Genomic DNA, 61,483 nt, shown 5'->3' on the forward strand with positions numbered 1-61,483 from the left:
TTCAAATGATTGTGGTAAATCATCTTTTTATTTTGTAAATTTGTCTCACAAAAATATTCCGAATAGGAATAATAAAAAGGATAAGATCGAGGGAGTATTCGATTATTACCAAATCCGGCCAATATAATCTATATATTAACCAAAAACAATACAAGGGGTGTTATTAAAAACCTAAAACTAAACTGAATCTCATAATGTCCTTCAATTTTTGTAAATTAAAAATATATGTGACCTAATTTAATAGGGTTTGTTTATGACATAATTTGCATATTGAAAATATGGTCAATGAAATATAGTTTTAGAAACAAGTGACAAGAATTAGGGAAGCTTTGTTTGTGGTTAAAATTTTTGTAAAACAAAAGTTTGCATTAATTTGCATTTTGTATTTCTTATTATATTTTTTAATCCATTTTTTTTCAATACATAATTTTTTATATTAAAGTACATTTAAATACAATTCAATTCAAATGATTTTATAATACAAAGTTATTAGTTATTACTTTTATAGCTTTCACAGTGCTATCTTCATTCCAGTTTAATCAAAACAATAAAAAGGATTGCACAAAAGATGTTAAGTTGTTGATAATTTATCTAGGTAGATTTAGCAAAAAAAATAAAAAAATAAAAAATAAAAAAAAATAAAAATAGAGTGCAATGGGAGACCATGGAGGTAAATAAAAATAAATATAGCAAAAAAAAATAGATCACATATTTGTTTGCCCTATATATTTGGATCAAACTTTAAAAAATTAGACCATAAATTTTGTTAACCAATAAGTAATAATATAAGCATATGTGATTGAACAAACAATTAGAGTTGAATGGAGTATACTATATATTACACTTTAATCTGGATAACTTTATTTTAACTTGGCAGATTTATTTACCAAACCATTGCCAAGAGATTTAGTGTACAAAACATCTATAAGGATGGGACACTACTACAAAATTGGCCAAAAGAATCACTAAAAAGAAACCCCTTTTTATCAAATAAGGGGTTTCTTAATTAAAGAAACCAGTTTTCTCAAATAAGGGGTCTCTTATACATGTAAATAAGAAACCCCTTCTAAAGAAAAATGGTTCCTTATATATTTCTATAAGTTTACTTCTATTTAAGGAATCACTTTTACAAAAAGGGGTTTCTTAGATTAAGTTTTTTGTTTCTTACGAAGTAGTAAATTAGTTTTAATACTCCACCTTTAGTAATAAAAATTAAAAAAAATTTGAAAAAAAGAAAAAAAAACTGCTCCCCATTCTTTACAAAAAAAAAAAACCCTAACAACCCCTCATATTCCAATTCTCACGCCCCTCTTTTCTCTGATCTTCTTCTCTCTCCTCTCCATTCTCAATCTCACGCCTCTTTTTCTCCCTCTCTCTCCTCTCTCCATTTCTCACCCATGGAACTCCTCTTTTCTCTTTCTCCTCTCTCCTTTCTCTATTTCTCAATTCTCACTTCTCACCCATCTCTCCTCTCCTCTCCTCTCTCAAGCTTCCATTTCTTTTCTCTCTCCTTTTATCACCGGCCACAACTACCACCACCGAGAGTAACACCCACAACAACCACCGAGAGTAACACCCACCTCCGTCGAAATCCAACCCACCACCGTCAAAATCAGACACCCACCTCCGTCGAAATCCAACCCTTGAAACCCCAGAAACTAGGGATGTCAGTGGGGCGGGTCAAATAGGAGACCCGCCCCATCCCCGCCCCAACGGGGTGGGGATGGATCTTGGTTTGGCGGGTGGTGGGGCGGGGATGGGGATAAAAACCATACCCGCCATGGGTGATGGGGCGGGGGTGGATTTTAGGTTGTACCCGCCCCATCCCCGCCCCGCCCCACCCGCCCTGCTTCGTACCCGCCCCATCCCCACCTACCCCACTTCGTACCCGCCCCATCCCCACATCCATATATTTTTTAAAACAAAATTATATACTTTTTATACTATTTTATAAAAAAAAATTATTTAAAATAAAATAGTAAATATAATATTTTGTAATACACTTATATTATAAACAAAAAAAATGTGTAATATTAACAATAATTTTTTTATTTTTGCAATCTTTATTAATTATGAAGGATTGTGTATTTGGGAGGCGGGGATTAGACGGGTCTTAGGTGGGGATTAGGTGGGGGTGGATATCCAAGTGGGGGTTGGGGTTGGGATGGTTTTGGAATTGTACCCGTCGAGGCGGGGATGGGAATGAATTTTAGACCCGCCGTGGGGATGGGGATGAAAATTTTAGGTGGGGATGGGGATGGGAAAGCCAACATCCGCCCCGCCCCGCCCCATTGACATCCCTACCAGAAACCCCCACCCACCATAACTCGAAACCCAGAAAACCTCACCCATCCTCTCTCAAAACCCATCTCGAAACCACTGAAAACCCCTCTACCACCGAGGTGTTTGGAGTGGTGTTTGTAGTGGGTTTTGTGGGTTATGGGATGGGTTACGGGGATGAGGGTTTCGGTAGTGATTGGTTAAGGGATAGGGTGGTTGTGGTTGGGGGGAGGGACGACAGAGAGGTTACCACTGAGAGCAACACCAACACCAACACCGATAACAGCGCAACAACAATTTAGATTTTAATTACTTTTATTTTATTTTTTTAAGTTTATGCGTGTTGGCAAATGTTAAATTTCAGATTATTATTTTTTTTAACTTAATTTCATATCTAATTTTAATGATTTGCGCAGGTGGTTAAATTAGTGGTGAGTGTTGGTATTTGGTGAATGCATGCGCGTGGGTGGGGGATGGTGGTGGAACGCATGGAAGCAGCAAAAGTTTTATTTATTTTATTATTAATGTATTTTTTTTGATGAAAATGTAATATTACAACAATTGATTAATGAAAATATTTATATCTATACATATGTTTAATGTTTCTGTATCAATTTAAGTAAAAAAAAAAAAAACAAACAAAATTATTTTTTTAATTTTATCCATAATGGGAAGCAGTTCGGTCCATTACCTCCAAATGAGTATTTAATATATATTGCAATATATATGAGTATTTTTTTTTAAGGATATTTTGGATTTTAACACCTTACAAAAGGCTGAAAATGTTTTTTAACACCCCCCAAAAAAAAACTTTTATTTTAACACCTCCCAAAAATATAAAAGTTGGAAGTTAACACCAAAATCCATCTTCCGTTAACAGAACTGTTAGTGGGGCCCACCCCAACGGATATATTTTTAAAAGATCTGTATATAAGAACCATTCTTCCACGATTCTTGCACGATATATAAGAACCATTCTTGCACGATTCTCCCCTAATGAACGAAATCGTTGTTCTTATTGAATAGCAGCAGCGCATTGCATTGTTGCACGATACTTGAAACAATTCTTTCACGATTCTTCCACGATTTTTGAGAAGAGGAACAGATTGAAGCTGCTGAAACAGGTGAGTGCGGTCAATTGTTCGGTTGTTTGGTAATTATGGTTTAAATTCTCTTCAATTATTATTTGCAATTGTTTCGTACTCAGATTAATGGTTGGATTATGTTATGTACGCATCTAAATGCCCAATTGCGAAATTAGGGTTCGTCAGAAATTGAATTTGGGGCTTTTCGTATTATGAAATTAAAAATGAATTTTGTTGCTGTCAATGTTAATTCGTCAGTGTACAAATCTGTAAATGTGACTGTCGATCTAAAATTGATGCAGATTATGTCGTTTGTTAGCTCTTCCCCTCCTGAGGCCAGAAAATGTAAGTGTGGTGTGCCAATGGCCAAGCTCACTAGCTGGACAAGGGAGAATCCAGGCAGGAAGTTCATATCATGTAAGTTTTATGACCCAATAACAGAAACAAGGGGTTGCAAAGCTTTCGAATGGGTTGATCAACCTGATGGAACAGATTGGCAAACAGGGGTTATCAACAACCTGTTGTTGGATAAGAAGCTGCTAAAGGGTGAAGTTAATGAATTGAAAAGGGAAGTTGATGAAATCAGTGGCCAAAGGAGGTGCCTACTTAATGAAGTTGATAATTTGAAGATGAGATGCAAGGCCTTGAACGCTGACAGGAAGAGAATGAACAGGGAGTGCAATGAAGGGAAGGTGTCTTCAATCAGCTGTTTTGGTTGGGTGGGCATGGCCATTTGTATAGGTTTGTCAATGGGTGTAATTTTCCTAATGGCTAGGGGTGTGTAATAGTAAGCTGTATTAAGTAGTTATAATTTCTTGTAATGACTTGAAGTGTTATAAATATGTCTTTTAATCAACCTATTTATGCCTTGTCTAAGTTCCTATTTATGCCTTGTCTTTTAATCAACCTATTTAAACATGTGAAACATTAAAACATGGGAAATATGTGAAACACTAAGATAGTTCAAGTACAGGTTGACAAAAGAACCTTACTTCAACATGTTTCAATGGCAATCAAAGCCATGCAACCATTACAATTCAATATCTAATTGTTCAAATTTGTTAAGGGAAGCCACTAAAAAACTAGCAAGTTACATAACCAGTCATGAGTACATAATAAAAGTTTGAAATTGTTCAACAGACATAATGTTTGATATCCAGCATGAGTACATCACTGAGTAAGGTTGTTGAGGGATTGCAGCCTGGCCCTTGTTACAACACCTGTGGCTGTTGTAGGCTGACTTGAGGAAGACCTTGTCTTTCTTTTTGGTTGGCTTGAGGCAGGCTGACTTGAGGAAGGCTGAGCTGAGGATGGCTGACTAGAGGATGGCTGAGCTGAGGAATGCTTAGCTGAGGAAGACTGTGGCTGTGGGCGCTTGCTGAATGGCAGACAACCTTCTTGCTCTTGAGGAAACTTTTTGTTTCCTATGCTGTTTGGTCCAGCCCCAATTGCACTCTATGACATGCATATAAAAATAAAAAGTCAATGGAAAAGACACATACATATATAAAACAAAGGGGGAGTTGGTGTAATGCTTGTGTTACCTTTTTAGCAGCCCTAATCTCTTTCTTCTTCCTCTCCTCCACCATCCAAGGAGTGTTCAGTGGGGGTCTGCCTGCTGACTTTATCAGCTCTGTAGCTGGTGCAGCAGGTACTTTGCAAGTCTTGGCATAATGCCTATATCCCCCACAGTTGCTGCATTGCTTCTTCCTCTTGGTACTTGCCTGACCACCTGAAGAAGAACATTCTCCTGGCTCAAGCTTCCTTTTTTTGCTCTTTGGTCTCCCAGGTTGCACCTTAACAGAAGGGGGTAGTGGTTCCCTCATTCTGACTCTCTCCCAGTGCTTTGGGCCAGGCATTGGTTGGACAGCTGGTTCATAAGCAGACCTGTATGTGTCCATGGTATAGTATGGGTCAACAACAGCCTCTATGTCACCCCTCATATCCAATATGCAGGCATAAGCATGAACACATGGAATGCCAGTGAGTTCCCAATGGTAACATGTGCAGGTCTCCTTGTCCAAATCAACCAACACCTGGTCATCCTTCAGCTGCACCTCAAATGTATTCCCTCTGGATGGCTGCACCACACAGGACCTAGCCACAAAGTCTATCCTCCCCAGAACATGCCTCACATATGGCACTAAGTTGTGTGTAATTGTTTTTGAATCCTCCCACTTTTCATTATTCCTGTTCATAATATACCTCCTCATCCATTCCATTTGGGTGAGGATAGGTTTATCTCTGGCAGGCCTAATGACTGCATTGAAAGTCTCACACATGTTGTTCAACAACATGTTGGACTTGCAGTTTGGTGTGAATGCATGTCTAGACCAATGGTGGGGAGGAATGTTGATTAAATACTCATATGCCTCTTCATCGAGGAATTTGATAGACTCCATGGCAATTTCATGCTCAAACTGACATATAAAAGCATACCAGAAATCACACCAAGCATATACAAGCTAACCAATATAAAAACACACCAACAGTCATATAAAAGCATAGGCTAGCTTCAACAATCAATAAACTTACAATGGTGGTGGCCCTAGCTGCTCTCCAAAACAGCTCCTTAAAGGTTGATCCAGTGAAGTTGAGCTTGAAGTTAGCCCAAATATGCCTCACACAAAACCTTTGCTCAGCTTTGGGAATAACATCAGCCATTGCTTTAATCAAACCCTACCAAATGCAGACAAAAGTATAATCATCAGTCAATCACATACATACACATGAAAACTTAGAAATTGAACCTAAATAGTTAAGAGGGAAACAGAAGCATTACCTTTTGCCTGTCAGACATGATGGTCAGCCCAGCTCCTTGATCATGTGTGAACATTGACATAAGGGATTCCAAGAACCAACCCCAAGTTTCCTGGTTTTCAATCTCCACTGTGGCCCAAGCTAGAGGAAACAAGTTGTTATTCCCATCCTTAGCAACTGCCACCAGAATTTGCCCAGGAAAGGCACCCTTGAGGTGACAACCATCCAACCCTATTAAAGGCCTACAACCCTTTGCAAATCCATCTCTCAATGGCCTTAAACAGATGAACATCCTCATGAACAATGGTGGCTCTGGCCTGTCAATACCATCAACAACAACATTGCACCCTGAACCAGGGTTGTACTTCATCACAGCTTTCCCATAATCCCACACCCTAGCATACTGCTCCCTAGCTGAACCAAATATCAGTAGTTTTGCCCTACACCTAGCTAGCCATGCCTTATAGTAACTCACATCAACTCCTAAATCATTCAAAATCCTAGCCCTAATCTCCTTAATTCTCCAACCAGGGTTACTCCTAAACTCTTCTAAATACCTCTCTGCTATGTATTCAGCAGTAAGCATCTTGTTCTTCTTTACTCTGAAGCAGGAATGGTCTAAATTCAAGGTTTTGATTTGCCAAGTTTGCTGCTTAACAAGTTTTGATGCAAACACCTTGAACTGACACTTTACCCCCCCCACACATGTACAAGCAGGCATTCTACAAGTGTAGCTATTGAACTCACAGCCACATCTATATCTACACTGAACTGTAATCCTTTTACTGTCATTATGCAAGTAGTAGAACTCATACCTGTTTTGAATGGCATGAAGTCTTAAGGCCCTCCTCAAGACTGAAGCATTACTGAATTTCTGATTTAACTTCAACTTGATTGGGTTGTCAAAGTCCACATCAGCATTAAACCAAGGAGCATAGTCCTGTTCCTCATCAGATCCACACAAACTCCTTGAATCATCTGAATCAGCATCACTTTCTGGATTCACCTTCGGTTTTCCAACATCCAAATCATTTGTCAACTCTACTCTCTTATCTTTGCCAACCCTGTCATCTACTGCACTCTCCAAACCTTTCCTAAGGCTCTTGTTCACTTTGGCCAAGATCTCCTTTGACCCTTCAATATACCATTCCTCATCCCCTTCATCAAATTCTTCTTCACCAGGTTCCCAATCTTGTCCCTCATCACTCAAATCTGAACTTGAATAACCAGATCCTTCACATCCATCATCCTTTTCTTCATCAAACCTCAACACTTTAGCATTAGCTGAGGCTTTCCTAGGTGGACTCTCCTCCCTTTGTTCAGTTTCTGTCTTCTTAAACCTAGGGCTCCTCCTAATAGTCGATGTATTTGAACTTTCTACCTTCTTATCCTTTTTTTTTGTCTTTGCAGGATTGGGTTGGGCCTCTTGTATGGGCTGACTAGGAGCTTCTGTTGTTACAAAAACCTCAACATACCCCTCTTCATTTACTGTCTCCAAAAGGCCCTTAACCTCTTCACTGTTAACTAGTTCCCTTTTCCCAGTGTTAAAGGTTTTCCCCTTCTGCCTATACCAACAGCTGTAATGCATAGGCACATCCATATCACCATTAACAAAACCATGAATTGCAGCTGTTCTAATCAAATGCACATCCAACTTAGATACTTGAACCTTCCTCTTCCAGTAACACCAACCACCACACCAACACAGCAGCTGCCTGTTTTTGGTTACTCTTTTAGGGACAAAAGCACCTCCCACTCTAAGGCAGATGTCAACCAAACTATCCTTGTCACCCATTATCTACCCACCAGTGAAAAACATATAAAACATATTAAAAGCCATGTAACTATACATGCACAATACGAATAAACAAATCCATCACAGCCACACAAACAAACACATAAAAAAATTGAAAATAAACATATACAAGCCAATGTAGGTGCTCAGTAACATAAATTAATCAACAAACCACACTTGCTAGTTTAATTAACAATAAACCACCTTAATTAATCTCTACTTTCAATTACGAAATCCAATTAACCTAAGTCGCATAGTCAGTTACAGAAATTGATTTATCAAGGCTTTCCTACTGTGGTCCCAAAATTTACCCTAATTACCCAATTATTGCAAGGTTTACAGCAATGAAGCACCAGTAATTGACGAAATTGCTATCAAAGGAGAGCAATTTTACCTTATTTTCTGTGAATTTCAAGCGGCTTTCGCACTTTTGTAGTTGAAGAAGATGATGAAGAAACCCTCCTGAGCTTATCTTCTCCAACGTTGACACCACCCTACACTCCACTTCTCAGCCAAGATCTCCTTTGGTTCAAAAGCGAAATCAATGAAGGTTCAGAAAGAATTCAATGCAGAAGGTTGCTGCGAATTCAATGAAGAAAGAAGTTTCGTGTTTTGCTGGGTGAAAATTGAAGTTCAAGCCAATTTGTGGGACCCACGTTAAATTTCCGTGACGGAAATCGTTAACTGGTGTTAACTTCCAACTTTTATATTTTTGGGAGGTGTTAAAATAAAAGTTTTTTTTTGGGGGGTGTTAAAAAACATTTTCAGCCTTTTGTAAGGTGTTAAAATCCAAAATATCCTTTTTTTAATTTACGGACAAATCAAAGAGACCCCCTCTTAGAAAAGTGGTTCCTTAAGTACAATATAAGAAACCCCTTTTCCAGGAAAGGGGGTTCTTTTAATATTATGATTTAGTAATTTCAGGAGCATTTAAGAAACCCCTTTTCTAAAAAAGGGGTTATTTAATTGGATAAAAAAAACCCCTAAAAAAAGTGGTTTCTTAACGTAAGAGACCATTGAGCTTGAGACCCCCTCTAAAGTGGTTTCTTATGCCAATTTTAGGGGTTTCTTTTCATGTTTTTGTAGTAGTGGGACTTAAGCCTATTGAAATATCTAAAGTGGGGGGAAAACTCAATTTGAAGTCTAATACAACATTAGATCTTAAATTCAATGAGGATACTACTTCACTTGATGATATGAAGCACTTAGGTATGTAAACATCCCAAGGTTAGTGTTTGTGACTCCAATAATTAAGAGGTTGAAATTTTTCTTAATAAATCTTTGATAAGTTGCTCAAATTGCAGAAGCATGTTCTTTGAAAGATTTACCTATATGAGTAAGAAGGAGGTTTGGCCGCTTTACCAAGGTTAAGGCTTAACTTGGATCACTTATGAATGGATATGGACACTACGGCTTCATAGGTGTCAAGGAAACAAAATGGTTTGTGTATTGCTTGTATGTATAATATCTTCAATAGTTCAAAGTGGTTGTATGATTCAAAGCTTAGTTTATCATTATGATCGGAACTATTGTTAAGCATATTTATATTAAATGGAAATTCAATCATTAGATATTTTCATTATGTATGAGCATGTATATATGTTTGTTTTAAGCAAGTTATAGGCTCTTTTAACATTTATTCTATAAATGGAGGAGGATTGTTGGAACATTTATGGAATAAATGGAGCTTATGAATCATATATGAAGTTTATATTATGCTAGGAGTTGAGGAGGATTAGTATAATGATTATATTTAGAAATATGGCAAAGTTAGATGTATAAAAGTGATCATACAAGGCAAAATCGACAAATTTTTGCTTCGCTTTGTCTGACAGGGCGAGTACGAGTAAGATAGTCGATTATCTCAAAATTCATTGAGATGTTCCATGCGCCCGATCGGGCGCCCTTGCCCGGTCTAACATGGCAAAAAGGGTTTTTCAGTTTCTACATGTTTTCCAAAAGTTATTTGCGTGCTTGAACGAGCGCCCTTGCCCGATCTGACCGGGCGGAGTTCAAAACTGACGGTTTTTGAACGAATTGCTTTGTGAACGGACATATCCGTTGGAATAAAACTGCTCTTCATATAAACCCTATAAATAGGAGCTTATATGACATGTATGATGGATGAGATAAGAATTACAAAACCATTCTTGCTTACTTTGAGAGAAAATCTGCAGTAATTTTCTAAGAGTGAAAACAAACACATTTCCACACAAACTTTGTTGAATTAATTTTATAAGAACAAGCAAAACTAATTGGTTTTTTATTGTATCCCAATAGTTTTATCGTGTAACTCGATTGTTCCAAAGAGAGTCGATAAACAATTATTAGGAAAGCGTTTATCACGTGCCTTGAAGAGTTTATCCGGTCTCTTTGTACATCAATTTCCATTAATTTTCTAACTATGATTTCATTTTACTCGATCAAAATAATGGACCACTATATGATAGACTTTGACCACGTATATGTCCAACAAATATCATCCTTAATCAAATCAATAATATGTGGAGTATCCTATTGAAATTATATTTTGATCATTTTTCAATCTCCTATCATCGAGGGAATCATTAAATTACAAGTTCACAACTCATATGTGAGTTATTCAATTTTCTTTTCTCGTAGCAAGCGATTTTAAAAAAATAAAATAATAAAAAAAAATTTGAAAAGACGGATAAGTAAAGTTTGAATAAGTTATTGAAGGGGAAAATTCATATATAATCATATGTAGAATATAGTTGTATTCAAACATATAGCATTTTCACTTTATTGTAGCATGCATGATTAAAGTCAGGCACGTGTTAGGCGAGCATGCCTCGTGTTCATGTGGGTCGTGCTTAGAATGGGCCAAATAAAAGTCATGATGTGATGTCAACTTGTGTAGATCATTAAAAACCGTGCCCGTGAGTAATATTTATGCTTTAGGTAAAATTGTACTACCTCCGTCTTTTATCTAGTTAACACCTTTCTTTTATCACGCTTGCCAACACACTGTTTTAACGATTAATATATCTAATTATCAACATTGCAAAAGTGATGTGGATTAAACCACAATAAAGGATACTAACAATTAGGGTAAACCTAATTCAATAAAGTTTTGATCTTTTCGACTTTAACAAGAAGAAAAGCAATGTAAATTAATTTTGAACTTTTCGTAAGCAAAGAAACGTTTTGAAACCAATTCGATTCACTCGAACTAACTCACAATTTTCATGTTTTCATAAACTCAATCACCCTAAATTCTCATTAATAAAACAAATATTTATAGGCATACAATCCCATGCCCGATAGGATAAACAAACCTAAAAGATAAATTAAATCCTAAAACTCTAATAATATCTTATAAAAAGATAATTTTTCCTAATCTTTATCCTAAATAAATCATATGAATACGACAAAATGAATCCTAAAGAAAATAAATCTAGACTCTAAATTCTTGATGCTTGATCCGCATCAAAAAGTATTAAAAAAGTAGATATTAATAAGATATACATTGAGGCGATTCAAACAAGATCACACATGATTATGTTTATCGTAGCTACAAATCACAAAAGCTAATCAAAGTGTAGGTTGTGAATAGTGCAAAAGTCAAACGGTGTCAATTAAAAAAAATGAAGTAAATATCATATAAGCAGGACAACTCGTCGTGTTCATGCCTAGTTAGACCAAATTAAAATTTGGAAAAAAAAATATCCATGCACAATCCACAAGCATGCCTCTCTATCTTTTCATGGTGGATTCATGCCAAATTAGGTCAATTTCTTACTGTGCTTGATCAACCCTCACATCGGCTTAGCAAGCGAGATTTTATTCCAATAATGCACATTTTCTTACCTTTATTAACTCAATTGGTTTCTATTATGAAAGCAAAAATGACATTTACATCAATTGCACAACGGTTTTTTATGTTCTTTCATAAAAATTCGTTACTTTATGAAAAATAGTAATTCAATCAACAAACCGAGTTCTGATTAGCACAATTATCTACAAGGCTAACTCATTTACATTCTATTAACCCCAATCTAATATACTTACCAATTTACCATCAATATCATAATCAACAATAGTTACAAACAACACAAAATTGTAGCTTGATCAGCCCTCATGTCGGCTCAACACGTGCCCAATTACAGCTTAATTGCAATTAGAGAGTTAAAAAAATCCCATCAAATTAAAGTGCAAATTAATAGTTTTTTTTAAGATCGACATTAATGTGAATATAAGTCATAACTTTAGGTCAAACACCATTACGCTAACAATTCTTCAAACAAATATACGAGAGATTGTGTGATCACTCTCCACTAATTTAAGAATACTTTTGGGTGGAGATTTCCTTACCTTTCTACCTCCTCTCTCCGAGCCTTGCTAACAAACCCTGTTGGGTTAAATTATGCGAGACTTTATTCCAATAATGCACATTTCTTTACGTTAAATAAAGAACTCAATTGCCTATTATTATGAAAACAAAAATGACCTTTACATAACGTGCACAACACTTTTTTCCCCTAAATATTCGCTACTTTACCAAATATAGTAATTCAGCTAACAAACGAGTTTCGATTAGCACAATTATCTACAAGGCTTACTCATTTACATTCTATTAACCCCAATCTAATTTACTTACCATCAATATCATTATCAACAATAGTTACAAACAACCCAAAATTAATTAAGTTACTCAAATTCCCAAAACCCCAATATTATTACCAACCAATAGCACAACAATTGACAACATCCCAATCTTAGCTCAAATTGCCAAGCTTTTGTGGGACCCATCATGTCTATGTCGGCACAGCCCCATGAATCCATGATAGCTACAACCCCTCCTCCCTCTTTCCCAAGTAAAACTCATTTTATAAATCCATTAAAAATCAACTCTTACAATAAAATTAATTTAATCAAAATTAAACTAAAACCAAGAAATTGATTTCCCCAAATCGTCATACTTGGCCATTATTCATCCACGTGTCCTTTTGACCTCGTCATCACCTTCCCCCATTTTTTTGGTAAAATTGTACTACTACTACTACAACAACACTATTAACATTTTCTCATTTTAACACCCCTCTTTAAACTTGACTTCCCAATATAATCATTCTTTTCACTCAAATAATCTCCTCATTTTGCTTCTCTCTCTACTCTTCTCCCCTCTTTCTCTCTCTAAAACAACCACTTATGGCAGCGACTCCGAGTACAGACGACAACAACAGCATCAAGGGGTTGCTAACCGGGTGGGGCCTCACTCTCACGGGCAAGCCGTGCGACAATTGCAATGTCGCCAATTCATTGTTGTATTGCAACACGGACTCCGCTTTCTTGTGCGGCCCGTGCGATGCCAAAATACACCCTCCAACCCGATATCCTCGTCACGAACGTATTTGGGTTTGCGAGGTTTGCGATTCACAACCAGCTGTCGTCTTTTGTAAGGCGGATGGAGCTAACCTCTGCTCTTCCTGTGACCATGACATCCACTCGGCTAACCCGTTGGCTCGCCGCCATGAGCGTGTTGCTGTAATCCCGTTTCTCGACTCACCCATCGATGCCGTTGCAGCTCCTTCCTCTGCTTTCCTCGTCCCGGACAACCTCGACGCGACGGTTATACCGAGTCGTGATATTATAGTCGGTAACAGCAACGACAACACGGCCGTGACGAATGACAGTAGCAGCGATGATGCCGACGCGTGGTTGATTCCGAATCCAAACAACAGCTTCCTCTACAGTGAATCCGATATTCTTAATTATAACTTCAGTTGTTCGAAATTTCAGTTTCAGCCACAAAATGACGCCAAACCGCAAATCATCGTTGATGACGATACTCGAAATTACGCGTTTGCTGACAGTGTTGTTCCTTCGCAATCGCAGGGAAACAACAACAACTTTGCTATTAATAACAATAGTATTAATTACGTGAACTCGGATAGTTTGTTCGATAATTGCTTCAACATCGATTTCACCCAACCAAACAAACACCACAAGAAGAACCACAACAACGATTCTCAACTCCTTTCGCCTTCGTTCAATTACTCGGTAATTATATATACATCTATGTTTATCGAGATGTTTGTTTTATTGTTACGACGCTATTATTGATGGTCAATTGATCGTATTTATTTCTGTGATTATAGGTTTCGTCATCGGATATCGGAGTTGTTCCAGACGGAAGCGCAACATCGATGTCGTCGGAGGTTTCGTATGGTTTTGCTAAATCGACGGCGGCGGACGGAGGTCCGCTGATGGATAGAGAAGCGAGGGTGTTGAGATACAGAGAGAAGAGGAAGAACAGAAAGTTCGAGAAGACGATTCGGTACGCTTCTAGAAAGGCGTACGCCGAAACGCGTCCTAGAGTGAAAGGACGTTTCACGAAACGTAATGATACGAACGAAACGTCGGGGATTGATTTTGCCGTTGATAATGGTGGATACGGCGTCGTTCCGGCGTTTTGATTTTTAATTTAATTATTTTTATTTTTATACGAGTACTAATTGTTAAAAATTAAAAAAAAAAAAAGTTTATAAAAAAGAAAGTGTTAATTCTTCTTTTTAGAATAGTAAAGTAAGAAAGAAAGTTCTCGACCCTTCTAATCTTCTTTGTAACACTATTTTTCTCTCTTAATTTTTTTTTCTTCTCTTTTCATGAAATATAATTTTAGTTTAATTATTTTCATGTTAGGTTAATTATTGTATTTAATCAACATCGGGTTTTTTCGCTGTTGATTGGATTGAACGAGCTGCTCCACATCAAAAAGAAATTAAATTAAATGTAATTAAAAATTGTCCCTTCGACATGTAAAGGGACAATGACGGAATTTCATGTAATATATTAATTAATAATAATAATAATTAAAAAAAAATTGGTCTTCTATTTCTTGGCTGTACAGCCTGTACTTAATCGAGAGAGGGTGGATCTATTGCTGGATTATAATTGGCTGAAACTTGCTTTTTTGGGCAGTTGTAATTTTCTCATTGTCTTTATTATATGATGATGATGTATTAGACTGTATATTCTTTTTTAAATATAATATATTTAATTATGTCGACTAACCAAGATAAGGTTACTGTTGCTGAAAGCATTATCAATTCAATCATGTAACTTAAAAATCTTCAATTATTGTCTGTAACAAGTGAACTTAATTTGAAGGTAAGGCTGTGTTCTCTTGTTCAATATGGTGGTAACTTTTGAATTTTTTCGCTAGTACTACTTTTCTCTATCAATTAGACATCTGCTATAAGGCGTGTTCTTGTAATTTCGTATTGTCGTATACTTGCTATAAGTTGTGTTCAACAAAGCATCATTTATTTCATATGTTATATATAAGTTGTGTTCAACAAAACATCATTTGATTTTTTGGATGGTGTATTTTTAAAAGCTACAAAACTAAGCTTTTAGGAATGTTAGTATTTAAAATAAATAAGAGAAAGGAATAACCTTTCCAAAATGGAAAAGAGAGAAGGATAATACTCTGTCATTTGACACAACACATCGATACAATAAAATATTATAGTATAAATTTCAATACTTCAACAAATAGTTGCGCAAAGCACGCATGTTAAACATAATTTGACTACGAACTTCTAAAATTAAACCCTAATAGATAGCGTAAAGGATTACAACATCAACTTCTAAAATTAAACCCTAATAGCTAGCGTAAAGGATTACAACATCAACTAATTTTTACTATAAATTCCACAATGAACTAATCTTCCACCTTATACGGTACTGCCTCTATCTTTGGTACTAATGGTTTCAATTTGACTTTTGCCGCATATGTCTTGTATGGACCATAATTTTGTTACTAGCAACATTTCTTATTTCACTTATGTCAATGTCTTATTTCAATCACTATTATATTTAAATGCAACACTTTTAATCTCACTGTTAATACGTTATTTCAATCATTAATATATTTTTATTATTACTGTGTAAAAATTATAAAAAATTTGATAAAAAATATAAATCGAGATACATTTAACAAGATCTTAGATGATTTTTCTTTAAATTGTAAATTAACAAAGCTGGTTGAATTGGAGTATATGAATAGTGCAGAAGTCAAAGTATTGCATTTTTAAGAAAATGTATGGAGAAAGTTTTAAAATTTGATATTTCAAAAATATAAATCGAGACTAATCTAACAAGTACAACATAAGTACTACCTCCGTTCTTGAAAGTTCGACTCAGTTAATATTCATGTGGTCAAAATAAAATAACTTTGACCACATGTTATGATTTATACAATAGAAATAACTTAGCATGAGGGATTTTATTAGATTCTCCTTATTATAAATTTTTCAAATATCAATTTTTTATAATTTTCACTTATACATAGTCGAAGATATTCATGGTCAAAGATGTTCATTGGAGACCGTGCAGATACAAAGTGAATCGAACTTTCAGGAGCGAAGGGAATATATTTTTCGTTAACTATTTAACTAGATCCCACATGACTATGTTATTCTCATATATAAATCACGAAAGATAGTGAAAGTTTGTGTGAATATTGTAAGAGTCAAAATGATGTAATATTTTAAGAATTTAATAAATATTTAATATGCGAACGAATCATAGTTTAAGAAATATATTAACACTTTGTTTGGATTGAAGGAAATAGAGGGAAAAGAAGGAAAGGGAAATAGAGGGATGAATTGTCTTTCATTTGGACAACAAATAAGGAAGGAAGAGAATTGGAAGGATTAAATTGAAATAAATTAATCTCTCTAACAATGGAGAGATTTGTAAGGAAAACTCATCTTTCTTCCCTCCCCCTCTCCTCCCTCCCCTTCTTTTCTTTCCTATTTCTTTATCCAAACACACCGTAAATGTTTAATACACGAACTAATCATATCATTACCCCTTAAAGTAAAGAGTGATGAAGCTAATTAAGTAAGGAAGGTTCCAGAAAAAGAGAGACTTTCCCTTCAAAGAAAGGATAATTGGGTGCATAAAGGAAGTAGATGCATGTATTGTTACCAATATAGTAAAGCAATTAAAAAATTGAAGTGAATCACGAAAATGAGCATATTCTACTTGACTGTTGCTTTAGATAATCGTGATAATCCAATTGCCTTTTGAAGCCGTTGAAGTACTACAACTCAACTTTCTCTTTAAGTTAGGTGGCTTTTATGGGTTTTTGGCTCTACCCCATATTTCATCTCGTAAATTGTTTGATTTTTTAAATTTAGTTTTCTATTCTTTCAAACCCTTGATATAGGTGAGTTTGATAACGTTTTAAGACTCTAAACTTTGGATGTATTAATGTATTATTATCATCTTATAAATTATATTGTTATTGTAATAGGGGATAACTCGAATTTGATTGGACTCGGTTCAAATTCACCTTGTTCATAATGATTATATCGATTATTATGATTTTAAATTTTTTATAATTGATTTACTACTACTTTAGGACAATGTTATAAAATTGATCTGTTTGATTATAGTTACCAACTGAAGTGATAAGAACCTTGATAGTTAGAAAATACCTGAGTATTTTATGAGTATATGTGGTAATATTCAATTCTATTTCTAATTTTGTAGCCAAGGAGTATTACTTTAACTGGTTCGCAAAATGATACTCTCTCTAAATCCTACTTATTTAATGTAACAACAAAAACTCAAGGACAACTCAAACAGGATAACCACTCATGTGAGTATTTTTGCTTTGAAAAAGAGATATAGAAAGTAAGATAATTATTAGTATAAATAATTAGGTACAAAATGTGGGAAAAACATTGGAAGATTATAAACTATGAATAAAAGGTTGATAACTTAATATAATTGCAATAACGTAAAAGTGAGTATAACTTAAAAAAAATGAATGAAAACGAAAAGTGACTAGAACTTAAAAACGGAGGGAATATGTCATATTGAGTTGAAACCTTGGTGATGTTAATCAAGCGAGTTATTGAGATCCATTGGAAGTCGGGGGGGGGGGGGGGGTGGGTGGGTGGGTGGGTGTAATACCTCGTATTTTTATACGTGTTTTAATTTAAATAAGTATTTCTTAAAGTATTTAAATAATTCGAAATGAATTATTTATGATTTTTATTAATTTAAAAAGAATTATTTTAGTTAAAGTTTATTTTTAATTATTTAATAATCTTGAAAATATTTTATTTTATGGTTTGGAAATATTGGGGCATATTATTTTATAAAAAAGATAATTTTTAAAGTCAATGGTATTTACGAAAATTCAAAACACTAGTTTGACTAGGAAAAAGATCATTAAGGGATAGTAAAGGAATTTTAAGTAGGAGGGATATTGAGAGGTGGTATAAATACCCATCATATGCCTAAGGTGGAGTGCACCCAAAGGTAAACTCTCTCTCTCATCTTATTTTCTTTTCCCCTTAATTTTTTCCCTTCCCCTTTATTTTATTTTATTTTCAATCACCACCCACACACCACCACACACGGCGGGCGCCACCACCACACGCCACCACCGGCTGGTGGCCACCACCACCGATGCACACCAACAGCGGCGGCCACTAGGTGGGCGCGTGGCAGCCGCCCAGGCATGGTGGTTCGTGCGCCCTTTTAAAAAAAAATATTTCTTTTTGATTTTTAATTCAATTTAGCCTACATCTAATTATTGTTTTTGGGTTTGGTGATGATTTTAGGATGTTTGATGATAAGTATTTTGTATATAAATTTTCAGATTTGGTTTTGAATTAAAAAGCCCCAAATTGAAAACTATTGTTTATTGGTGGAATTTGATTATGGTTGATTAAAACTATTGAAATAAGTGTTTTAAAATTAAATTACAGCAAGTTAATAAGTTTTAATAACGCTGGAATTTTTATATATACCTATAATTTTGAAAGGATTTTTAATTACCCATTAATTGGGAATAAAAGTAAGGGTTTTAAATTAAATTTCAGCTTATTTTAGAGGGTTTATGAGTGATTTAGAGAGTGTATATTTTGCTAGAAATTTGTGTGGAAGAGATATAAATACTTCTTTGTAATGTTAGTTTGTAGGAGACTTTCAAGTGAGTGATTTTATTTAGTCGTGGCGATTTTAAGGTCATATTCAAGGTACGTTCGTGTACTAAGTAATTATTTGAATATGTAGAAGCATGCTAGGCTTTGATAAATTAATTCCAAGTAGTATCATGGTATGTGATGATTGGAATTTGTTGATTGAATTGATGTTAGTTAATGATTTGTGATGTGTGAATTATTTATGGTGAATTGGTGATTGGAATGAATTGTGTTTGTATGTTGATTATGAACCACACTTTTATTGTTGGCATGTTAGAGAGCATGTGTAGTTAAACTAAATGTTTAATTTGGTTTGGAATATGAAAAAGGGAATTTTATTATGGTTCATATAATTTTTATTGATGCTTTAAGCATGGGAATTGAGCTATTTAAATGTCTTAGTACACAGGATTAAATTATATTGCGGTGCTTAAGTGTATTTAAGGTGTTTCTAACACCGAGGGATAGGATTTGCGGCGCATTATACGTTTAAGGTGCCTTTGACACTGAGGTAGTTTAAAAAGGATTCAACATTAAATTTATGTGAACACTAATTATTCAAGAATTAAATCGGTATGTTTGATTGCTTGAATGAATTAATATGTTTGATTGTGTTATGGTTTGAGAGTCATCACCAAGTATAATAATATATAACCCACGTAAAGTGAAAGAGATTACATACCAAAACTCTTGGAACGTATATAACTTGAGTATGAGCATATAGGGGAAGTTATGGGGTTTTATATTTAGCCATGACTTCTACTGGGAGTACAGGACGCTGTATTTTCCTTTTTATTTATTTTATGCGCAGGACGTCCGGTCACTTTCATGTGACATTTGCTTACCCGGTTAGCTCCCGGTGTAGTTTACCTCAATTTATTTGTGGCAGAGATTTAGTTGGAAACCCGTTCGATGTGTAATCAAAATTAAATGAAAATTGGTATTTGTCTAATTAAGTGTTGAGTGTTTTGTATGCTTGTAAACAGGTGCAACAGGGTAAGCTGTGTGATGATAAGTTGAAAGCATGTTAGTGTGTTTTAATTACGCTTATGTACTCAGCATTGCTGATTGTGTTTGTATGTTTTTTTGGCCTTGTCTTTACCTTGACCCTACGACGACCCATTTCTAATGGCGAGTAGTGGGGACAAGTAGAGAGAAGCTTTACAGGTGGTGAAGCATATTCATGATGGGCTTGAATGAAGAGCGAATCATGCTTAGTTCTCATAGGAATATGATGTATTTTATTTGCTTTGAATATTATTTATTTTATTCTGTCCATGAGACTAACGCAAATGTTTTTTATTTAAATTGTTTGGTTTTGAGGGCCTATAATGGTTCTAAGTTTTAGGTTGACTTTGTTTGACTTAGTTTGACTTTTACTTTCGTTTGGTTTGACTTTTTAAGTTGACTTGTTTTAAATGGTTTTAAAGATAGTCTTCCGATGTGTGAGTCTTTGATATTTGCCTTAGCCGTTTTCACGGTGGCGGTCATGCCTTAGATTTTCCTACTTCGTATTTTAAAAGGGCAAAATAGGTATTTTAAAGGAAATAAATTTCTAGGGTGTCACAGTGGATGGGTTATGGAATACCCAAATTTCTACAGGATAATGGTGGAGTTTGGTTACACAATCTCACATCAAACGTTATCTATTTCGTGTAACATTGCTTAATTATTGACCCAATGTTGGCATTGTACAGAAATAAGCTGTAAAGAAGGGTGATCTTTTCTTCTTGCTGGGTTTAGTGGAGGCTGTCTGTTGGCGTTTGTCAGTTGTTAGTTCATTGAGCTAAGACACATTGCTTCTGCACGGGCCGTGTGGCGAGCTTCGGTTTGTTACTGTGAGAAGGTCATATGTGTGTGGGCCTACATGATACGGCAATATTGGCAACTTATGTTTGATGAACCAGGTGGCAAAATGCTGGATAATGTGTAGCTTCATTAGAGCAATGCACCATTAGACCAATATTTAAGGCAAACCAACAAGCATGGAAACCACGAATTCGGGTTATGGACCACGATCAATGATGGAATCTCCAATATTATTCTCTTCATATAAGTGACAAAAAAATTATACACGTCTATCGGTGGTGAAATTCACCAAAGATGAACAATAACGGTTTCCTCCAGTCTCAAATTTTGATCACAAAGTAACACTCCCTATCAAATATAATCTCGTTTTTGCTCCTCATCAGCTACATGATTTACTGTTACCTTCTTTCAAAGAGAAGTTAACCACTTCCAGATTTCAGTGTATTACTCAACCTAAAAAGAGTCAAGAGAATATTTACAATCAGAAATATCGCGTAGACAGTTAAAAAGGAAGAGTTCATTAGGGAAAAAGCAAAGCATACCAGTCTAAGCCCTCAAAAAGGCCTTCTCCTTTGGTGGCAGAAGTCTTGAAGATTGCCCATTGTCGGCTTTTGATCTTGTGAAGCTCCAATGCCTCAGTAACAGCAGCATCGTCAAGTGCACCTGGCAGATCCTTTTATGCAACAGAAATTTGGGATGGAAAACTTAGATAAGTGGTCGGTGATAATTAAATTAAACATTTTAACATGATTAAATGACACATTATTGATAATCAAGAGCAGGGTAACACAACCAACCTGCTTGTTAGCAAAAATTAGGACCACGGCGCCCTTCAGTTCTTCCTCCTGAAAAGGAATGGAGTTCATGATTTGCATTTAAAAATCTTCATCAAGTCACTTCAACATCAGAAATGAATCAAAACAATACTATTATACTTCCTCCGTTAACGGTTAGTTGCAACATATACTATAAATAGGTGCTACCTATTAGTTGCAACAAAATTATTTTTTTCCTTTTTTAGTAATTTTTTTATGGTAAAATGACTAAAATACCCTCATTTAAAAATTATTAACACATAATACTACACATAATTACAAATTATTATAATCCTAATCTAACTTAATTATCTAACTTTTTCCCCAAAAAAATCAGATCAATTCTAAATTTCATCTCACTCTCTCCTCCATCTTCATCTCCCCACCATCTCTCTCCTCCATCTTCTTCAATCTTCATCTTCTTCCTATCATCATCATCATCTCTCATCTTCTTCCTTCTTCATCTCTCATCTCTCATCATCTTCTTCGTGGTTGTGGGTGGCTATTTCGTGGATGGTTGCTTCGTGGGCGGTGGTGGTGGGTTCGTGGGTTTAATTTTCTGGGTTTGAATTGGGTTCCTGCGGTGGTGGTGGGTTTGAATTGGGTTCCTGCGGTGGTGGTGGGTTCGTGGGTGCAGATCATGGGTGGTGGGTTCTTGGGTTCGTGGGTGTAGGTTGTTGCTGGGTTGTTACGGTGCCGCTGGGTGGTGGTGGTGGTGGTTTCGGTGCCGCTGGGTGGTGGTGGTTTCGGTGCTGTAGGGTGGTGCTAGTGGTAGTGGGTTATTAATTTAATTTTAGTTGAATTTGTTTTTTTTTTTTTGGTTGGATTAATACTTAATCATATGCTCTTAATCATGCTTTAAAAGTTTTGCCTTGGCTTCCGCGAAAGGTACACTTGTTGCAACTAACCGTTAACGGAGGAAGTATATGAAAGATATGTAGCAGCTTGATATAAATCAAAACAAGATTGCACAATCACATTAGTTTCAACTTTAAATCCTAAGTATATGAAAGTAGCAATAATATACATAGAATTGAATGACTAGAGACAATACCTCCAAAATAGCATGAAACTCATCCTTGGCTATTGCAAGCCGATCAGTATCACTTGAGTCTACCACGTAGATTATTGCTTGAGTGTTTGGAAAATAACATCTCCAGTAAGGCCTGGTTTATAAAGGGCACATAGAGTAGCAGAGTAAAAAAAATAATAAGAGGTGAGCATATATCAATAATATGTCATGCTCTAAAAGTCAATAGAACTGAAACTGCAAAACTTAGAAAACCCAATTTCTTTCTTAAGGCTCCTGTAAAAGCTTAGTGTACAAAAATACAATTGGAGAATATCTTTCATAATGTGCCACAAGAATACAAGGATTTAAAACAAACCAAACAATTTTGGGATAGTGTCCAATCAAATCTCAGTAATATATTTTAGCTTGCACATAGAAGGAGATATTCTGGAGGGGATTCTCAAAAAAAAAATGCTACCTTCTGAAAATACCAATCAGTAAGGTGGCGTTAGTTAAGCAGCTGATGTATAAACTAATCTGGACAGGGTCGTACAAAATAAAGCATTAAGAAAATTCATTATCCATGCCCATTTCTGCCAAACACAAGAATTGCTAACATGAGATAATAAAGTGCATTCCCTCTAGCCAATGCATGCTAAAACTGATATATCTAGGGCATAGCGTACACAGTTTGCTTGCATGCTGCCCTAGGCACATCAAGTTGTGGTATCCATAGAGCATACGGTTTTTATTATAGCTTTCCATCAAGCCCATTACCTAACATACAGACCAGAAGGTGGCACAAGACTGAGTAAGCAGCAGGTTATGATCTATGTGAGGACAATCAATCTCCAATTTGCTTTCCTTTGGTATTTAGTGCAAGGTTGAACTTTAAAAGAGACATGACTCTTCAAGCCTAACTGGGCAACCAATTTTCAACATGGTTCTACCAACTCTAATACACTTTAACTTAGACTGCCAAGTATATCATAGTATCACCAGAATGCCAATAAAGAGGCTCCCACCTAGGGCACATAGAATGGTTTCAAATGTAGATAGCCTTACAAGTAAATGTCATTACATTACAAAGGAGCCATATATTCTGCACCAGAAAAAAGACATTAAATACATTAAATGTAGGCCCAATCACCCATTCCAAATACAAAATTGAATGGCACAAATGTCCTTCACTTTTGATTTAACAAGACACCTCCTAATCCCAAGTTAGTAAAATAAGGGGGTGAAACTGTAGAGAAGCTCAGAGTTGTCCAGTTTGAAAATCCACTCTACGTCTTTCTCACAGAACTTATATTGGCCCACTCCCAAATTCTTTTAGATCAAGGTTCCTTGTTTCTCTCATCCTCAAAGCAAACAAAATTCAATCAGTATAACCATGATGGAAATGATAGCAGAATTTCCATTGGAACACCAGTGCAGATAGAAGTGCCAGTGTCCCACAGTGTTAGTGACAGATTAAATGGCAGTTTTGGAAAATATGAGAACATGGTGGTGGTGCACTTAATGAAAGATGCAAAGAGACCAGTGGGAGCTAGAAGTACTGCCATTGCAGGAAGCACTACTGACAGTGATAACTTGAGTGGAGGCTATGTTGTTCAAAGTTAGTTGGTAGTGTCAATTACCGATACGTGTCCTCAAGGAGTCAAACTCAACCTTTTTATAGAAAAATTTACCCTTTTATTGGTAATAAAATATACAGTCAAGTTTCTATTTAAACATTTGACACTTTAGAGCCTAATAACTATCATTGCAGTTTTTAATTATTTGAAGTTCAAAGATATAGATAGCATATAAAATCCAGAAAGCATGCCCTTATATAAACACAGACACATGTCTGAAGCTTTCATTTGGTTAGCCGTCAACAAGGAAAAACTAACAAGTTGACTGATTTTGGAGCAACATCAGAAACTGATCTCCAGCGCCACCATAAAAGGGCATATTACTCAATGCATGAAGACAAACAGGAGTCATTATCACCAAAATACTTAACTAAATCTTTTAGCTTTATGACATAGAGATTGGGTATTAGGAGGTACCTTATACTTGTCTGCCCACCTGAGTCAACAGGAAAAACAACAAATATCAGGTGAAGTTCAGCAAAATATATAGGCTTCTGACCAACAAAAACATGCATGAAATACCAAAATACATGCATAAATCACATACTGTAAAAGTACTACTGCAGCTTCTGACTAGCAAAGAGAGGTCCACCAAGAAGCTATTAACATGTTCCAGAATACGTACTTTAGGAAACTTCTTAAATTGTACATCCTATGCAGGACAGGTGCAGACAAAACTCTGCCAAGAATTATTGAAAAAGATGTTTTGGTTCTACATATTCCAGTATCTCACCAGACAAACTCACTTAGTATTAAAGCAAATTGTGAATCTATAGCGAAAAGAGAAATTCATCCTGGCTTTAATTGCCAAATTTGCTCAAAAGTGGTTCAGAAAATGCAAGCCATAGAGTCAAAGTCTGAAAGCTTAAAGGAATGTGAGCCCACAAGAAAGTGAAAAATATGAGTATTATCACGGATAAGATAAGAATTGGTATTCAATGCGACATGAATATTACGGCATGTCAGCTAAAGGAAGCAAACTCTACTCAAGGGGGATATTAAAGTCATCATCAAGAAATAGAACAGAAGTTCTGCAGTTGTCAGTTTCTGAAAAAAAATTGGGCATTTATAGAACACATGAGTGGAATGGAACCTAGGTAAGATGTTATAGTAAAGCCTGGAACCATTTATTTAGGTCCCGGGCATTGTAGTTGTCTCGATTCACAAGAAAATTATTTGAATTCTCAAAGTAGAAACTAATTCTACCACAAACATCAACATATGATCCAGAAAGCCAAAAATAAAGGCAGGCATACGCTACCACTCATATATTTGAGGAAAAATAAATAAATGTTTCAAACTGATATCCATGCAAGCAACCAAAGCACTGAAAGAAGAAAAGATGGGGACTCCAAAGTTATGAGTCTGTATGGGTATGTTTTACAAGTAACGTGTATTTTGGATCAAGCTCTGTGTGTGTGAATGAGTGAGTATAATAGTACTATACTACTACGGAGTTGATTATACTAAAAACTTGATCCCGGGGTTAGTAATAACAATCCATGTGACATTCTTGCAAAAGCCAAGTAAATCACAGCGATCACACCCGTATCTGCGCATTATGGGGAACAAATAGCATGTTCATAATGAAAGTACTGGAAGACACAAAGGAGAAAAATCTAATGTCTTGGGCGTGTGTGCCAATCAGGGAGGGGCAGAGTAGCTACTTCTGATTTCATTACTGATTCCAGAGTCCTAATATCTAAAATTTAAAGAATAAAGAAAAAACTTATACTCTAGTAGATAAATTTAACAGACATTGAAACCGGATTAACATTTCAATTAGAAGATGATACGCCAACTAAAGGAGAAACATATTTCCTTGCAATTTTCATTTATACCCACATCACAAAATTTTCATCAATGACTAACAAAATAGACATAATTATTTCCACAATTCTACTAGCTCATTCAAAACACTGATTAGACATTAGACTATGACCCTTGACATCATGAAGCAAATGTGGCTATATTAACACATTATTTCCAACTTTAATTAAGATGTCAAACAGCATTAAAATTATTATTGCTCTGATTTGAAACAAACAAGATCATATAAAGTCGGGTCCCTTGTATTTTGGCGATCATGGTTTTGATATTAAAGAATTTAACTTTAGTTTACTATGGTGCAAGGCTATGACTAATATGTAGTTTACTTAGCCTGAAGTCGTGTTTGAAAAGAATAAAGAAAATATTTACTAAGATCTTGAACAATTATAACTACGAGAAGTTGGGGTAGGCTCTAATAATTTTTCATGTTTGTACCAAGTGCTTCCATATTACTAATCTTCATAGATACATACTTAGAGCTTGTTTGTGCTGATTAAAAAAAATTTCCAAGGAACCATTTTTCCTCCTTATATATCAAGAATTTGGAAGAAAAAGAATTATACAGATTATTCAATTACACCAAGGGCAGTGTCAACCATATACACAAGGAGAGCTAGGATCAGAATATTAATGACCTCAGAGCATTTATAAGTCTCTCAAACCAAAACCCCTCAATCTATAAAGTCATGCTTGGACATGTATACCAAATCAAGAATCACAGGATCCTCAAACAATAGAGCCTCAATGCTTGGTTAATCCTGGCTTTCCCCTCAAATTCCATCGATTCCTTTTCATCTACACCATCAATTAGCTTAAGATACCAGCTCTACATTTCCGCAAACCCATTAATCCTTCCGCTAAAACTTATTATGGCAACCCAAAACACCATTTAAAATTTGGAGTAGCTATTTAATCTTTCCTTTGAATTTCAATCCAAACATCATGATTGTTACCTTATAACCTATGTTCCTCCCCCCAAGGAAAAATGAAAATAGATTGTTGCCTTCACTCTCCAATTAACACAGCTACTCTCTTTGCACATAGTGACATAGCTATGCTTATAATAAACACTATGTCATGACGGTAAGGTGTATATATGTGCTTCATGAATGATTGTCAAAAAAAAATTCTTGTTACTCCAAAATAGCCAAACCTTGAAGCTATCAACCTTAACAATTCAACTTTCGATCATCCACCATGGTCATTCACCCAACCCTAACACCTAATTTTCTCAACACCATAATCCTCACATAGTTTGACTTATTAAAAGGACCCCAGTACCCCACATAAAAACTTCCTATCCGTCCTCTCCTATCATTTTTAGTCAGGATCTCTTCTATATATAGCTCCCTCATTTTCTCCTTCAGTTAAAGTATTCGGAATCGCAGGACCATCTCGAAGCGCAGAAGCAGTAGAGATTAGGGGTCAGCGCATGTCACCCTTAATCATTTCATATGCCTTAAGCAGTAGTTTGCTAGGCCTCCTCTACCATGATAACGGGGTTGGACTACAGATCGTCAAACCCCTTTCATACGTAAGCTAAACCTGCGCTTGCTGTCATGCGACGATTATAGATAGAATGAGCACCCGTGTGAAGATAAATCATGGCTAGGACTTCCCTCCGATTGCCCTCTTTAGCCCTGCTAAATGCCTAAGAGAGAGAGGAATAATCTATGCTATTGATTTATATATGATGCTAAAGTCACCAAACATACAGACATCATAACCCCTCCTACCTATACTTTATATAACTCCAACAGCCATTCAGTCATGGCAACTTACAAATGCCAATGAATTTCTAAGAAATACACATGCACACTAATGATATGGATTCCAAAGAGAACAATTACATTGAAAATGCAAGTCATTGGATTGAAACACTGTCGTTCAAAATACATGATTAAATAATGACTGAGTTCCAAGTTAGTTAAGGTGGTGATAAAAATCAGTTTAGAAATAAAAAGAATGATAGGCCAATAAAAGATCAAAACCAGAGGCAGTCTCTATTGACAATGTGACAATTAATTTCTAGATTTTTACTGTAATTTTTTAATGAATGATAGTTTCCATCCAAAACAATTTATTTGGCAATCTACTCCAAAGTCAACTTCCATCCCACATCACCCACTATTGTCTCCACTTGAACACATTTCAGTTAAGGGTGATTTTGAAATCAGGCCTCACTTAGGAGTGGTCATTTTCTACAAATCCTTGAAAATGTGTCAGCTAACATCCTAGATATGAAAAATATCCCATATACCAAGCTGAAATTTTTTCTGCAATTGTCCTACTACACAGTATATTGCATCCACTGTTATGCGGCATACTAATCCCAACAATACTGGTTCAAAATGTTTAAGGCATTAAGATTACATTATTTACGTCTATCGTTCATAGAATCGGAGGGTACAATTGTACAAGTTTCAAAAAGAGGGAAACCGAAACAGGAGTAAATGTTTGGATTCAAACACTCAAGATAAATAGTGCAATAAAGTTGTAACTACTGTTTGGTATGTTTGTAGAAAAACAAGATCTGTAAACGTTCATCAAATACCATTGAATGTATACTTCTTATTCTTGTTCTTAATCCACAGTCACTACATTGAATGTAAACAACCAAAACGGTTAGCTACTTAGAGCTTATCATCAATACGACAATATCTCAGCGAGAACAGCAGTAGCTTCATCTTGTAAATAACATCATAACTACACTAGCATAATACTTCACTGATACACACATGAATCATGAAGCCAATAAATAACAATTTCGGATTACAATTCCATTACATTGTTAAATCAATCATACATGAAGATTAAAGGCAGGTCAAAGAACTTCAAATTGTGACCTGATAATCCCACCCCCTGACTCTAATCACCCATCTTAAACAATGCAACAATACGAAATCAGGCATAATAACATAAAAATAAGATAGAGCAGGTCACATACCCAGATCCCACACTTGGAATTTAATGTTTTTGTACTGCACTGTTTCCACATTGAATCCAATAGCTGAAAATAACAAACCCCAAAAAAACCAAATCTCAATAAACACTCTAATCACAAGATTAAACACTCTAATCACAAGAATAAACACTCTAATCACAAGAATAAATCATGATATATTAAGAACAGAACACTTACTTGGTATAGTAGAAACTACCTCACCCATCTGAAGCCGATCTGGGGTTATAAGATCAAACACAAAACATCAAAATATGAACAATTAAAAACTACCCAGATCATAAAATTGAAAATTAGAACATGGGTTGAAATCAAAATTGCAAAAAATTAAGAAAAAACATACAGAGAATGGTGGTTTTGCCAGCATTATCAAGACCAAGGACGAGGATTCGAGCTTCTTTATTGCCGAAGAGAGAAGAAAAGAGGCGAGTAAACAAAATACCCATTTGTAAATTGGTATAAAATCAGTGCATCAAATGGGAATAGATCTAAGAAATTGCAGAAATTTTTGGGTATCTTATCTTCTTGCCACTGCAACAAAATCAATGCAAAGCAATCAAGTGAGAATGAAGATTAATAAAATTGCATGAGAAAAATGTTGAAGGAGAAAAGGTGTGCCTGAGTGAGAGACCGCGACTGGTGATCTGGGCAGAAGAAGTCTGCAAATCATAGAAATTAATTCGACGCACACCAGAAAGAAAATATAGAATCGGAAGATGGAAGTGTGGAAAAATGCCAAATTCTTCCTTTCCCTCTATATTCTATTCCCCACTCTCTTAAATTTTTTTTTTCCTCTTTTTTTTTTTTTTTTTTTTTTTTTTTTTTTTTTTTTATATATATATATATATATATTTTTTTTTATATGGGTTTTTAGATCGATGAATCCAATCTAATCTGATCCGAAATACTCTATTCGTGCTTGAATTGTACTTTGTATTTGAAATTAGAGTGATCATACACAATTATATCCGTGATCTATCTTAATGTAAAACTTAATTGATAATAAGCGAATTGGACTCTCACAATCCCACCAAAATACGTCTCGTGTTCAAACTTACCTAATTGACCTTTTTGGTTGATTAGCATGACATTAATATCAAAAACTTCTTGTCAAAAAAATTAAAAAAAAAATCGAAAACTTGAATGAGTTCTTTTCGAATCCTAGAAACATGTCTTTTGACAAAATAAATTTTCGTAGATAGTACAGAAATAATAGATGAAGTGTGGTTTTCCAAAGAAACGCATTAGAAAACTTATTATCTCTAATTCTGACGATCAATAAGTTATTCACATATCCATGGTCAAGACACAAAATCCTATTTGAAACAACATCATATATTACGCAGTCATGATACTCATAAACCTCGTTTGGCAATTGGCGGTTTAACTTGGCTAAATTGACGGATTGTTTAAATTCGCGTATACGTGTTAGGCTCTTTGACTATAGATTAATCTAATTGTTTTTTATTACTATGCAAAATGACCGACACAAAAATGTTTAGCATGTACTTGTGCTTACTCCATATATCATAATTAATCACTATTCACTACACACAAACGTAGTGTTATGAATGAAAATTACAAGTACGAGTATTAAATTTGTAAGTATTGCAACTTTACAAGTACTGTAGTATTAAATTTAAGATTAAGGGTGTCATGCCACATGCGAAACAAACTCACTAGAGTCACTACTACCATTTCTCAGTCCAGACACTCTTGAGTGCTTATCAGCGTATAACACCTATGTGCTTAGAAGGCATATAGGAGGGTAGTATTGTAATTTAACAGGGTAAAAAAAAATTTAAAAGGTAAAGGCTGTCCTTTGGCATCCCGTTATATTTTGAATTGTAACGGTGGGTCCTTTTGCTGAATATGAAAGGCTATTTTCAAATACTTACTTTAACACTTCTGTCATTTGGTCAAAATAGCATTCTTTCTCCTCGTTTTCCTTTTTTTTTTTTTTTTTAATTTCCTCTGTAGCTCCTCTCCTCTATTTACGGTGTTCCATCGAAGAGACAACAACGGCCGTTCCTGCCGGAGCAACAACAGAAGCTTAATGCGGCGGAAACGTGAGCACAGTTGAGAACATTGTAGGTCGCTGCGAGGTTGTGCTTCGTTTGAGTCAAGGTATGGGAGCGAAACACTTGTAGTATCATGTTTAATACAAACTTCTTGTTAGTTAAGAAATTTATGTGTACTTGTTGTATTTGCGAATGTTGGATGTTTTTTTGATGTATTTGGTTATGTAATTTAGGTTATCCACATAATTTAGCGAAATAGGGTTTCGTTTCTAGTTCATGATATTTAATTATTGTTAGTTAAGAAACTAATGTGTACTTGTTGAATTTGTGAATAGGATGTTTTTTTGATGTATTTGGTTATGTAATTTAGGGTTATCCGCTGAATTTAGCGAATTAGGGTCTTTTGTAGTTCATGATGTTTAATTGGAAAGAGTTTGATTGCTGTCCGTAAAACTCGTAAATTGGTAAAATGTATGGCAAAGGGTCGAGTTGTTGCATGTGAATTGTGAAAAATTTAAAATGTTTGGTTTGTGTTGGTCAAAGTTTTGTTGTTTCTTGTGATTTAAGCTCTAATTTTAATGGTTATAGGGTTTTTAGGTTTGTATATTATTATTACAATGTTTTAAGCTATAATTTTAATGAAATTGTTGAATTTTGCCGCTATTTTTGTTGTTTCTTGTTGAATTGCTTCCTATAATACAGGTTATAGGGGATGTATTGAAAAGGTACTAAGAGAAGTTTCAAGAGGAAGCTACTGTAGGGACATGGCAGTTGAGGGAGTCGATGAATGCATACCTCTTCTTCAAATCCTATGACTGCTCATTTAGTTTCACTTGGAGTCTTGGACTGTAAATTAATATTTTTTTTAACTTTTTCTTTCCTCCTGTTGGCTGCTAATACCTTTCCCTCACCCTGCCTGCTGCCTTGATGAACTTTCCCCCTTTACTGGCTGTTGTTTCCCTTTCCCCCTTTACTGGCTGCTGCTGCCCTTTCCCCTTCCCTGCTTGCTACCTATGGTCTTCCACCTTGTCTAAAAATTAGAACTATAATAAGTATTGAAATACTCTAAAGTTTGTGTACTCAATTTATAAGGAGTTTATTGGGATCAGAGTATACCAATAATTTTGCCTAAAAATTACCATATGAGATAGTAATTCACATGCTCATATAACTTCTTCATTATTTATTTTTTGTATTTTTTGGCCGATTTGTCCTTGCATGTTATGGACACTAGTTGAAAGTATCATATTTTTAACTGTTTACTCTTGCTTCTTTTTTTATGTTTTATTTTTATTTTTATAGTGTTCAAGTGTGGTAGCAAGTAGATTAGTCAATGATTTTGTGCTTGGTCATGAGCTAAAAGTTGTCCTAACTTGGATATCATCTGAAAGACTGGTATATTTGTGGGTTTTTTTTTGTTTTTTGAATCTAAATCCGAAGCTTAGTTACATTGAGCATGTACACCTGGATTATACTGCAAAATAGGTACAAAAGAAGGCAGATTTGTAAATCAAGATGACTGTCACTACTTATCTTTTGTTATTGCATTGTAGTATTGAATTTTAAATCTTCAAATTGCTTGATATCTTAGAGATTACTTTTAGATTTGAATGTTCCATGACATATTTTATTTGTCCCTCATGTTGGTATACTCATGTTGTTCCTTGGTAGCCATTCACGAGTTCAATACATGATCAGCTAAGAGTGGAAAATTTTCTAAGGTTGGCTTGTGCTCATGTCTATGTTAACTGTTAGAATAATCTGAAAACTACATCTATATTTATGTCTTAAAGATAAATTCACTATTGTCAGTGAAATTTTATATCATGTGAGTTTTCTCTAAAGCATCATATTGCAGGTTATGACTCCTATCTCACGCACTGCTCAACTTGCTGGTCAATATGTTACAGTTTATTCATTGCTACTTCAATCTTTGATGCTGCTGCAACTTCTGTGCTGCTGTTGTTCTTCCTATGTGGTGCCCTAAGTCGATTTTGAACGACCAGTGCCTATTTGCCTTTTTCTACTGGTGAGATGATCGAGCATGCTTGTGTTCGTATTCGATCAAACTGTGCAAAAGTCCATAAGTTGCTGTCCAAAGTTGATGTTATTGCTCTTTTCATTTGTTAAATAAGCTGCTAGCCTTATTTGTAAAGTTTTCTTACTTGTAAAACGTTTACATTGTATAAGTAAGATAAATTCTACGAGCTTCAAGTATGATTAGTAACAGGGGGTTAAATTTGTGATGGAGAGTTGTAAACTGATCGACAAAGGAGGGCCTTGTGCACCCTTGGGCAACATTTGGTAGTTGCTCCTAAAGTACTTCACCAAGTTTATGTTAATTTCATTTGTGTCCCTTTTATTTTATTTAAAGTACAATAAGGGTTATTCTGGGTGGGGTAAAAGGAGCTGAATAGAGGTTGAAGGTTGGGTTAGTTGGAACATGGAGTTTGTTTTCTTTGCAGCCATTGTTCGGATTTGGGGGGGATGTTTCTTTGAGGGAGTTGAAATCTAGGAGGGGGACTCTACAATCTTATTGTTTGAGGGAGATAGTCAAAGGAAAAGGAGGGAAAATGTAATTTTGAACAATTTTTGGAGTTTTTTACCGAGTTACCAGGTTTAATAACTGGATCCATTGCAGTTTAGGGTACCTACCCCCCATAGGTGTGCAAAAGTAGGCCAAAGACTTGTCTTGTCAATAAAAGCAAAAAATCATCCCAATGGGGTTAATTTGTACTATTTCACCTGCACATTTGAGCAAAAAAACTCCCACTAGATTCTTACTTTACCCTTGAATTAAATGTGGTTACTTGAACTATAATCGTATGTTGTATCCAGTTTTTAGTACTACTATCGTTTTAGTGGTACATTGTAGTCTTTGTTAAGTACCACTGGGTGTAGATAGTTTATATAATCTAGTAATTCATAATTATAAGATTTATAAGGACACGAAATTGGTCTTTTAATTGAACCGTAGCATAAATTACACTGGTTACAAAAATTGCTACAATTTCTAATAGTAATTCGCCCCCCCCCCTCGATACACTAACAACAAGGCGGACCATGAACTAATTAACAAGGCGGACCATGAACTAATTCAGATTTGAAATACAACAAGATGGCTAAAATTAAAATTGTGAGGCCAAATTTCACGATGTTCACGTTTTGATGCTCTAACGCTTCCACCCTATGAACTACTCCACCGATGTTGTTCGGTGGTCCATCCTTCACGAGGTCTAAGTCAACATCCCATTCCCAAAACCCGCATTGGCGGCATTTACAATATGGCCTCTTCGGATTGAGCTCGAACATGGAGATAGTATTAATTAAGTATAGGTAGATAGTATTTGTGTGCATACAAAAACACTTTAAACATATCGATACCCTATATTTGGCAAATGAGTTAAATCAACTATGTATTAAATTAGGAAACATACGCAATTTTATTAGCTAGGGAATTGCAATGGTACCCTAACCCAACACCATGGAACCCTTTGTGTTACAAAAATGTACCACCTTTAGGTAATAGCGGGATTTTCACTGCATAATATTGTACCACTATTATCGCAAATAGTACAAATTGACAAATACCACTCTATCTAGCTCCACCGTTTTCAGGTATACCCTTCATATGATCAAATATTCCATAACCTATTCAGTGGTACCCTTGTTATTATCATACCATCAACTCATCTATGGTTTCCAGTCATACCAATGACATGGTCACATGTACCGTTAATATTACAGGGGTACATTACATATGACAAAAAATACTACTTTGTCACAAATGTTCCATTTTATGCACAAATTGATGTTTATGGAATAAAGTAGGATAAGAGTTAAAGTTACCACCTAAGTAGTAGTTATTTATTAAATTCATAACCCAAAACACAAAAACACTAATAGGGGAACAACCTAAATCAACTAAAACATAGTATTACATAAGGATACATAGATAGTAACACATTTGCATGTCTAAAACACTTTAAGCAAATTAGTAGCTTCTATTTTGTACAACCACTAGTAACACAAAGTTCGTATTACATAACGATATGTAGATAGTAATATGAATTTGCAACAAAAACAATTTGAAGACATCGAATATCTAGTATAAGGTACATACACATAAGTGACTAACACTTGGTATTAAATAAGGAAAGTAGGGTATTTGAATGGTACCCTAACCCAACACAATGGAACCCTTTCTATTAGCAATATAAACCACTATATATACCATTATGGTACAGTGGTACAATTTTTTCGAGTCTGTTAATGATAAGTGGTACAATTACAGTACCATTATTCATGTAGTGGTACTTTTGACCACCTAATTTGTACCATTACTAACGCAAATGTGTTTTCCTACCAATTATTTGTACCAAAAATACTGCAAATAGTACAATTACACAAAGAGGTAGACATAAGGGAAGGTCTAGGGAAATTACATAATTATGTGTTTCGATTAGTTTTTGTTTATATATATGTCACATTGAAGTCAAATGTGATATTAATGTTACAAAGTTAATGGTCCTATGAAATATTGGTATTACGTGTTCATAATCTATAAACCAAAGACTTATTCCTAACAAGGGTTATGAATCTTGCCTATTTTATACACAAACTTATATCATTTTTCTAATACAAAGTGCAGGGACTAAGTTATAATGAAATACACAACACACCGTCAATAAGTTAATAGTAACATATGGTTAAAAATCCAATTTGGTTATATTTTCAAAAAGTTAAACACAAGGTTACACATCATCCCATTTCTCATTGGTAATTTTTTCAAGTAGCGGTACCTTCTGGTTAGGTTTATGATACACTTTTGAACCACTGCTGGATGCACAACATCCATTACAACTTGGACAATTCCTTATCCATTTAACGCCATAATTTTTTCTTTTTTATTTCTTTTTTTTTGGGAATGAACAATTAACAAAAGACATAATATTGAACGCTAATTAGTTTCAGTAATATTATGAGAAAATAATGGTTATAATAAGATCATTAAAATCTGAATTTATGTGAATAATTTTGGGTTTAGATAACAATAACTATGAATTGAAATAAAGTCATAATTTGTACCACTTCATTTCCTAATGGGCTATATTCGGGTTCTGAATTGTACTACTGAAAATCACAACCCCAGTGGTACATATTCTCCCAAACTTTGTTCCAGGTGGTACAAAATAAACATCAGATTTGACAAATGTTTTCTGCAATCACAACATAGGAGTCATGCAACTTAAATTAGTCGCCATATCAGAAGATGGTCCTGTACCTAGAGAAGTAAAATATGCTATGGAACCATTAAGATCCCTCAATTGAATTCCCCCAGCAGAACAGATATATTCATTGGTCGACAGTGACACAAAGGTGTTTTTCGCAGCAGCTGTCTTCTTTGCATGGTTTTTTGCTCTTGTAGCTTTCTATTTTCCATTTTTTTCTACAGACGGGTTGTGGTTTGTTAACGGTTCGGTGTGGACAGTTTTTATCTCGGTTCAAACGGGTTTGGGTTAGAAATGGTTCGATTCTTTTTTGGTTCGATTTTTTTCAATTCGGTTCATTAACGGGTTTGGTTCTTATACGGTTTAACATTATTTGGATCGGTTCAGTTTCAGGTTTACTAAAATATGGTTCGAGTCAGATTTTGTTTTTAAAAAATCGATTTTTAATTGGTTCGATTCTCATTTGGGTCGATTGGTTTCAAGCTAGAATTTTTCGAGTTTCTTTTTCAATTGATGAATTAATTAATCATATTCTTTATTATACTTTTTGTATTGACTTTAATTTGTTTTTGAAAGATCAAAGGATGCAATCATCTATTCTAAATTTTTTTGAGAATTACAATAATAGGAGTACATCATAAGAATTTGATTAGGCCAACTTTGGTCTAATATAATTCTAAGCACAATATATATGTAGCACTTTGATGATGTTGTTTAATGAGAAGACAAAGATTATTTTTGCTTAATCCATAATTACATAAAAAATTCAGTGAAAACAATAATGTACTTCGTATCTGTAGAAAACATGTGTGCATAATTAGATTTCATATAAAATTCATTTTAACGTGATTTTAATCTTCCTTTATAGCAAGTGGTTTGTAAACGGTTTGATTCATAAACGGTTCGGTTCATAAATGGTTCGGTTTGTACACGGTTTGGTGCAAACGGGTTGTGGTTTGTTAACGGTTCGGTGTAAACGGTTTTTATCGCGGTTCAAACGGTTTCGGATTGAAACGGTTTCGGGTTAGAAACGGTTCGATTCTTTTTTGGTTCGGTTTTCATTGAGTTCGGTTTAGAACTGTTTCGGTTCCTTAACGGGTTCGATTCTTATACGATTTAACATAATTCGGATCGGCTCGGTTTTTGGTTTACTAAAATACGGTTCAGATCGATTTTCGGTTTTAAAAAATCGGTTTTTAATCGGTTTGGTTCTCATTTAGGTCAGTTAGTTTCGGGCAGTTAAATGGTTTCAGTTTGAAATTTGACAGTGCTATATGACATACTTCCTGTTTTATTTTTAAGTGTCTCATTTTGATTTTTACAAAGTATTTTTTGAAATAGGCTTGATTGGGCTTAGCCCATTTGGTATGTCCAATTCCAACCGTAAGGATCACACAATTTTTTTTTTTTTACTTGTAATAAGGCAAGATAAAGAGAAAACGTTAGGACACCATCTCAGAAGACAATTCCTAATGCAATATGGATCACGCAATTAGATAGTGGCCCTGTTTAGTAATTCACGATTAGCTTATTGGTAAGAGTTGATTGCATTAGCTATTTTGACTAGCTGATTGGTAAGAGCTTATTATGTAGATTTATTTGGTAAAATTTGATTCTTAGTTGTAGTTGTGTTAGTTGAACACATGAATGACAATATAGGACATTAGCAATTCATTTTTACTTTACTAAGGTAAGAAGTGGGAGGGCAAAAATGTAAATTAGAGTAACTTTTTAGGATGAAATTGTCATTTGACATCCATTACTCAATAAGTTAATCTAAAAATCTCTATTTTTTAGCTTTTCACAAATTAGTTGTGCCTCAATCAGCTCTTTTAAAAAGCTCTCTAAACAAACAACCAAATTAAATGATTTATGCAACCAAACCTCTAATAACCAAACCTGGCCAATAAGATCTGCCCAATCATTTGAGCAAATAAGGACTAATGATTTGATATGCAAAACATAATTCAAGATCACCATTAGAAAGGTTAACAAGAGAATAAGAATGCAAAAAACCCTGTTACAATGACACTGCTTCTTGACCACTTCACCTTTTTAGTTGTCCTCCGGTTCATCAATGTTGGTCCTGAATAAGAAATCTTCACCTTCCAATTCATCTTGATACAAGCATATTGATGGAAGGTTTAGCCTTTCACAAGGTTGATAACTATTCAATGATCTTGTGCCCTGTGGTTTGCAACATAGAAACTTAAAACCTAATTCACTTGCACTAAGAAATTTAGCATAATAACAGAGCTGAACATAATTATGCATGATCAAATTTTTAAGAATCATTTTCGAAAGGATGCAGCCTCATGGGATTCAAATTGCATATTGGAAAGAAAATATAGCATCATTTGGCCTAATTATTGCAAGTTTAAGTGAAGCATAGTAGCATACATCCAATAATATGAATGACATGCACCGGTAAAGTGGTATACACTCTATACAGGTTTCTATGACACACAAATTAAGTCCTCTTGTCTACTATTCTCCTCATATTCTATTTACTAGTGTTCTATAAGTTCAATATCACTTTGATTCTCCATTTCACCTCAAGTGCTCAAATCAGAAACTCAACATCAAACATGAGTAAGTTCATTTTGGACAAAAATATATGCAAAGTTTTCATGATGGTTGTGTTGTACACTTGGCACTGTATCCATAATCTGAGTAACATAACAGGTGATATATTCCAAGAGCTTATATAAGATAACCTTTGTCTATAAAAAATTGTTTCTTCAAGTGTTATAAATTAGAATAGACTCAAAATGTGGGTTATAGGAATATGTAAAAATTTCCTTTCAGTAAATGAATTTTGGTTATGTTTTCACTTTTAAAACCCTACCTAGTTCATAAAACATAGGAAATTAACCTAACCTTCTTTAGAGTGTAGAAGAAATAATGTAATCCATCACCAAAAGTGCTCCACTTCATTGACCATGTAAAATCAGGAGCTTCAAATAATGGACGCCTAAAGTGTGGCTGCAACAGAAAGTTAAGAAATAAAGAGGAGAAAAATCCATGCTAGAGCTTATATGATTCAGTGAACCAAAGTTTGAATGTACTACCTGCCCAAACGAAATTGATATGTAGATACTATTTGGCTTCAATACCCGGTGGATGCCTTGGAGCATTGCCATGACCTTGCTAATGGTTTTAGCTTTTGGGTTCCACAGATCACCACTGTCCACGAATAATACATCCTTGAATGACAAGTATATCCAAACTTGGCAAATTAAAAGCCAAGTTGCACTTACAAAAGAAATATTTAAGGCTAAGCTACTAATATTGTTCTCACCATTGTTCCTTTCTCAATAACAACATCAAAAGAATCATCTGCGAATGGCAAGTCTAGCATGTCCGCAACCATGGCCTTTATTTCTGACATTTAAGGCAGCACAAATCATCCAAAGTTAAGATGAAGGGGGGCAAGAAAGTGCAACAATCAGTACCGCTAAACCAAAATACATTCAAAATCAGTCAAGACAAACAGCTTGTCAATCATACTTTCCACAAGTGATTAAACCTCGAATCTTCTCTAAATTCACATTGAATTTTAATGAAAGGGCAACAGTTAGCAACAACAACTCATTGAATTAGCACAAAATGATGTACGCCTTAAAAATATCCGAGCATGTCTGTGGAAGGATATATATTTGTTCACACCAAAAATCAATAGCATCATACAAGATAATCAATGACAATGGGCTATAAATTCAATCCAATTCCAAAATCCGAATCTGGGACAAACTTAAAGAATCAAGCTTTCAACAACAATGTGTTAGCAAAATGACAACAATGGCATAGAATTCACAACAGCAAGCAAGATGATTGTACCATTAAAGGAAGAAAATCCCACAAAGAAATGCACGAACCTTTGAATTCCTCCAACAACAATATTTTCTGCACTTTCTCAATAGCAATTGGGAATAAATCAGTGCAAGTGATATTCTTAATCCCATTTTTATACATTTCATCACTTAATTGGGAATTTCCACAACTCAATTCCAAAACCTAAACATTGAACAAATGAAACTTATCAAATTCATATCAAGCCCAGAAAATTAACATAAATAAATAAAAAATACTTTAGTATTAACATTCTACAAAAAAAAAAAATGAAATAGAGAAAATAAAGAGGAATTAGGTTGAATATTCTCCAAAATTAGGTGATGAAAATAGGAATAATCTTAGAGCCATTCATAATGTTCTTCCTTAGCAAATCTATTGTTCCTAAAAGAAAATTTTAGAAATTAAATTAGATGCAATAAATTTGAGCAACGAGTGAAATTAAAATTAGAAACAGGGGAGAGAGAACAAACCAGTAAAGTGGATCAAGATAAGTCAAAACGGAAGAGGGTACTACTATATCTTCGAGACTCTTCTTCTCATAATCCATTGATGAGAGATTCTCAAAGGGTTTTCTTAAACCCTAGATTGAGCAAGAGTGACGACAAGGCTTACAGGTCAACAAGTCAAAGTCTTTATTATCGGAAAATTTGTCAAATCGTTACTTTGTCAGCCTAAATTTAGGTTTCCGCTTAGATTTGGTTTCCTCGTTTCTCTATCTTTGCCCCGTTATTTTTTCCTACCAGCTGGCACCTTGTCCCCACACAACTTCAACCTATTTACAAAAAATGCCATCCTATACACTTCTTCCCCCATATTTACTATGTGCCAATAGTTTTCCCTATTTTTACAGCAACTTTGTTATCTTTTTCCAGTTATTTCGTTTTTATTCAGCCTTTTTAATTTTTTTTTCCCCTTAGTTGAGTCCAAAGTGGACTGACCAAGAATGTCTCTCCTTAAAGGGGACCTCTAGACTTTAGTACGTCTTTTCCTGCCGTGAACCAATGTATAACCAATGTAAGTTTATAATGTCATGCTTCCGTCGTTTTATATACTACGTATTGCAACAATTAATTTTTATACATTCTATAACATATCATCCGTGTTTGTCTTAAAATTTCACGTGGATGCTAATGGGTTAATTATGAAAAATGATAAAACACAAATTAAACAAAATTTGTTTATGGCAAAATCGTAAACAAATTAACAATTTTTTTATGAAATATGGGTTTCAAAGTCATTGATTTATTTACAAAAATGTCATGTTGACTTAATATTTATATTGTTTTATTTACCATTTTGTCATTTGATAAACAAATCTACAGTATATAATTTGTACTACGTATATATTAAAACTCAATAGTTTGGATTGTAATATCTTGCCACGTGTTGCCAATCTCGCCACGTGTCGTCATGGCTTGACAAACATGTGGCATCATGTCATACTATTATTGATCATCGTTGTTTCCTCACAAAAAATTATAATTTGCTAGCATTAATATTTGAACTCATGACCTCATACCCATTAACTTTAACTACCGTTCCAATGACACATTTTCTAATAATAATTTTATATTAAAAAGAGTTATTTTTGCTCATAAATTGTAAAATTTTAATTGTTAACTTATATGTGTATATGTTATAACAACAATACGATTACATAATTATTATCATTTCTTTTAGTTACTTATTCATAAATCATATAGGTTATTGTTATTATAAATATGTAACCTAAAAATGCATAGCGTTTTTATAGGTTTTTCTTTTAACCAAAAAATATGTTTACTTGAAGGAATTTTTTGTGACAACTGAAAAATAAAAATCCATTTAACAAATAAAACAAACTAATACAATATAACATTTAGGTTATTGCATATAAAAATGAATTTTGAAGTTCAATGATATTTGCAAAAATTAAAAAATGACATTTTTTAGAAAAAAAATACCATTATATTTCACAATTTATTTTATTACATTTTTTATATACAAACAATAATGACCTAGCTAGGGTATCGCCCATGCCAAAAACTAGTTTTTTTTATCAAATTAATTAACGCCCATGCCAAAAACTAGTTTTGTTTATCAAATTGATTAACTATGACTTCCTCATTTAAAATTGAGGAAGTAGTTATTTATTTATTTTTTTAAAAAAAAAGAGGGATAAATTATGGATGTTTTTATAATGGTCGTTTGAAATATAACTAGCATATTATTTTAGTGATAAATAATATGCTAGTTATAATTATTGAAAATTTTACATGATAACATGGACACAATTATTCTTCTAATATCTACAATGCAAATATAATTATTGACAACATAAAATAAATATTTTTCGAGAAACTATAAAATTTTAATTAAAGATATGATAAATAAAAAAAATTGAGGATACTAAATTAAGTAATATAATTTATTAATTGGAGAAAAGTATGTCAATCATGAACTATATAATCATTAAAACATTATGGTAATCATATTTTTAAGGAAAATTTGAAAAATACCTCAAACTATTTTTCACGTTTTAGTAATTACCACCTCAAGTTTTTAATTATTTACATTACCACCTACTTTTCTTAAAAACATATATATGAAAAAAATAAAAAATAAAAAATAAAACTCCCACCTCTTTTCCCAAACACCTGTGGGCCCCACTACCAATTGTACCTCTCTTTTCCCTTTCTCACCTCTGTTCTTCCTTCTTCTTCCTCTCTATAAAATGTTAAGGAAAAAATTGTCCCTCTCTTTTCTCTCAACTACTATAAAATTTTAACTAAATTATAAACATATATGGTGTATCATAATTCTTCATGAAATATTAAAGATATATAATTTGTCGATTGTATGAAAGTTTTTGCCCTAGCCAAATTACCATTTGTTCTAGACTTCTAGCTGACGATCGGGCATAAGTAATTAAGAGAATTACCATTTTTTTTTTAAATAAGAGAGAATTACCATTTGTGATGTCTAAAGATGGGTACTTCTTTGCCTTCCGACGAAAGAAATATGTGCACAAGGATATCATTAACAACACGACAGCAAGTGGCACAACAATTGCAATTACTTTAGTTACAAATTCATTCTTATTTCCTGCAAAGCAAGAAGTTGAATATTATTCCATAGTGACTAGCTAAGTCCACTCTCAAGTTTGACTGTATTTCCCTTCAAAAAAAAAAAAAAAAAAAAGTTTGACTGCATTTATAAATCATGAAAACATTATGGTAAAAAAAAAGTCCATGTTTGGTAAATGGCTTTTTGCTGGCTTTTGATTGACTTTATATTTAATCAAACAGACAAAAAACGTATTTGGTAAACGAGATTTCTACTCAAGATTAGCTCTTTGGTTTTGGCTTTTGGCTTTTCATTAATAAAATTATTTTTTTTAATCCTTACTTTATTAATTATTACTCAAGGATAAAAAAGTAATTATATTAATGAAAAGCCAAAAGCCAAAATAAAAAAAACTAGTAACACTATTACATTCATATCTTAAGCTTATGGAGCATTAAGATATACATATATCTTAAGAAAACACATACATATGTCTTAATGCATATGTATATGTTTTCTTAAGATATATGCATGAATGTCAACATTTTATTTCGGCTATAAATGTCTTCAATCATCTATAAGCAAAAACTATAATTATTCAATATTGAGAATAGTAATATTATAATGGATTTTTTTTTTCTTTTTTTTTGAGGAAATATTATAATAGATTTAACAAAACCTCACATATAACTTTTTTTTTTTTTTTGAAAGTAAATCGCAATATAAAATCAAAATAACTTACCTAAGTAAGTGAAAAGTTATGATGGAGCATAAATGTGGGATAGAGGAAATGACCAAATGTAATCAAATTAAAGGAACGAACGAAAAACAGAAAACGTGACAAACTTAGGGTTCGTTTGGTATCACTGTGCTTTTCTAGTTTTTTTTTTTTTTTTTCAAAATTATATTATATATTTCACAAAATGAATAAAAAAATGGTCACTTATCAAAAAAAAACTATTCCAAAATGTAAAACTTTGGGCTGTAAATGGTGCTCCTTAAGGAATGATATAATAATTGCAATATTATAATAATTATAGTTCAACCGGTGTATGTAAAATTAGAAACATACCTTCAGAAACTGGCAAAGGTGTTGGTACTAATAGTAATGAGGCCTTAGTCTGATAGATTTCACACCTTATATTGCAGCTAGGATTCAACATCCGAACTCTTTGACCCCCATTGCAATACGAGCTCATTTTATCGATAATAATTTGAAGACATAACTCACAATCCTTAGGAGCAAGATCAGGCGTGCACTGAGCCATTGTGTTTATTCTCACAAAATTATTAAACGAAACATTTTTAGTCGAATAGTACTTCCAGTTCCCATTCCATGACAATCCAGAATAATTCTTTGGCGAACCCAATTGAGATGCTATGTCCTTCAAAGTATCGCACCCCAATTTCATACTCTCGTTCATATAACTTTTAATGGCTTGAACATTTCTGTCGTTACTTTTCCACAACATACTTAAGCCATCAACATTTCCAATGAAAGACTCATTGGAGTATCGAACCATGCACTTATCATACCAAGTTACTGCACTTTTGGCATTCGGACAGTTCGAAGGTAGGTTGGTAGTTGCCGTAGACACACACCCGCTGCAATCCTTAGAAATAGTATCGCCTCGACATAGGAAAAGGCCATATATTACCTCTGAATTGCTTGCACCCAAGGCCGTGGAATTTGTGTTATAGTTTTCACTATTGGTGCTATTACCTGTTGTGGCTGCCTTTGCTGGAAGGGAATAAAGTAACAAATCGAGATTGCTCTTGTACGAGATATCACCACCGAATTTGGCGGGCGAGCACCATGATCTGATCAGGGTATGCCCCGGATCACTATTGATCAACGATGCCGCAGAAACAATAAGTGATGAAAGAGCTAATATCAGAAATAGTTTTGAGAAAATAATATGTATTAACATGATCATTTTTATGTTAATTAGTGTTGCAAAGAAGCTTCTACTTTACTTTGTGCATTTAGTAGGCATAAGTTCTAGAAATATAAATTACTAAATTATTACTCTATACGTACTTAATAAGTTGGGACAAATTTGTGGAAAATTCGTTTTCTACATGTGACATGTCGTTATCCATTACTAATACCTGCTAGGCTGTGCGAATGTTATCTTTGATGTCACATGAGTACATGACAATGAGGTTTGTAATTTGCAATTCGATATACACGACCAAATCAAATATATATGTATATATAAATACAAGACGGCCCAATGTTCATTGTAATTATAAATACATGATGGGCTAGCAGTGGCGGATCCAGGATTTCTAACTAGGGGTAGCACTACGCATTAGATAATTTTAGAAACCCTTAATTATTAGAAACTTATAATAAACTATTTAGATTGTCGCGAACGAATTAGGTTACCTTTTATATAATGTATCATTTTATATAATGTATCATCTTGTCATATACCATTCCATATTTTATCAAGTGTATGCCCATTTTTTTTTTGACCTTTTTACTATATTCATATATCACAAATTTTCATATACGACCTCCTGCATCGTGCGGCCTGCTATACAAGACGGGCCCAACCTTCTTTTAGGCCCAAAAAAATAACGGACCCCTTTTCTATCCCGTTTTCCGTTATTTTCAAACAATCGTTTGATTTGAATTTCGCAAACTAGGCTTTTTAGTTTCCTTCCTCTTTTCCCAAACCGCCATTAATTCTGTCACTTCATCCTTTTATTTCCCCTCTGCAATTCTCTCTCTTCTCACTTCTTTCTTTAATTTTCTTCTGCAATTTCGTTCTTTCTCTCTCTAAATTACGTTCTCTCTCCTCTAAATTATCAGCTTTTTTCATCTCAATTGTCAAAAATGGTTAAAATCAAGAAGGTCGTTCGTACGGGAAAGAAAGGAGTTTCTACATGTTCAGTCGTTGATGATCCAGGTACTTTTGAAACCCTAATTTTTGCGTTTTCACAATTATTGTTCTTTGTTTACTTGAATTATCTCTAGTTTTTGTTTTGATGATTTTCTTCCTTGTATATGATGTTTATTGTAATTTTTCACGTAATTTCGTTGTTTTTTGTGAAATTTCTGCTTCAATTTCTTTGTTACTGTAATTTTTTACATTGTTTTGTTATTTTCATGTTGTTTTGTTGTTGAATTACTTTTTATTTTCACTTGATTTTGATTTTTTTAATACTTATTTTTTATCTAAGTTTCGAATTTGTTGATTATGAGTTATTCTAATATAATCTTGTCAATTTCAGTAAATTTATGTAATTTCTCATATATTTTGATGTTAGTATTAGTAGTCGTTTATGTAGGTGTTACTTATTTTGTGTTGTCTTAGGTGTCACCTATCTAATGGTTTTTGTTAAGGTTTTCTTATGGTTGTGGTTGGTGATTAGAGTAACATAGTTAATTGAGGTTTTTTGTTTACTGAAGCTGCTCATGATGTGAATGATTTGCATGGTTGTGCTTGCTGATAGAATAATGTAGTTAATTGAGGATTTTCCTTTGTTTAATGTAGCTGCTAAGGATGGAATGGTGAGGTTGTTGAGGATGTAAATGATTTGCAACCTACTAAGGATTTGAAAGTTGCTGATGCTAGTGAGGATGTTACATCTGTTGAAGCTCCTGAGGATGTGAAATCTGTTGAGGTTGCTGAGAATGTGAAATCTAGCATTTTGAAGAAACGAAAAGGTCGATGTGTTGCTGAATCTAGTCAAGAAGTTGATGTCAAGCCTGATGTTGAGGATGTGAAACCTGTCATTGCAAAGAAACGAAGAGGTCGTAAAGCTGCTACTGATTGTAGTCAAGTAGTTGAAGTTGTAAAATTTGAAGGTGAAGGTGAAGGTGAAGGTAAAGAGGGGTATGTTTACATTTCTTCTTTCTTATGTTTGGTGCTTTGGTTTACTTGTTCTTGTTTTTGGTAATATGAGTTACTTGTAATCAGAGGTTACTTGAAATTAGTTTTTACTTACAATATGGGTTACTTGAAATTATAGGTTACTTGAATTTTGGTTTATATTGGTGTGAATAATAGGTTACTTGAAATTATAGGTTACTTTGAATTAGGGGTTACTTTAAATTAAGGAGTTACTTAGAATCAGTAGTTTCTTACAATGTGTTACTTGAAATTAGGGGTTACTTGAAATTAAGGAGTTACTTGGAATCAATAGTTATAATATGGGTTACTTGAATTAAGGGTTATAATGATTATTTGAAATAGGGGTTACTTGTAATTAATAAGGCTTACTTGGAATTAGTAGTTTCTTATAATATGGATTACTTGAAATTATGGTTTATAATGACTACTTGAAATTAGGGGTTACTTGAAATTAAGGCTTATTTATTTTTGTGTTCTTTTTGGTTAAGTTTTTGACTTCTTTATATTTTATGTTTTTTTGTTCAGGGATGATGGAGTTACTGTGCAATGCAGACCAGCTGGTGTTGTTCAATTCATGAAAAATGCAACTGATAAACAAAAGAGAGCTGTTGAGTCTATTGGGTTTGGTAGTTTGGTACCAATGAAGTTAGAAATCTGTCCGAGGCAAGTTATTCGCTGGGTTTATGCACATTTTGATGTAGAGACTTGTTCTTTTAATCTACCTTCTAGACAATCTTATAAGCTGACAACAGCTGATGTCCATGATGTTTTTAGCATTCCTATGGGTCCTTCTGCTGTTCCCATTTCTGGTAGACAAAGAGATAATGAGTTGACGGCTTCTTGGAAGGAAAAGTATACTGGTGGTGATAAAGAGATTACTGTTCTAGTTATGGTTAACAGGATGAAAAGTGATAAGGGTATGTTGGCAGATAATGATGATTTCAAAAGGTGTTTTGTGATGTTTGCCATGGTTACGTTACTTGCCCCCACAACAAATAGGCAAGTTGATTTGAAATTAGTTTTAGCTTTAGTGGATGTTGAGGAAATCAGCAGGTATAATTGGTGTCAGTATGTTTTGGCGATCTATGTGATAAGTTGTCAGGTTACAAAGATTCAGCGAAATATGTTGCTGGGTGTATACTTTTTCTGCAGCTTTGTTATTTCCATAGGGTTCAAATTCAAGGGAATGTATTGGATAGTTCATTTCCATTGATTAGGCATTGGACTGATGAGTTGATCAAAGAAAGGATAAGTCTTGAGAATGGAAATTATGGGCAAGGTGTGCTAGATGAAGTTACCACTACTAGAAAACAGGCCATTTCCGACGGAAAAATTCCGTCGAAATCACCCTGAATTCCGTTAGAAAACCCGTTTTCGACGGAATTTCCGTCGGAACTGGTTGTCGGAAAAACTTTTGTAGGAAAAATGATCTTTTTCGACGGAATTCCATTGGAATTGTTTCGTCGGAAGAGGAATTACGGCACCGGAAAAGTATTCCGACGGAAATTCCGTCGGAAGCTGATTTAATGAAATTAAAAAAAAAACACGCCGCGCCACCACCGGCACGGGTATCACCACCTCAGAACACCACCACCGAACCCTAACCCAGACACCCAAATCCTAAACCCACCTAGCCCAGATCTAAACTATCCCCACCCTTACCCTAAACCCACCTAACCCAGACCCACGTATCACCATTCACCACCTCCAACCACCCTAACCGAACCAGACCCACCTCCTAACCCTAACCGAACCATACCCCACCACCTTAACCCACGACGACCCAGATCCACCACCTAACCCGTATCTCCACCTCGCCACCCCCACAGCCCAGATCTACCAACCCTTTCCCACCACCACAACAACCCACAAATCCGAAAAAATCCGAAAAATCCGAAAAAACAACCCACAAATATCCAAAAAATCCGAAAAAAAAAACAAACAATTTAGCCAAAAAAATCCGAAAAAACAATAGACAAATTAAAATCAAAATTAAAAAAAAGAGATACATACCTTGATTCCACTTACAAAACCTCCAAATTGGGCTTACAAGGCCAAATTCGACCATGAAAACTCTAGATCTAGGGTTTTCATGGTCAAATTCGACCCGAAAACCTTCGTTTTAACCATAAAAAAAGGCTTATTTGTTGGTGGTGATGGTTGCAGCGCAAAACAAAAAAGGAGGCCAGGAGGGAGAGTTGAAGTGCGGGTTGGGTGGGTGGAGTTAAGGGAGGATGAACAAAAAAGGAGGGCGGAAACACCGAGAAGGAGGGCAGAAGAGAAAGAAGGAGGGAGAAAAGGAAAGAGGAGAGGAGTTCAGAGAGAAAGCGAAGAGGAAAGAGGAGAGGAGTTCAGAGAGAAAGCGAAGAGGAAAGAGGAGAGGAGTTTAGAGAGAATGAGGAGAGGAGAGAGAAAGAGAAGAAGAGAGGACAGAGAAACAGAAGAGGCGGAGAGAGAGAAGAGGAGATGAGAGAGAAATGAGAAATGGGGGGGGGGATCTGGTGTAAGTTAGGGTTTGTTTGTTTTTTTTTTTTTTAAAAAAACCATAATTTCATCGGAAATGGTTTAAATTCCAACGGAATTAAATTCTTTCAGAAATCTCCTACGGATTTTAAATCTGTCGAAAATTAATTATTTTTCGCCGGAAAATCCGTCGGAAACTAAGATTTTCCGATGGATTTAAATTCCGTCGGAAATTTCCGACAGAAAATCTAAATTCGTCGGAAATTTCCGACGGAATTTAAATCAGTTGGAAATTTCGTTTTTTCCGACGGATTTTCGTGTTCGTCGGAACACATTCGTAAAAATTTGACCTTTTTCTAGTAGTGTACATATCCTGTTACTAAGGCTGAGGTTGCTGGTCAGGGTACTAAGGTGCAAAAGAAGAAAAAAATTAGTTCAGGAGAAAAAAGAAGACAAAGAAGAGAGTTTACTAGAAGTGGCCAAGAAGATAAAGGAAACAAGAAAAAAAGGGAAAGAAGATAAAAAGGAAGAGAAGGAATTAGTGGGAAAAGAAGAGAAAGTAGAAAAGAAAAAAAAGAGCAGTAAAAAGGGTTCCTCAGAGAAAGAAACAGAGGAAAAAGAAGAGAGTTTGGAACCTAAAAAACAGGTAAAGGAAATAGAAGAAAATGTAGAGAGTTTGGAGGGACAAAATGAGGAAGATGTAACAAAAGAACTTGACATAACGAGTGAAGAGAAAGAGGATGAAGAGAAAGAGGATAAAGAAGAAAAAATTGAGGAAGAGAAAGAAGAGAAACAAGAGTATTTGGAAAAAAAATGAAGAAGAGGAAAAAGAGAATTTGGAAAAAGATCAGCCAATACAAAAGAAGAGAAGGCATTTGGTCAAAATGGATGATCTGATGAAAGAAGAAGCCAAGGCATTTGATGAAAATGTCTGCTCGAAATGTTGTTGTTGCTGAGCAGCCACTCAAATGTCTCGATTTTCTCATCAGCAATAAAAGCACAACCAAACATAACATTCTGCCAATGATTGTTGACACCAACAATAAGGGCACAAATAAGGTTATATTTGTTTCTCCTATATGTGGTGTCAAATATTTGTTTTGAGATAAGCAGTCACATTTATTAGGAGTACTATTTAGATGGACTTCAGTTCAACACTCTTAATTTTCATGCACTAAATTTGATTATTTGGCCAAATATTGACAATGGAAAATTATGGACCATATTATACGATACCAAAGATGTTGACCGAATTTCTCCAATAAACATATTGACCAAAGAAAAGTATAACATCCACGAAATTTCCAAACAATTTGTAACCTTGTTTCCCAAATTAAAGAAAAGTATTACACGGTATTTCAAACCGAACGGTCAGAATCGGCGACCCAAATGAATTTACATCTTTTTGTAAAATTATCACTCGAGAATTTTCTTATCAAAAATTTTGACATGGCCAATTATGTTATAATCTTCTCTGTTGTCGCCCTTGAAGTGCAGATGCACCTATCTCTAGGTACTTTTTTTTTTTTTTTTTTTTTTTTTTTGTTTTTGTTTTTTATAGAAGAATATTTTTAGTACTTCATATTAAATGCAAATGTTGATTTTAAAATGTTCTCTAGGTGCATTATCCATGACTGTGTTTTCTTTTCTAATCGGGGATGAATTTTAATTAGGTGAAGCAGCTACATTTACAATAGCAAACAAGTGCGGCTACACTGTGTGGCCGGTCATACAAAGCACCAACGGGGCTAGCTCGAATGATGGATTTTCCCTGACCAATGGTTCTGCTAAGGTCATAATCATAAATTCAAGTTGGACGGGTCGGCTTTGGGGGCGAACCCATTGCACAACCAATAGCTCGACAGGAAACTTCTCATGCCTAAAGGGTGATTGCGGCACTGGCAAGATGGATTGCCAGGGAAGGCGTTACACATCCCCAGTAACTTTGATCGAGTTTGCTACTGCCCAGTCTAATAACTATGACTTTTACGATATTAGCGTTGTTGACGGCTACAACCTCCCGGCGACGATGGCTCCCTCTTCAAAAGGTGGCATCAAAAGCCGCTGCGCCGTGACAGGTTGTGTTCAACTACGACCACGGATGTCCTGACGAATTAAAGGTGACCACCAATCAAACTGTAATTGGATGTAGAAGTCCGTGTGATGTATTTGATACGTCTTATAGGAATGCGAACGACTGTCGAAGTAATAGTATCTCACTTGGGTCGCTAATATTCAAGAAGGCTTGCCCACGCGCTTTCAGTTATGCTTTTGATGATCGAACATCTACCTTTTACATATGGCTAGCTACTCACTAACTCACCATGGGATAACTCAGTTAGTGTTATATAGATTACTTTATTAGAGTTATATATGTTACTTAATTAGTAATCATATAGAAATTGTTGGATATAAAGACTAAAGTTTGCAAAAGGTAAATTAGAAGAAAGCAAATTAAGAAAAATTGCATTAAACAAAGCTGTTTACAAGGCCTTAAATAGTACTCTAAAATAACTAACTACTACCTATAAAATAGGAACGTGAGATACATTATTGTGAGTAGTGAACCAACTAACTCCTAATACTCCTCAACTAAATGAAACATGCTTTTGACTAATAAAAAAACAAAGGGACCCACTAACACCATATACTAGAAAATAGGAAACAAATAACTAACAAATATTTGTAGCATTATCAAACAGAAATTATTATGCTAGTGCTGTAGGGGTTACTTCTTATTTAAGGATAACTCAATAAATATAATAATAAGGGGTTATTCTGTCAGTAAAATAGGGGTTACTCCGTTGTTTTATGAGCAGCCACACGGTGTAGCTAGTGACACAGAAAAAACGTTGTATTATCCATGAATTCATTGATGGCCAGGCTCATCCCCTCTCATCTTTGTCCACAATTTTCTTTTGATAGGCGCTTTTAGTATAGTATGTACTTATAACTATACAAATGCAATACAAAAAATCTTTCAAAAGCTAAAATATTATTAAGTAGTCTCACTTCCAATGTAACCAATAATCATGGATTCTGTTCTGGCTATTGATGTTGGGATTTAGGCGTAGAATTGTAGAAAGTGGTTCTTTCACATAGTCTTAAGGTGTTTTATAGCTTCACACTATATTAATTTATTTCGTATTTTGTTATTGTAATTGATAAACTCATCAGAGTACTCACTGATAATTCATGTACATCAATTACTAATTTTTAAATAAACTTTCCTTAATATGTCCAGTGCGGTATCTCAACCATTATAATCACCATCATCCTCGCCATCGGTATCACCATCATCACTGCCATCGCCAACAATACCTACAACAAATTCTTCCCCTACAAATATATTCCAAAGAATACCACGAAGCCTCGTTTGAAAAGTAAGTTAAAATTTTTACTCTTATGTACTTTTTAGTACTCCCTCCGTCCCTTATTTTGAGAGGAAGTTTACTATTCTATTGGGTGTCCTAACAAAAAGGCTATTGTGAAAGAGCTATACAAACTCCAAAACAATCAATCCTCAAAGTTTGCATACAATCAATGATGAAAAAATTAACAATAAATGCAACAAACATGCAGGTGTTTCTAAGAGGAAGAGTACTATTCTATTGATTGCCTTATCAATATCGATCGCATTATCAATTTTGTTGTTGTATGGAATTTGGACTTGTATATTCAAGAGGAAAGTCATCAAAGCAACTACTAGTTGCAAGTAAAAGACTTATTTTCCCTTAGATTTGAAACCATTTTTTGGTTTTACTTTGGAAATGCTTGATTATTATTATAAAGTAATTTTGTAGGAAACTAACTTATCGTTTTTGTGAAAAACTACTTTATTAAAAAAATGTAATAAACTACCGATAAAAAGATGGCTATAGCCAGATTCCGAAAAGTTTGACTATTTTCCCAGATTGACTTTTTGTTTATTGCCTTTTTTCTTCTACTTCCCCTTCATTTTCATCCAAAATTAATATCTTTCTCGGAGCTCTCATCATGTTATTCTTCTCATTCCTTCATAAACTACTCACTAAACCCCAAATTTTCGTTCTCTCCTATGTCCTTGAAGAAGACCAAACCATAATAAAGAAGGAGATAGAAAGAAGCTAAGGAATTGTTTTAAAGGATTAAAAAGAGAAATTTGCTATTATTTGAATCGGAAGAGTGAGAATAGAAGGTGGCGAGTTAGGAAGGATGTCTTTGGGGCCATTATTAACGGAGGAAAAAAACAAGTAAAAAGGGCATAAAAAAAAATGTCAACGCTCGAAAATAGTCAAACTCTTGGAATCCGACAATATGTACCTCTTTACAATATTTTATGCTTTAACAGGTTTTTTTGCAAAATTTTTGTTTTATAAGGTAGATTTTTCACAATAGTTGTTTTTTATAAGGTAATTTTCCATAAGATTTCCTTATTATAATTATATATATATTTTTTTTATCTAAATGTATAACAGAGGAGGTGTCTGAGATCAAAAAGGTTGTAGTGGACTCTTTGCAATATGACCTAAATACAATTCGAATTGCAACAAACAATTTCGCGGCAGATAACAAACTCGGAGGAGGAGGATTTGGTGAAGTTTACAAGGTAATATGAAGAAAAATCACTTCTCATTCAATAAAATTAGCAATTTCTCGAATTATTATTTATCTAGTGGCCCAAAGAAAGAAAGACGATATATGTAACTAGTTGCATTGGGATTTTTATTTTAGGGAAAAATTGAGAATGGGCAGTAAATTGCTGTCAAAAGGCTATCCAAAATCTCGGGACAAGGAGTTGTAGAGTTTAAAACTGAATTTGATGTAGTTGCAAAACTTCGACACAAGAACTTGGTCAAGCTCTTGGGATTTGGTGTAGCATTGGAAGAAAATACTTGTCTATGAGTTTTTCCAAATTCTAGTTTGGACAGATTTTTGTTTGGTAATTACAAATATTGAAGTCACAAATTAAACAAAAAGAAATTCACTTGTGCATCAGAACCTCATTAATAATTTGTCTACATATTTGTATTGTATGCAGATCAAACAAAGAACGTAGCTTTGGATTGGCAAACAAGGTTCAAGATTATAATTGGTATTGCTAAAGGGCTATTATATCTTCATGAAGACTCCCCACTTAAGATCATTCATCGAGACCTAAAATCAAGTAACATATTACTAGATGATGATATGAACCCAAAGATATCGGATTTTGGCCACGCTAAACTATTTGGTGTCGATCAAACTCAAGGTGACACTAAAAGGATCGTTGGAACATAGTAAGTTCTCTATACTCAACTATTTTACTGATCATTTAGTTAATTGCCACCTTTGTTTTAATCCTGGTTGATAAATTATACCTAGATTTAAGCATGCTAGTATTCATGATAAATTCCACTGTATATCGATTTTTAATCATTAGCCCTATTTATCATTGTGATATGCAGTGGTTATATGTGTTGAGTTGTCTCCCTTAGTATTTTGATGATTGACATAACAAAATAAACTTCGACTAATGTTGTGTGTTAAGTCTTGGTAGAACAAAAAGATTCACGTACAAACAACATGTTCCGGAGTAGGAGCAAAGGGATTGGAAGTCTTGATGATGAATATGCAAGCTTTCAAGAAAAAGAGCAAATTCCAGTCTTAGGATTATCTATAAGCACTAAGAGTCTTATGTAGAAAGGAACTCAGCAAGGACCGTAGTGTACCTAAAGGAACTTAATGTTTTAATAAAGTCAGTAAATATTTTAACGTAAATATACAAAATCAGTTTTAATCCTTAATAAAGGATAAAGTAAAATTAGTTTTTGAAAAGATATATTTTGTAGATAAATAAATACTTGTTTAATTAAAAAGATAAGGTTGTTATTTTTAATTAAATAATTATTTAAAATCTTTATCTTTTTTAAATAAATAAATAATATCTTTTAATAAATATCTTTTTTACTGATTTTATATTTTGACCAAGTAAAAAGTTTGTTATCTGAAATTAAGGATTCACGTTGAAAGCCTTGAGAGAAAAGTTAGGGAAACCTTACTTCCCACTCTCTGATCAACGTTCAACAACTTCCCAGTTGAAGTGAACGTGGAACATGGGAAGAGTGGTGAACAAGGTTGAGACTTTCCATCTCACTATAAAAGGCTTGCAACGTACTCTGATTTTGGTGAGGAGCAACAACGTAAAAACATTCAGTTCATAGAGTCTTAAGTTTCCAAAGAGCTTTCACGTTTTTTTAAACTAAGAGTGCTGAGTTCCTTCCTGCTTTAATCCTTCTAAGTGCATTAGGAAAATCTTGTAATTACTTTTGTAATTGGGATTGGGGTTTGTGAGAGTTGTAATTGTGAGGCTTGAGTGAGTCTATCTCAAAGTATAAGTGATTCAGAGTCGAATCACAGAGAGTGTAAAGCTATGGTTGAGGGACCGTAGTTGGGATACTTGAGTTCCTAGAGGGACTTAAGTGTAGGCTGAATATTCACAGTTGAATATGAGTTTTTGCATAGTGAAATAATTCGAAAAGCTATCTCGTGTGCTCTCTATTTTAATACTTAGTTTAATTTCCGCATAAAGTTCATAAATTTTTATAAACTACAATTCACCCCCCTCTTGTACTTAGACATCATTCCAACAATATGGCTCCTTAACAGGACATTACTCAGTAAAGTCGGATGTTTTTAGTTTTGGAGTCTTAGTTCTTGAGATTGTGAGCGGTCAAAGAAATAGATTTTTTGGACGATTGCAGCTTGAAGAAGCATTACTACACCGTGTAAGTACTTTAATTTATCACATAATTCATGTACACTATCTTCACATACTTAGTAATTAATGATGATTTATGATCAACCCATATAAAATAACAATTTTTTGAAAGATCATTAATTAACCTTTCGATCACTTGCTGAACAGGCATGGAGGTTGTGGAATGAGGAGAAGACATTAGATTTGGTAGATACAACATTGGACAGCTTTCCAATCGACGAAGTAACTAAATGCATCCATATTGGTCTATTATGCATTCAAGAAGAAGCTGTCGTAAGGCCAAGAATGGCCTCTATTGTTGCTGCCCTTAATGGACAAGCAATTAGTGTTCCAGTGCCGAAACCACCCCATTTCTCTGGTACTGATAATAATGTAGAAGATAATGAGATGCAATATAATTTTCAAGATGTATACACAGGTACTGCATCGATTACAGAATTGTATCCTCGTGACTAGCCTGCTTCATTCTTTCATTTTTTTTTCCCTACATTGTACTAATACGAGAGAAAGAATATCAACATTTTATAATTTTTGGTATCATGTAATTAATGATACGGACTAGTGATAATAAAGGCATGTCTTAAAAATCGTGTAAATGTACTACATCATGGTACAGAGGAAATGTTACAGTCCAAATGATAAGGGAATAGATAATGTATTTCCTTTATTATTTTTAATTATGTAATTGCAAAGTAGTGGTTTTCACATTTGTCAATGTAAATTTTATATCATTAATATCTATAATTATAATGTGATAAAATTAATATTTAAAAAGTATATATTAGGTGTATTCTATAAGTGAAATTAAAGTAAACAAAACATGGTTTACAATTCTAACAAAACTTTATATGAATATGTATGTTATGTTTTTTCTAATATATAAATCATAAAAAATGGTTAAAATTTTTTATGTGAATATAGTAAAATTCTTACCATTGCCATAAAAAAAATGGAGGAATTACATCTTAAAAAACAAAAACTATTTTTATTCTTGATCGACAAACGTAATGTAATTGACTAAATTCCTCTAAAAGAGGTCAAATAATATTGTACGTCGTAGTTTAAGTTTATTTTACAAATAATCTATAGTTTGTAGTTTGCACCAGCCCAAATTCCCATCAATCCTTTACAATTCTAGCAATTAATTAATCAATAATATATATTTAGGATCAATGAATAAATAAACAATCCCTACATTGTTGACTTAAGAAAAGTATGACCCAGATCATTAAGCCGACGGTCATAATCGGTGACCCAAATGTATCGGGCATCTTTCACAACTAACAACTTCTGAAATACGGTTTACTATTATATGTGATTCGTTTATATGCTTGTGAAATCTACTTAATAAACACAGCTTTCAATTTCATCTAATTCAACAATTTTATATGGCCAACTATGCTTCGATTTTGCCTCTACTTACCGTCGTCGCGATGATTCAGCTATATTCAGGTGTTAAATAGTACCAACAAATGTTTATATTTGGTACATTTTGATTGTTCATAAGCTTAATTTTAAGGGACTGAATTTATATCAGGAGTGGCAATCACATTGAAGGTAGAAAACAACTGTGACTACACGGTATGGCCGGTCATAATCACAACCAATGGGGCTAGCTCGAAAATCAACATCTCGAATGGATTTTCTTTACTACGAAATGATTCGAAGGTGATTAACATACAACCAGGTTGGTCGGGTCGGCTTTGGGGGCGAACCCTCTGCACCACTGATACCTCGACAGGAAATTACCTCACCGGTGATTGCGGCACTGGCAAGATAGAATGCCAGGGCATGTCATATACAACCCCGGTAAACTTTATCGATTTGAATACGTCTCATAATGGTAACCAGGATTTTTATAATGCTAACGTCGTTGCTGGATACAACCTCCCAGTGACGATGGTTCCACAAGGTAGCAATGGAAGCCGTTGTGCATTGACTGGTTGCGTGTTTGACTATGAATACGGATGCCCCAACTGTAGGATTATAATAGATGCACTTAGCGGAATTTCAAGAAACAATTTCTTAGCATCTTAAACAGGATCTCATGCATATAATAATACGAATCATATAAAGTAGTTAGATATACCTTTGATGCGTGTACTCCTCGTTAAACCTAGATTACCCTCCTTCGGAGATCCAGAACCTCAATTGTGATTCCTCTACTTGGTCCACAAAACCCGAGATGAATCCCACGTATGCTAGTACGGAAGAAGGAGGAAGATACTTTTCACTCTTCTCACTTTTAGGGAAGCAGTTCTATAAGAAATATTTTACGTTGTTTTTCACTCTGTATATCTGTGTATCTCATACACAGTAATAACCCCCAATATATAGAGATTATTAGGTTACTAGAGCAGAAAACCTAACTGATTAATGACTCCTCATAAAACCGCCCACTTAACCTTTATTGGGCTTAGTGTACTTTTCATCTCGTGCTTTTATGTGTGACCTTATAGGATCCGATTTAAATTAGCAGCAAGCCCACTAAATAATAGGCCTGCAAATCGTAGTTGGTTTCTAGCAAAACATTACGATTCCTAAAATAACCGAATTAATAATCTCCTTAATTAATCCTATATTATATTTAGTAATTGCTATACCTGATCGAGGACACTCCTTCAATCTCCCACTTGTCCGAGAACAAGTGGAGCAATCTTGAATTCTCTTAAGTCTCTTAATGTCCAATTTGATAATATGATAACATCTCATGCAATCCATATTAAGATTCAAATTATTTCTTGAAATCTGAGTTAAGAACTGTAGAAACAAGTGATTAAACCTTTAATCCACTTGAGCACGGCCATGCATTTTCAGTTCTAACTCTTCAAGAGGCCAAGACACCAATCCTATTTAAAATAGGAGGACTTATCCACTCTTATCCAACCAATACTCCCAACTAAACTTTCAGCATTCCTGATTGTTGCCTTTATTACCTCCTTTTACGGCACGACGTTTGACATCATCAAGGATATACTAATTATTTCGTGGAAGATTGTTGTTCTCATGTCTGAGGAATCCACTAAATATAAGTTTGAAATCTTATTTCAATTTTAGGTCTGTTCCATACACATCACAATGCATATCTATGTAATCGACTAGACATCTCTATGTCCATATAGCTCATGAAACTGAGCTATCAATCGATCCACATACTAGTCTCTTGATTGAGCCATTTATGTCCATTAATGTCTCAGACTAGGAACACTAGTAAGTTGTAATTTTATGTTCTCCTAATAGGGTTTCATTTGTCAAATCACGCATTTGACAACCTATAAAAAATTACAATTACTTTGAACATTTTATTTAATTCTAAACCACAATTAAATAAGAATAATTTATTGATAAACATAAATATTACATGATTCAATGTCTTTATAATTATGAAAATCAATTACATAATCTAAAGCCATTCACTAACATGCTTGATTCCTATAGCTCTAGCGTGACTTTCATGCTTTGGCTGTGGTAGGGGTTTAGTCAATGGATCAGCAACATTCTCATCCGTATGAACTTTGCAAACTCTGACATCTTTCCTAGCAACAATTTCTCGGATTAAATGAAACTTCCTTTCCACATGCTTAGATTTGTGATGTGATCTGGGTTCTTTTGCCTGAGCAATTGCACCATTATTATCACAATACAAATCAATTCCATTCACAATGGTAAGGACAACTCCCAACTCAATGAGAAATTTCTTAATCCAAACGGCTTCTTTGGCCGCTTCAACTGCTGCCAAATATTCAGCTTCTGTTGTAGAATCTGCTACAGTGCTCTGCTTTGAACTTTTCCAGCTGACTGCACCTCCATTTAGACAAAAAATGAAACCAGATTGTGATCGGAAATCATCTTTGTCGGTTTGGAAACTTGCATCTGTGTAACCTTTAACAACTAAGTCACTCTCACCTCCATATACTAAGAAACTGTCCTTAGTCCTTCTTAAGTACTTAAGGATGTTCTTAGCTGCACTCCAGTGCGCATCGCCTGGATTTGATTGGAATCTGCTACATACGCTCAAGGCATATGAGACATATGGCCTTGTACAAATCATAGCATACATAATTGATCCTATAGCAGATTCATAAGGAACATTCTTCATTCGCTTAGTCTCATCAGGCGTCTTTGGACACTGAGTCTTGTTTAGCGATATGCCATGTTGCATGGGAATGAATCCTCTTTTAGAGTTTTCCATATTGAACTTTGCAAGAACCTTATCTATATAAGTTTCTTGACTTAGTCCAATCATCCTTCGAGGCCTGTCTCTATGGATTTTGATTCCCATAATGTATTCGGCCTCTCCTAGGTCTTTCATAGAGAAACAACTTTTCAACCACTCCTTGACAGATTCAAGCATTGGTATGTTATTTCCTATAAGAAGTATGTCATCCACATACAACACCAAGAAGACTATGCTGCTCCCACTTTCTTTCTTGTAAACACAAGATTCTTCTTCGCTTCTGAGAAAATCAAACTTTTTGATTGCCTCATCAAATCGAAGATTCCAACTCCTAGATGCTTGCTTAAGTCCATAAATGGACTTCTTAAGCTTGCATACCTTCGTAGGATTTTCTGGATCTACAAAACCTTCTGGTTGTGTCATGTACACATCCTCCTCCAAGAAACCATTCAAGAAGGCGGTTTTCACATCCATTTGCCAAATTTTATAGTCATAAAATGCAGCAATCGCTAGAAGTATCCGAATGGATTTAAGCATCGCTACCGGTGAAAAGGTTTCATCATAGTCAATACCATGAATTTGCTTGAAACCTTTAGCAACCAGTCGTGCTTTGAAAACGGTTACATTTCCGTCCTTGTCAGTTTTCAATTTGAAAACCCATTTGCATCCAATAGGTGTTACCCCATTTGGCAAATCAACCAAATTCCATACTTGGTTCTCTGACATGGATTCCATTTCGGATTTCATGGCTCCCAGCCATTTTTCGGAGTCTGGACTTATCAAGGCTTGTTTATAACTAGTAGGTTCTTCTCGGTCCAAAATCATAATTTCAGAGTTTTCCGTTAGCAGAAGCTCAACAAACCTCTTAGGTGGTTTTGTTGGTCTACTAGATCTACGTACGGGCTGAGCAACAGGAGAAATGTTCTTCTCAACTATTTGAGAATTTTCGCACGAATTTGATTCGAGTGGGACGATAGGAGGTTCTTGCGTTGAATGCAATTCCTCCATCACATTGTTAGTAGTGAGGAGAGGATCGTGCGTTTCAGGCACTAGCTCTTCCTCATTTATTAATGGCCTAATCGGTAAGAAATAGCCCTGTGATTGCGTCTCTGACGTGGTTTTATCCAC

The 61,483-nt window shown here is 34.6% G+C and overlaps 5 protein-coding genes and 1 pseudogene across 6 annotated transcripts; 2 read left to right on the forward strand and 4 right to left on the reverse strand.

Moving 5' to 3' along the window:
- Nucleotides 1–3,287: 3,287 nt before the first annotated feature.
- LOC110720628 lies at nt 3,288–4,221 on the forward strand. The gene is made up of 2 exons (XM_021899673.1): nt 3,288–3,404; nt 3,668–4,221. Exon 2 carries the CDS (start codon nt 3,671–3,673, stop codon nt 4,148–4,150), a length of 480 nt encoding a protein of 159 aa, XP_021755365.1. The 5' UTR covers nt 3,288–3,404; nt 3,668–3,670; the 3' UTR covers nt 4,151–4,221.
- Nucleotides 4,222–4,353: 132 nt separating this feature from the next.
- On the reverse strand, nt 4,354–7,920 carry LOC110720595. The gene is made up of 4 exons (XM_021899636.1): nt 6,148–7,920; nt 5,901–6,044; nt 4,910–5,785; nt 4,354–4,820 (listed from the first exon to the last, which is right to left on the reverse strand). The coding sequence occupies exons 1-4, from the start codon at nt 7,918–7,920 to the stop codon at nt 4,536–4,538; spliced, it is 3,078 nt and encodes a 1,025-aa protein (XP_021755328.1). The 3' UTR covers nt 4,354–4,535.
- Nucleotides 7,921–12,864: 4,944 nt separating this feature from the next.
- LOC110720629 (zinc finger protein CONSTANS-LIKE 5-like) lies at nt 12,865–14,778 on the forward strand. Its single transcript, XM_021899674.1, has 2 exons — nt 12,865–13,944; nt 14,043–14,778. The coding sequence occupies exons 1-2, from the start codon at nt 13,093–13,095 to the stop codon at nt 14,358–14,360; spliced, it is 1,170 nt and encodes a 389-aa protein (XP_021755366.1). The 5' UTR covers nt 12,865–13,092; the 3' UTR covers nt 14,361–14,778.
- Nucleotides 14,779–20,812: 6,034 nt separating this feature from the next.
- On the reverse strand, nt 20,813–29,728 carry LOC110720631 (ADP-ribosylation factor 1). Of its 2 annotated transcripts, none has more exons than XM_021899675.1 (9): nt 29,577–29,728; nt 29,302–29,489; nt 29,139–29,177; nt 28,944–29,006; nt 24,584–24,602; nt 22,572–22,683; nt 21,500–21,547; nt 21,245–21,375; nt 20,813–21,155 (listed from the first exon to the last, which is right to left on the reverse strand). In XM_021899675.1, exons 2-9 carry the CDS (start codon nt 29,402–29,404, stop codon nt 21,122–21,124), a joined length of 549 nt encoding a protein of 182 aa, XP_021755367.1. In that variant the 5' UTR covers nt 29,405–29,489; nt 29,577–29,728; the 3' UTR covers nt 20,813–21,121. The 2 variants fall into 2 exon arrangements, with proteins under 2 accessions (XP_021755367.1, XP_021755368.1); XM_021899676.1 differs by having other exon boundaries at nt 29,590–29,724.
- An 8,273-nt stretch (nt 29,729–38,001) lies between these two features.
- LOC110720605 lies at nt 38,002–41,105 on the reverse strand (annotated as a pseudogene).
- Nucleotides 41,106–42,338: 1,233 nt separating this feature from the next.
- On the reverse strand, nt 42,339–45,069 carry LOC110720596 (cysteine-rich repeat secretory protein 38-like). Its single transcript, XM_021899637.1, has 3 exons — nt 44,183–45,069; nt 42,932–43,149; nt 42,339–42,353 (listed from the first exon to the last, which is right to left on the reverse strand). The coding sequence occupies exons 1-3, from the start codon at nt 45,045–45,047 to the stop codon at nt 42,339–42,341; spliced, it is 1,098 nt and encodes a 365-aa protein (XP_021755329.1). The 5' UTR covers nt 45,048–45,069.
- Between the last annotated feature and the right edge of the window lie 16,414 nt (nt 45,070–61,483).

Source organism: Chenopodium quinoa, unplaced genomic scaffold (assembly GCF_001683475.1).
Source record: "Chenopodium quinoa cultivar QQ74 unplaced genomic scaffold, ASM168347v1, whole genome shotgun sequence".
In the NCBI taxonomy this organism is placed as follows: domain Eukaryota; kingdom Viridiplantae; phylum Streptophyta; class Magnoliopsida; order Caryophyllales; family Amaranthaceae; genus Chenopodium; species Chenopodium quinoa.

Excerpts from the sequence above, each read along its gene's own strand:
- LOC110720628 (XM_021899673.1), top strand. The coding sequence starts at position 3,671 with ATGTCGTTTGTTAGCTCTTCCCCTCCTGAGGCCAGAAAATGTAAGTGT.
- LOC110720595 (XM_021899636.1), bottom strand. The coding sequence starts at position 7,920 with ATGGGTGACAAGGATAGTTTGGTTGACATCTGCCTTAGAGTGGGAGGT. Across the intron at positions 6,045-6,147 it reads TCATGTCTGACAGGCAAAAG|GGTTTGATTAAAGCAATGGC; the intron begins GTAATGCTTCTG and ends TGCATTTGGTAG. Across the intron at positions 4,821-4,909 it reads AGATTAGGGCTGCTAAAAAG|AGTGCAATTGGGGCTGGACC; the intron begins GTAACACAAGCA and ends TGCATGTCATAG.
- LOC110720629 (XM_021899674.1), top strand. The coding sequence starts at position 13,093 with ATGGCAGCGACTCCGAGTACAGACGACAACAACAGCATCAAGGGGTTG. Across the intron at positions 13,945-14,042 it reads CGCCTTCGTTCAATTACTCG|GTTTCGTCATCGGATATCGG; the intron begins GTAATTATATAT and ends CTGTGATTATAG.
- LOC110720631 (XM_021899675.1), bottom strand. The coding sequence starts at position 29,404 with ATGGGTATTTTGTTTACTCGCCTCTTTTCTTCTCTCTTCGGCAATAAA. Across the intron at positions 29,178-29,301 it reads TGGCAAAACCACCATTCTCT|ATCGGCTTCAGATGGGTGAG; the intron begins GTATGTTTTTTC and ends TTATAACCCCAG. Across the intron at positions 21,156-21,244 it reads CTTTTTGAGGGCTTAGACTG|GTTGAGTAATACACTGAAAT; the intron begins GTATGCTTTGCT and ends GACTCTTTTTAG.
- LOC110720596 (XM_021899637.1), bottom strand. The coding sequence starts at position 45,047 with ATGATCATGTTAATACATATTATTTTCTCAAAACTATTTCTGATATTA. Across the intron at positions 43,150-44,182 it reads ACCTTTGCCAGTTTCTGAAG|GAAATAAGAATGAATTTGTA; the intron begins GTATGTTTCTAA and ends CTTGCTTTGCAG.